The 60,229-nt window shown below is 40.4% G+C and overlaps 2 protein-coding genes across 7 annotated transcripts; both read left to right on the top strand.

Annotated features, from left to right (window-relative positions):
- Positions 1-1,106: 1,106 nt before the first annotated feature.
- Positions 1,107-47,329, top strand: LOC146497302 (supervillin-like). 5 transcript variants are annotated; one of them, XM_085140253.1, is made up of 42 exons: positions 1,107-2,927; positions 5,193-5,256; positions 6,266-6,357; positions 6,467-6,524; positions 6,617-6,765; positions 9,145-9,976; positions 10,972-11,055; positions 13,314-14,609; positions 15,030-15,200; positions 15,385-15,422; positions 15,539-15,600; positions 15,747-15,883; positions 16,103-16,198; positions 17,743-18,034; positions 18,975-19,040; positions 20,492-21,203; positions 23,815-24,331; positions 26,040-26,172; positions 27,478-27,531; positions 30,434-30,511; positions 30,990-31,137; positions 31,429-31,524; positions 32,209-32,289; positions 32,454-32,631; positions 32,720-32,895; positions 33,201-33,356; positions 34,438-34,574; positions 35,560-35,707; positions 35,801-35,946; positions 37,573-37,748; positions 37,919-38,066; positions 38,377-38,656; positions 38,876-39,027; positions 39,301-39,406; positions 39,848-40,055; positions 40,139-40,272; positions 40,448-40,603; positions 41,982-42,125; positions 42,262-42,383; positions 42,761-42,916; positions 43,983-44,004; positions 46,517-47,329. In XM_085140253.1, the coding sequence occupies exons 1-41, from the start codon at positions 2,867-2,869 to the stop codon at positions 43,992-43,994; spliced, it is 8,052 nt and encodes a 2,683-aa protein (XP_084996379.1). In that variant the 5' UTR covers positions 1,107-2,866; the 3' UTR covers positions 43,995-44,004; positions 46,517-47,329. The 5 variants fall into 5 exon arrangements, with proteins under 5 accessions (XP_084996379.1, XP_084996376.1, XP_084996375.1 ...); XM_085140250.1 differs by lacking the exon at positions 43,983-44,004 and having other exon boundaries at positions 1,108-2,927; positions 30,993-31,137; XM_085140249.1 differs by lacking the exon at positions 43,983-44,004 and having other exon boundaries at positions 1,108-2,927.
- Positions 47,330-48,211: 882 nt separating this feature from the next.
- On the top strand, positions 48,212-54,024 carry LOC146497301 (acyl-coenzyme A thioesterase 1-like). Of its 2 annotated transcripts, none has more exons than XM_085140257.1 (4): positions 48,212-48,483; positions 50,769-51,245; positions 52,057-52,241; positions 52,608-54,024. In XM_085140257.1, exons 2-4 carry the CDS (start codon positions 50,789-50,791, stop codon positions 53,214-53,216), a joined length of 1,251 nt encoding a protein of 416 aa, XP_084996383.1. In that variant the 5' UTR covers positions 48,212-48,483; positions 50,769-50,788; the 3' UTR covers positions 53,217-54,024. The 2 variants fall into 2 exon arrangements, with proteins under 2 accessions (XP_084996383.1, XP_084996382.1); XM_085140256.1 differs by having other exon boundaries at positions 48,217-48,483; positions 50,784-51,245.
- The last annotated feature ends 6,205 nt before the right edge of the window (positions 54,025-60,229 follow it).

Genomic DNA, 60,229 nt, shown 5'->3' with positions numbered 1-60,229 from the left:
TTAAATGATATCCCGATATAAAATTAAGGAGACACTTCTTTATTGGGTTACTGTAAATTTTGAATGATAGAAGAGGATTGCAAATCAGATCTTAAACCTGTGCGCTGGTCGTGATGTCTGACACGAGTTCCCATCTTGTCATTAGCTCATCCACCCGTAGTCCATCTTTATTACTTGGAAAGCTTGAAGTATTACATCCCCTGCCAGTGTGGTTTACTTCTAAGAAAAGTCTTATGAATGACGCCTGGCAGATTTTGAAATGATAAATTTGTATGCAACCAGTGAGTGAGTGAAAGAGGATGTCTTGTGTTTGTTGCTACTGGAAGTGGTGGAGAAATCGATAAGACAAAGTGAAATAAAATGAATGCAATAAAGAGTAGAAGAGAGAGAAAGACATGAAGAATGAGAAGAAGTTGTTGGGAATTAGTGGGAGAAACAAGAGGAGCATGTGAGGCAGATGCACGGATGGCAAATCTGGGGAAGGAAAAGAAGGAATGGCAAGGAAAACAAGACAGAGCAGCGGGGAGAAAGACGGTCCCTTGATAAACACAGGCAGGCTGCCTGAGGGGGTGACCTCTCTCCGAGGCAGCCACTCACAACACATGTTGCCTTATTAGGGGCGTCTACAGGGTGCAGAGGCAGACTGGAGGAGGTGGGGGTAGTTTGTGTGTGAAAGGGTGAGAAAACGCATCACGCAGAGAAGACGAGTGAGTAAGCAAGTGATTCCAAAACTGTGTAACAAGATTTTGTTTTTAAATCAGGTCACCGATCGTTAAAAACAACTTCATCCTCTGTCATCTACAGGAAACACTACAGGCTGCATATATCCTTGCTCCAGGTGCTCTACACATTGTGTTTTTAGGGCTTTTTATGCCTCGTACATTGCATCACATATAAGCATTTATTGTTACAAATAGCAGAGAATGATTGAAACTGTGGCTCACAAACAGCTAAGAAATCTCACATGACTAATTCTGAATTTTGAGGTGTTTTTATTTACCTTGTACTTTTAATGTACTTTGAACTATAAATAGTTTTTTAATTACCATATATAATTTTAGCAGCAAGCTATGCTACCTAACATATACAAGGGCAAAAACAAGAGTGGGAGAAAATGGATGGTTGGATATTTCAGAGTTTAAGTTCTTAAAAACACAGAGCTTTTCATACATTCTCCCAATATATATTTCCATGTGTTATATCGCTAAAGGTGGCCAGCTGTTGCACTGCTGGAGGAGATTATGCCACGACTCTCTGAACTCTCACTGTGACCTCCAGGGTGCTGCGTCGTCCTCACTCGTCTCAGTGATGTAATGACTGACAGGAGTGGTTTCTGCCATTTCTTCAATAAAACTGCCTCTGCACCAGCACTATGTGATTCTCACCACATTTCAGGCCTGTTGGCCTCGTTGGCATATTTTTAGCAGCAAACAATGAACATGAAGCAGGTGCTGAAGCAAAAAGCAATGATCTTACAGCACAGTTTTGATGGAGAATGAAGAGAAGGAAACCAAATTTAAGGCCCTTTCTTATCAGCCACATCCCTGTATTTGAAAGCTTTACTGACTTCAGGGTGAAACTGATAGCCTTGTAACTAGAGTGAATCATTGCTTTGGGAATACACTGAATTTTATTTTCTTGTAAACTGTAATACTATTTAAAAAATGACTAAAAGTTTCACAGCCACACTGCAGGCGATCTGGGTCACTTTCGTATGTGGTACTGAATCCGATACATGTTTTAGAAAGCGACTGCTGTTTGAATGGTCATGTCGCTTTAAATCTGTCTTTTACATCACTGACACAAGACAGACACCAATTATCAGCGCCGGAGAAGCTTCCTGGCCATCCCGTGTAGATGTTAGTGAAACTGTTGGGAAGACAAAGTTGGAGAAACGTGAACATTTTATTTGTACTGTATAATCTGCAGATTTTGACAGACATTTCCAACTATCCTTTGAAGCACCGCTCCTCTCTAAAACAGCAATAAGGATCATTATTATGTAAATAACAAAATAACTTTATAACTTAAAGCAAAATTGGAAAATGTAAAGTCCGAAACAAGTCTTTATATTAAGGCCATCAGTCAAACAATACTGTTTGGTCTGGGTCTAAACAGAGCGCGTTGTGTGTGACATCTTCTTTTGCGCATGCGGGCCGCTTTGAGGGTTCACACAAGAGCGCGTTTGCTGTTGCATTTTATTTGTAGTGTGAACAAGCAGACAAAAAATCGGATTTGATCAAAAAATCATAATTGAGCATTAAGACCTGCAGTTTGAACGTAGCCTAAGAGCCTAATCATAATATTAATGCAGTGTTTGGCTTCAGTTTATAGAAGTTTGATGGCACTTGGCAATGTTGGCTGAAGCATGCCCTTACTATGCCAGTGTTAAGCTACCATCTGACTTCCAGTAGTCCTGGGGCCCACACCACCACCTGCAGTCCTCCTGGCATCCTCCTCCAATCCTGTTCCAGAGTTTTCATCATCAAGGCTAATTTCTGCCTGTAATCTGATTAGGGTTCTGAGCTGCTTTAGCACCCTGCTGTGCTGTCTCTCTCTCTTTCTCTCGGCTCGCTTGCGTGCACGAACACACACCGACATACACACCAGCATTGCACGACTGCCAGTCTGTGTAGGCTGTAGTTTGCTTTCTGGCCTGTCACTCTGCTCTAACTGTGTGCGTGTCCGTGTGTGTATATATGTGTGTGCGTGCGAGGTCGTGTCACCACCTCCATCCCTCCTTTTCGGCTTGCTGGTAGCAACCTTCATCTTCACTGCTGCCACTCCTGCTGTCCACCACCATTACCACCACTGTGACCAGAGGGGAGTATAGGCGTAGGCTATCCTTCTGTTCTTCTCCCTAAACATGTTTCGAAACCCATGGATCTCTAGTTACCATGTGAACCATGTGCAGCCCTCTGGCACAGGTAAGGCCTGCTGAAGAGGAAGAGGCTTTAGGAAGACTTTCTTAACCCACTTGAATACCTTTAACTGTCTAGATTAGCTTGGAAGATCCATGCAATTTAGCTCTTAGCTAAGAAAAGTGACAGAAATTGATAGATGAGGTGATTCACCTTGAGACTTCTTATTGGTTGGATCAAACAGTTGTGATATGAGATTTAAACTATGCAATTCTTTTAAAATTAAGATTATGATACTAAAAAGTGTGGTTTAGCTATTCTCATTTAGCACTTTATATTTCAACAGGTAGATGCTCCTGTGGATGCCTTATCTTGTAAATGCACTCTTCATGAAACGCTTTGTAAAAACATCACAAGGTGTATGATGGGAAGAGACTGTGTGGAAAGCAAAGCCCTAGTTCACTCAGGGAGTCTATTTTGCACCTCTGAATATTTATAGAAAATCCCTCTCCTCTCCACGCTCACTTTAGGACCGTCAGCAGCCTAAGCCGCTCTCTGGCAGTGCCAGCTTTGATGCTTGTGCTGCTTGTTTTGTTGACAACCTGCAGGCGTTTCCAAGGAAAGACAAGCTGACATCTGTACAAGGGGCTTTCCACCAGAGGAAGTATGTTAGTGAAATCACAGACTGACAGATACATGCAGCTCTACGAATTCCCACAGGCTGTGAAAACGCTGAATGTTTGTGGATTTGAGAACAGATAATGCCAAAGGTTATGGCGTTTATTGATCGCACATGTGAAAATACAGAAGTACAGAAGTTGTCATGGACAGCTTTTCAGCAATCTGTGTTTTGTAAACAGAGAAGAGCATAAATTATAAGATGAAGGAGTCTAACAGGGTTCTGTTTTTTCTGATTTCTCTGAAGTCACCTACATGTTACCGAGAAACCCTTAAACTTGATACTTGTCAGGATTTTGCCTTCTCCAGAACCACATCTTTACACATCCACGCTTCCTTCCTACCCTGCAAAACAAAAGTTGCACAGCATTGCCACACAGTCACTCGGGGGCCAAAATAAGATGTTATGGAGGCGTCTGGAGCAGTAATGTGATCGGTCCCCTATACTGGGATACAACTTTACAACAGACTGCTGTTGCTGTGACATGTGAGCGAGAAGGTCAGATATCAGTTGGGAACTGGATGTGAACTCGGAGTTTTCTTTTTTTGAAGTGAGCTCATTGTGGGGTTGGAAATTTCCTGTGAGAAATAAACCAAGTGTTTAGTTTGAGAAGAGCACAGCAGCAACTCTTGGTTAATCGCTCTATACTATCAACCTATTTTATATCGGTCTTGTGTTTTCCCATCAAAATAATCCTGTGAATTATTTCAAAATGTCTCTGTCTGTTTCCAGCTTGGTAGGTGTTTTGTCCAAAGCTGGACATGGTTTCATTTAATATTGATTAAGTTATTTATTGATGGATTTTTGTTTCCTGCATTAAATTTCATTGTTTACTTTAACTTAAATTCTTGTGACCATGTAAAGAGAGTTTCTAATGTTGGTAAAAGGTTGATGTTTCCTCATAAAAAAAATTAGATTGTGAATGGGTTGAAGTTTTGATTTGCCTCATCTTTAAATGTCAAAAGAAAAATAATATAAGGCTATATGTCTTGTACTGATTGTTGGATTGGTAGGTGTTATAGTACACTATTAAAAAAAAAACTCCACGGAGCAACACTGGTGGATATGCATGTTGTTTGAAGTACTTTTGAAATCAAATATGGATAAGGACCGAGCAATTCAGTCATGGATTTATACAAGTTTCAAACACAAAAACACATATTTAATGTGCAGCTAGACAGGATTTAACACCTCTGGAAAGTGATCGAAGCAACAAGGCTTTTCCATTCTTTCTTGATTGTCTCTAAGCAGTACAATTATAGCATAGTTATACCATGTATGCTACAACCATGCTACCAGAATTGTATGCTTGTAAATACAATAGAGCAAAGATTGTGCCACTTTTTTGTTTTATTGTAAAGTTGTAGTTGTTTTTTTACATTTAGATGTAATTTTAAAGTTCAAAATAGCTCTATCAGCTGTTCAGAAGGTTTTAAAAAACTTTCTTTATGATGCATATTGAGCTGTTTCTTGTTCCTTTTCTTAAATTTTGTTTCAGGTTTTGTCTTTGATTAATGGATAAAGAACTCTGCAATACATTATAGTGAAACATACAGTTTATTTTGATACAGATGCTTTGGTACTTGCAATGCCAACATATATATGTATATATTTATTATTCAAGTTTAACTGTGTCTTGTTTCTCTTCTCAGGATTTGGATCTAAAGCATCTACCAAACTTTGTACCTCCACGTCGCTGCCAACAGACACCTTAAGGTCAGTAAAGAATAAACTCTCTTTATGTGAAATCATGATGGGATACCAATATTAAAACAATTTAAAAATGGGTTTATAGCAGGTGGATTTATTTATATAGCTACCTACAATGTAGCTACTTAGTAAATGATATGCAGCATTTACTGTCATTTTATGTTTTGTTATCTAGGCACGCATTGAACCGATCTATATGATTTACTTACTCGAGTGCTTTAGCTTATCATGCTTAGTAACCATTAAAAGCTGAGATGCCTGGACCAGCTTATGCTAAGAAACCTTTTAGTTCACATGGAATTAGAGCTATAATACCTCCTTCAGGACCACTGTGCACCAAGCTCCGTTTTGCATTAGTTTACAGGACAGCATTAGTGCTCTGGGGCTACAAGCTAAATAGCTTCACTTCTATATAAATTATAAGACAAAATTAAAGGTATCTGGTCCTAAAAATGAAGAGTAGCACCCTAAAATCTTATTTAAAAGATGACAAGAGCAGCTCAATGAGATTTAATTCTGCTTATGTAAACATGAACAATGTAGTTCAGTTTTAGCTTTATGTTTACTCTTACATCACGTTAGCGCAGCATCACTTCCAGAACTTTAACGCACACAACTGATTTTAAGATTTATGTTTAAGTGATGAATAAAATAGTTGGAGAAGCTACTGGAAACAAAAGAAGGGTGAGATTAATTATCCTGGCTTGTGTGATCTGTTCATGCTGCCAAATAAAATCATTAAGAGAAGACCTTAATTGGGGGTTTCTAATTAAGGAATTGATGACCTCTTTCTTAAGTTGGATCTTAATAGAAGCTATTCCAGCTGAGCTTCAGCGTTACCTGCTTTTACCTCTTTAGGACAGGTCAGCTGAGGAAGAGTTGTTGTGAAGGCTAAAGAGGTTTAGAGCATCATTAGTTTTCTTTGGGTTGACTTTAGACTTCCTGATTAAAAGAATAGAGGTTTATTGCGTCATAAGTTTCATATTGGTTTGTGTCTTCTTCTCTTCTTTTTCAGTTTTCAGAGTGACTTCTCCTTGAATGACAAGACCTCTTTGGTCAAGAGTGTTTCAGATACAGATGCCAAACTTCTGGTTGTCCTCCCCAAAGGTGGGCTTCACTTCTAAACACTTACAAAAAATAACACAGAATAAATTAATGTTTAGTTAGCATGACTAACAACCATTTCTTTGACTCAAATTTCTGGTCCTACTTTTAGTTTCAGAGTTGAAGAAATATTTTGAGGGAGCAGTCACAAAGGATTTGGGAATGAACAGGTATTTTCAAGAATGACAACATATTTTGATGTAAACATGTCAAAGACTTCCTTCACTTCTAACCTTCACCTGCTGTATGTTGTCTCCAACAGGAAGGAGAGGATAGCCCGGCGCCTGGAGGGCATTGAAAGTGATGCACCACCTGCACTGGTGCCTGGTGGATTGGTCGCCAACAGGATGCTTGAGGAGGATCCCCCACGATACACCCGCGCCTCAGACCCCTGTGAGCCTTGCGTGATGGGTAAGCATGGGATGATGCATTGCTGAACTGTGCTGCTTGGACTACTTTTGGACTACTGAAATATGTCTCAATAATTGAAGAGGACCTCATTTCTAACTCTATATATGCTTTAATAGACTCTATTAGAGTAGGTTGCCATAGTTGGGTTTTGTGCAGACCCACAGCTCATTGTCTGTAACCTCCCTCTTTAAGACATCATATCCTCAGAATAACAGAATTTTTTATGCAAGGTGCATCAGCATGCACAGATCAGATGGAAAGTACAGGAAGTCAGCCTCAGGAACAACATAGGGAATCCTGTCAGCTTTTAAAATACAAAAACTCAACATGACACTTCTGAAACAATTTGGAGCTCTTGAAATAATGGAATGAAACCACATTGGGGATGCAATGTCAGTCCGTGTATTCCCAGAATTGGTGTTATCTCAACATACCTTTGAGCAATCAAGCACCCCTGAAACTGCTTGTAATTGCATGTTGCCACAGTTTGCAAGATGGAAAGTAAAAAAGTGATACGAATGTCTGAGAATGTTCTGTTTCGCCACATCAGAAAAATGTCACACTTGTGTAAACTGCATCTGTGTTTTTAAAAAAATTTATTTTGTACAATCATGTGAAAAGGAACGTTTTCTCAGGACTACACAATCACTCTATGATTCAGCAGTAGTAGTTTTCTGTATGACTTTATCAGTCTCTCACATAACTGTGGAGGAGTTTTGGCCAACTGCTCTTTACAGCATTGATTCAGCTCATTGAGGTATGTGGGCATCTGTTTATGGACCGCTCTCTTGAGGTCCCACCAAAGCATTTCAATCAGGTTGAGGTCTGGACTTTGACTGGGTCGCCGTAACACCTTGACCATTTTTGTTTTCAGCTACTCTAAGCTGTTGTAGATTTACTTCTGTGCTTGGGATCATTGTCCTGTTCCATGACACAATTTTGGCCAAGCTTTAGCTGTCAGACTAATGGGCTCTTTGACGCTACAATACATTGGTAAACAACCATCGTGTTTGACAGTTGGTCTGAAGTGTTTATTTTGTTATACGTCTCTTGTTTTTCTTCAAACATGGTGCTGCACGTTCTGGCCAAACTTCGCTTTGGTCTTGTCCATCCAAAGAGCATTGTTCCAGACGTCTTGTGGTTTGTTCAGATGCAGCATAACAAACCTATGCCATGCTCATGTTCTTCTTAGAGAAATTGGGCTTTCTCCTGGCAGTGCTTCCAAATAAGCCATACCATGCTAACTGTGGCCTGTAGACTTTAAGATGAAAGCTGGAAAGAAAGCTGGAAAACCTGTCAAAATACAGGTAAAAGTCCAAAATTTATGCCATCCTTCCCAAAAAGTTGAATCTGTTTATCTGGAGGTCGCCTTTTCAGTGGGAGAAACGTTTCATCACTCATCCAAGTGACTTCTTCAGTCTCAGCTGCCTGCTAGTTTCCCCAACCTTATAAAGCACAATTGCACAATGACTGGAAGTAGCCCACTGAATGAACAATGGTCTGTGAGGTCAGTTCCTTGATCATTAATATGCAAATTCTCATGACCATTGATCAACAACCACTGATCAAAGCCCACGGATCAATGGCCATGAGTACCATTCACAGAGAGTTGGGGAATGGCGGCAATCACAGCATTGTAAGATGGTGACAGATGTACCCTTAGGCCCCCTCCTCGATTTGGCGATGGTCCTTCCATTTTTACATAATTGGCCTCCTTGACTCCCTGCTCAAACCTGTAGGTGTAAGTAGACTGCGGAGTCCTGACCTGAGGAGTTAGCTCTTCTGTGTTGTACCAGACCAATTTTTGGCGCCGCGTGTTTTAGGGTTTAAAAGCCACGGAGATGTGGTGGTGGAGGTGTTTACAAAAAATGCGTCTCAACTGTTCCAATACTCCTGAGACATATGGGATCACTAAGGGTTTTCGCTTATCGTTCACATTTTCCAAAGCCATTCAGCAGACTGGATTGGGATCTTTGCCGGGATGATTCTGGCCTGGGATTATGTCATTGTGTTATCACACACCTGAATGCTCCAGACCAGCAACCTGCCAAAATATTGGCTGTTATAGTCCTGCTCACACTCGCTGGTGGTCAGTTAATAAAATGCATTTGATTAGCAGCACCTGGCATCTACTTATCCCCTTAATTCTTAAAGAAGTGTTGGGGATACACTAGTTTTTCACAGGCCTGCATTGAGTTCTGTGAAGAACGTTCTTTTTCACATGAATATATACTTGATCTCTTGAGCATTGTTCTGGTGTAAGTGTGACTCAACTTCAGCATTTACAGTTTACATCCGTGTGACATGATTCTGGTATCATTTTTAGTTCTTCAGGGTTATTGCTGATAATTAATGAAGTATTTTTACTATTTACCACAGTGAAACGCTACAGCCGAGAGGAGACGGTGGCTCCACAGAAGCAGGTGTCATCTCCTGACAGGTCACCTCAGGTCAAAGGTGGTGCTGGCAGGAGCCGCCCAGAGCCAGTGTTGGTTTATGTTGACCCAGTAACACTATCCACCTCTTCTACACCCACATCTGGCCCCACAGAATCCACCAACCTCAGTTCTAAGGCTGAGCGCATCGCCCGCTACAAAGCTGAGCGCCGTCGCCAGCTCTCAGAGCGTTATGGCATCCTCCTGGATCAGGAAGCGGACAGCGATTATATACCACGCTACCGTTCCAGGCGCGATCCAGACTCTGCTGACAGACAACCTACTGCCAGGCGAGACAGAGACAGACCAGAAGTAGAGACAGAAGGACGCGACCCTAGGGTGCCGTACCGCTCTGGAGTGGGCAGGGTTTCCATGAGGACTCACCCAGGTCCTGCGCCTGTTAGCACATCGAGCTCCTCCGAGTCAAACCAAGCCCCTCCCCCCTCTCAAGAAAGACCAAGCCAATTTTCAGAACGGGAAAGAGTGATGAATATGGAGAACTATCGGCGTGGAGGAGCTCAGGAGCGCTCAGTCTCTTCTAGAACAAGGACTCAGGAACAGCATCCAGCCCATCCCCAACAACAACAGCAACCCCACCAGCAAGATGCTGCCCAGCAGGAGCCAAGTCCAGCCACCACCCGGGACTACAGCATTGCAGCAGTGCCCAGCTCCCCTCGCACTGCCCGCCGGGCATCCCTGCCCTCCACTCGCTACGGCATCTCACCTGGGGATTTATTCATTGAGCAGCAGGCCCAGAGCATCCTAAACAGGCAGGGGTAAGATGACAAAATAAAACAAAATGCATGCAGTCAGGTTAAACTTTGTTATCTTTTACACTAATACCAAAATACAGCACAAGTATATGTCAATATAACTCCAAAAAATTAGATTAGAATAATGAAATACTAACACCCAACATAAATTATTGTTAGCTAAACTTCTGTTATTGTATTCCTACTTTACCATAACACTACTGATTCTCCTATTTTGACTGGTTTTACTCCATGCACCTGCAAATACTTTAAGATTTTACTGCTGTCGGTAGTTCATCAGGTGATCATACCATAACATTTCTGATGCTTCTCTTTCAGTTAATATTTCTTAATAATCATTTTCATATGCTGCTTTTTAATTACTTTTTTAGCATTACAAATTCAAATTATTATAAAATATTTATTTTCAATCTTGTTAGAATTTGGTGTTTGTAAAAAAAAAAAAGCTTGAAAGAAGTATTTTATCTTTTCAAAATCTATAATCTGTGGAGTTTGTGGCCCCCATTATCTGCTGAGCTTCTTAGCTTGTGGCTTTTACCACTGTGTCAGTGCTAGGATCTTTCTGGACTGTGGGCCCAGCTCAGTCACACTTGGCCTGCTCCAGTTTCACATATAAAGAGGCTCTGGGGAGCTCATCAAGGAAAGGTTGTACGTGAGAGGGATGATTACACGGCTGGATTTTGCTTGCCTTTAGAGGCGAACCTCACTTAACAGCAGCCTGGTTCATTAAGCTAAAAGTTTGTCAGTTTCTATTATAAACCTGAAGACGCCACCACAAAAAGAACGAGACGCTTAATGGATGTGAACGAATTCAGGGTGATGACACTGTGGCAAATCTTATATGAAGCCTATAAATGATGTTCTTACTTATTAAACTTGACTCTTGTTGTAGTTGTAGTTGTCGCACAGCCCAGCTGCTTAGTGCACATTTGGTCTCTAAGAACTTGAGCAGAAGTTTCTCTCAGGGTTTGATACTGATGCATGAAATCATCCTGTAGCCTGGCCGCCCTGTCAAAGAGCGACTGGTCTCTCAACACAGACTCAGAGAGTGATGCTCAGACAGACTTCACCTGGCCCTCAAGGTACAGTCCACTTGGGATGCCATTAGCGTGAAACCCCACCAATTGCCCACTGTCCACTGGGTACATATGGTTTTATAACACAGCACTGAGGCACTAAATAAAGTCCAGGTTATGATTGCTCATGTGATATTTTCAGGTAAAAACCAGGCTGTGCTTTTCTTTTAATGCACTCCTTTTCTGGGAATAATGGTGTGCAGAAGGAGTTTGAAATGTCTTAAGTGCAATTTTCCTAAAAGCCTTGAATAAAGCCTTGAACAATTTTGAAACCTGCTTACTTTATATAATATAATACTCCTGACAATACTGTGACAAGTAAATGTAATAACATGATAAACTTGAAAGAAAAATGTTTCCAGTGGACAATCAGCTAAATCTTTTCCATACATCAAAAGCATAACTATTCAAAATTATTTTTAATTCATTAATAATTCCCACTATAATTGACATCATAGTCTCTCATTTAACAGTTGTTTGGTGTTCTGAGGGTTTTTCCTTTTTCAACTGACAAACTTTAATTTCTAACATTTTTTAATTCAATAATTCAAAGATTTACCTAAAACCGCATCTCACACGATCAGTTTGAAATTTTCAGTTTGAAATAGTCACTAGAATTTGGCGAGCAGTTGATAAGTGTTAGTGAAACGGAGTTGATGGGGTGACAACATTTGAAAGCTCCAGACCCTGACCTGAGTCGGCCGCAGACCTACTGACTTGGCACTTGTCAGCAAGGCTGTACTCACATGCCCCCTCCTCAGGTTCTGGCCTGTTAGCATCTATGAAACTATATCTCAGTCTTACACTAAATCACTTACTTATAATGTTGTGGAATAAGGAGCTTACATTAATGGTTTTAAAATGTTCTAAAATGGTTTTGTGAGGTAAACTGGTAGAAAACTGAAGTTTTATCTGAGTTTTGCTGTTAAAAAAAGTGTGAAGACTTTGGCTATATGTGGATTTCTGGAGAGGACAGTGGCATAAATAAGAAATACAGCCAGTTTGCAAATAGATGGTGAAATGATGAACACTAAAATTCTCAAATGAACACTCGAATGAATAAGTGAAATTAACAAGGTGTGATATGACTTAGTCAGACCTTTCATTAGACTATTATGCATCACAGCACATCACAGCAACATCAAAAATAATGGTGCTTATTTGTAAAGTTTATTGGTTCTTCTAGGGCGGTTATTTTAATCACTTTTTCTTGAATGCACCCAAATGACTGTTACTTCTGTTTGTCCTTGTCAGCTGCTTATTCTAGCTGGTATTAGAGTACAAGAAGGACTCTTTTAGGTCTTTCATGTCATGTCAGATAAAGCAGAGGCACATCAATTATGTGTGGCTTAGTGGTGTACAATGAGATTAGTGCAACCTTTAGCTACCAAGGGTTATAAAGTTGTAGATAAAAATAGTTTGACTGACTTTTTTGGCATCGGAAAGAGAGAGGGACACTTGGATTCAAATTTAAACCTAGGACATGCTATACCTGAGAGCTGGAATTGGTCTTGTGATAGCCTCATGTTTGTGTTCTTTATGTCTGACATTGTCTAGTTGGAATTAATGGAATTGAAATTAGGTTTTGATGGGGTTTTTTCTTCAGACAATACAACTGTTGTCAGTTTATGTAATTGTTTACCAAACTTTGTGTAAGGCAGCTATACTGGATGTGATTAAATAGTGCCGAATTTGGCGAGTATCCCCTTTGCACCTTTATATTGCACTGTTTCTGATTCAGATTTGTAATTTCACCATATATTACAAACTTACACAGAAAGAATTTTCTGTCAGTCTGACACAACCTTTTTGATGTTAGATGTCCAGCTATGACCTTAAGGCCAAAGTGTATCAAGCCGGCCGCATGACCAGGAACAAGTTAATTTTATTGTTGACACTTTTGCATTCCTTGGGTCAGACTGTCAACACAAAGTGCCATCGTGTGGCAGATTTGGAAACATGCAGCTTCCCAAAAATTTAAATAAAGTTGAAGAGTTACCAATTTTGATGGTGAAAGTGAAGGTGATCATCGCAAACTGTTAATGTGCATATGGAAGAGGGCCGGTCAGATAGAGACAAACTTCAGAGTAAATTGGGTAAGGGCTTTAATTTCTATTTCTATTTATTTATTATTTGTTTTTTAGTGGAACTCTGGATTACAACTTATATCCCCTTGTGTTTGAGTTGAGTTTTGGGCTTAGAGGAAATAGTAGTTTCTAATTGAACTGGAAGCTCAGTTTCCCTTGTGCATTCCTTTTTCCAAGAATCCGAGTAAGGGAACGATTTTCCAGGGATGAAACGGTCAAGAGGCCTCCTGACTGCAGTCCTGATAGGCACCAGGATAACAGACACCGTATTCAAGGGAGCACAGCTCAATATACGCGACAGCATTCAGAACCCACCCAGCAAAGGACAGTTCCCCAGCCTCAGCACAGCCCAGGCCACCATCCGATCCATGGGCAAACACCCTACCCTACTTCGAACTCCGACTACCAACACTCTGGTCCTGCTATGGACTCTCAGCCCTATTTGGCCATGATTCCATTAGAACCAAGTGCCAAACCTTCTGAACCCCCTGAAGTACAACCACGAAGAAGAGTTAGTTCTGACCAAATCTATGCTGCCCATAGGGAGGCACGATTGGAAGCGAGGCAAGCCCTAAAGGAAGAAGCCCAAACAGAGGGCCTGTTAAAGAGCAGGAAAGCTGTGTTGCCCTCAGAGATACGGCGAAGGGAAAGGAGTGTGGATGACACACATAGGGGACGACATGAAGATGCAGACTGGCAGAACAAAAGTCCAGAACGAAGTAGGGCAAGTCGAGGTGAGGAAGACTGGGATTGGGAGAGACCAAGGGAGAGGGGGAGGGAGAGAAATGTTGAAAGGATCAGAGAATGGAGGAGAGAGCTTGGCCATGACAGCCTAGAGGAAAGAGCATTTAGATCATCGCAGCCCAGACAGCATCAATCCTCTGACCCTATATGCTATCAAGAGCCCCAAATTCAGCAAGCAGGGCCTCTAATGCATCAGCACCACAACAGACAGCATGCTGCACAACTTCAACAACAAGACCCGCAAATGCAACATAAGTATGACCATGTGAGACAGCAAGTGGATAGTCAAAGACAACAACAGGCTCAAAGACAACAGGAGTTGGAGCTACAAAGACATAAGACTGTACGTCAACAGCAAGACTCCCAGAAGAAACAATATCCCCAAATACACCAAGAGTCTGAGCATCACAGGCAGCAGCAGCAGGCTGCATCTGAGCACCAGAGGCTTAACTCAGCCTACCTCCAGAAGGGCTCCTCTTTGCCTCAGGCCAGACACAGAAGCACGGAGATGGGTGGAGGGTCCAAACTCAAGATACGAACGCGCTCCATGTCAGATATAGGTATAAGCCAGCATGCTGTCCTGTATGGTATGGACATCAGCAGAGAGGCATCCAGGACCGGCCCTGCACCAGGAATGGCTAACGGGGAGACGGGCACCCTGGACACAAGGGTGTCAGTGGCACAGCTGCGACACTCTTATCTGGAAAATGCAAACCGGAAACCAGAATTGTAGGTCCACTGAGCATGGGCTCTGTGTTGCATCGCTAAATAACTGTCTAACATTAATAAGCTGGTGCAAATAAATAATACAGTGTCAATCTGAGAAAATAACGGTGATGCATTTTATGTGGCATGGAAGGTGTGAAATACTGTTGTGTCTCATTACATTTCTGCAAACTAGCATTAGTTACTGTTTTGACAGTTGGGTCACAGCTGCATGTTACCATCAAGTAACTGACCTTTATATCTGTGTTGCAGTTAGGCTGTGTTAAGTGTCTGCTTTTATTTTATTTTTTTAACCCAAGTGCGTCTGAAGGTAATATGTTAAATTAAAAAAACAAGACCAACCATCTTTATTATTGGTTTAAATGTACTTTTCCTTTTTGTTGTCTTCGTCACACTTTCCAAATTCATCCATTCCTCCAAAAGTGAGACTACTAAAGTAGATCTCTCAGCTGTGGAAGTAGATCCGTCTAGCAGCAGTGATCGGGACAGGGGTGTTCGCAGACCTCGGCGCTACATCACTCCAGGAGACAGTCGAATGTCGGAGAGGTTTAGGACCCAGCCCATCACATCTGCAGAGCGTTTGGAGTCTGATAGGTACAAGAGGAGGTTTCTGTACTAGGAACTCCTTATAACAAGGCCATTGACAAAGGAAAAAACACAGAATGGCATGAAAGAGCATGACTCTACACCGGCCATAAGGTTATGGTCCCGTGGTCAAAAGATTAAATGAAATATGGTATAAATTCAGAGGAATGATGTATTTTTATGTCTTCTACAGGTCTCGTCTGAGCCCTTCACAACTACAGGATGCTGAAGGCGAGTATAGTCTATCAGAGAAAATGTGTTTAGTTTAAAAACTGTTTAAGGAAATTTTCATAACTTTTGCAATATATAATTATACATATAACATAATTCTTTCTTTTTAAAAGCAGATGAAGAAAAACTGGATGAGAGAGCCAAGATGAGTGTGGCTGCAAAGAGGTCTCTCTTCAGGGTAAATCATTCATAACACACGATTAATGCTGTTAAACCGTTTTAAAATCATAGTTTCAAAAGCTGAAATTTGGCTTAGATCACCTTTGGTGAGTTATCTGAGTATACACGGAGGTTGAAACAGGTATACGTTTTGTTTTGATACAGGAACTTGAAAAAACATCGGACGGTGGTGTTCCCAAACCACGCTCACGAAATGCCGCTGTAGAAAGACGTCTGAGAAGAGTTCAGGACCGCTCACACACACAGCCTGTCACCAACAAGGAGGTGGTCAATGCTTCAAGGTAGATGGGCATTTTGAAGCTTTTCTTTTCCTTTACTCCTTCCCTTCATTTTTAAAAGTCATTTCTCTGCTCTTATCTGTAATTTTCTGTGCCTGTCTTGTCTTTTTCTTCCTTTCTCTTTGACACATCTCGAGACACTTCTATTTCTGCCTTCCATCACCTTAATTTCACTGTTTTTTCTTTATATATATATATATGTGTCCTTTTCTCCACTTTAAGCGATCCTGCCACATCTTCACAACCTCCGGTTTTCCACAGTAATCTAGATAATGTGTCCGGATCCAGAGTAGACAGCACCAGTGTGACTAGCATCAGGTGGGCTCGGATGTTTTTCTGAGTGTACGTGTGATATTAATGTACTTAGTCAAACAACTCTGCTCAAACAAGTATATAAAGACTGGTGATGTGTAAAATATCTCCCTGGACCCAAAAGGGTGGATGCTGGGGTGGTGGATGGGTTGAAACAGAAGATGGTAATGCAGGGCAGCAGCATTGACATAAGGGAGAAATGGGATGTTTTCCAGCATAAAACTAAATTTATGAATTTTATAGAGAAGAGGGTGCGTTACAATGTATTGTAAAAAATTATATTTAGTACTGAAGGCATCTAGCCAGTATGCTTGATTAAAAATAATTTAAAAAATACTCTTTAATAATGCACTTAGAGAATTGGGATAATTTATAAACTGGAATAATTTATGTTATCCAAGAATTTACTGATATGTTGGGAGTTCTTTTGGGTGAGTTCGTTCATAAAACAGTCCAAAAGCAGGAAAAGCCAGATGCAGGTAGTAAAATACAAATTGTCTTTAATAAGACATTAAGAGAAAAATGGCAATAAAACGTGCTATTGAGCTTTTCTGGATAAGTCCCAAATTAGGTTAGGAGGAGAAGGTCAACTGAAGGTCCAAGAAGTAAACAAGAATAAAGAACAAAAGATAGCCTGAAAAGCTGCACATGAACAACCCTTACATTTGCTTCAAGCAAATCCCTCCATTGAATGACATCCACACATATGAATTGGAGAGATCTGCATGATGTTTGCGCTCTAAATAAAGCTAAAACCCACAACCACACCTAGTTTCTAACTACCCTTTCCTATTTAATTTGCCATATTGTTTGCGGTTAATAAATCTCCGTCTCCCTCTCCTGGTTGCAGTGCTGATGTGCTCATCCAGCTCACCTTACCTTGTTATTTCTGCCCTCCTCATGCCCTACTTCTTTGCTGTGTGCACCTTATAGGAGATAGAAGACACTGCTTACACAATAACTCATTCAGAACTTTAAACGTTCAGTTTCCAATCATCACTGCTTCTTGCAGTGATTTTCACATGCAGGTCACAAACCTTGGTGAAGGAAAAGGTTGCATATCATCAGAAAGGTTAAAGCTCACGTGTCTTGCAGTTTGTTTACCAGGCCAGGTTTAACTCAGCACACTACTGCAAACATTCAGCTGTATTATATGATTATCAGTCATCTGTGGGCTGATCTGCTTATGCCTCTGTTGCTGTGACTGTAATCTGACACAGCCATTTACTCATCAGGTAAACTTAATAAAGTATATAAAAAGCAGACTTTAAGGATGCTGCTCTGCAGGTGGTTAAAGTATCAAAAAGACAAATTTAAAACTCTGTATAATGTTTTTTGAGTAATTTTAGTAATTATTACTCTATGAACTCAAAAAAATCTTTTTTTGTGCTTTCAGTGGCCCAATTTGCCATTTAATTCCACTGTATTCAAGTCGAAGGCAGATATCACTGTAGTATAAAAATGTCCCAGCTTAAAGTAAACCTTTATTTATTTTTAAAATCAACGACACCGGTTGCTCGGTCACTGACATCCCTTTGTCTCTACCCCAGCATTCAGGGTTCCTCTCAGCCAGGCTCAACAGTCCAGGAGCAGGACAAGGAAAGCCAGGAGCACCAGAAACCAGCTCAGGCTTCCACTGCAGGGGTGGAGGTAAATGGCCAGGAAGGTGTCCCAGAGGAGCCAGACCTTTCCACGCTCAGTTTGTCTGAGAAAATGGCCCTGTTCAACCGCCTCGCCCATTCTACAGGCAAGACTGGTGAGGGGACTCGAGGGGACACCCGCCAGCGCAGAGCTAATGCTCGTTTTCAGACTCAACCTATCACCCAGGGAGAGGTGAAGAAGGTACAATAATTTCACCTTTTACAATGTCAATATACAAAGACCCCTAACGACCACTACTAGTTCTTCTACTTTTCTTCTAACATATATGAGCAAAGCGCTGTGCAATATATATGTTATAATTAGATTTGTTTTATTCAAAACTGATGTGGGATTAGACATAAAATAAGGCACAAAAATTGGTAGAAGTATATAGAAAAGACACTGAAAGAAATAACATGAAAGACTGCAATGCTCAACAAAAAGTGCAAAGAAAGCAGAGAAAATTGGCTGAAAACAAACAAAGGGAACAATTACAACTAACAACAATGAAATTGTGTAAGTAATGATAAAATGAAATGAATGATATTCTTGTTTATCACAAAAGCTCTAGAGTAAAAGCAAATTTCTGCAGGAGGTTAACAATTTTCTGGCAGGACTGATGTGCAGACAAAAGTGTAATTTAATTAGAATGAACAATAGATCATCTAGAGTTTCTTTGCTGTAAGATTTGCGAAAAACCTGCAAACAGTTTACTTTCAGGTTACTTCCATTGACTGCAGTGAGCACCACGAACAGTTTGCCTCAGTGCTTTAGCGACAGCTGACGCGGTTCTATGTGCAGAGGGATGACTTTTACATAGCACAAAAAAGGTCACAGAGTTTATTTTGCACTTGTGTTTTTTAAAACTTTACTAGCCTCCATATGTCACAAATGACAAGAAGTTCACAAATGGGAGGCCTGACACAATTTTCGTTTATCACATTAATGTTGTTGTTTCCAGAGCTACCCTGAATTTTATAATACTGTATATATTAGTAAGGGTGAAAAATGAAAACGTTCCTCCCCGGCATCTTCTGACGAAGATAACCTGACATCACGCTGAGATATTTTATAAAAGGTCAACTTTATCTCCACCATGTTCTCAGCAGTGAGTCATAGTCAATACCTGGTTTCCACACAGGAAGATGAGCTGGCAGTAACCTCTGCGGTGTGCAATGGTGACTTAGAGACCAGTCAGGAGGAACATGTAAGACCCCTGCTGCATTTGTGGAGCTTATGATTGGTTGCATTGAAAAATCCCGCCAGGACTGATCTGATCAGGTCCTGCTAGAAGCCAGTGTTTGTGTCTAGTGGCTTTTGGTGTCGGTTAAAAATTAATTTTATTTTGCCTCAGTGTTAGATGTGTGTACTCTTTGCAAAACAGCATGTAATTTAAAGTTCCGGTTGAGTTTTTTTGTTATCTGTGGCTATTTTTTTAATGGTTGCTGCTTCTGGGACATGCTTGTTCCCTGCATAACAAGCATGGGATATTCAAATGCAAGCAAATACAGCTCTTTAGTTTGTTTAGTCCTGAAGTAACTTCTGTTGCAAAAGAAATGCTTACCTGTGGATTTAGTATGTGGATAGATGTGATACTGAACGTGTGCAAAATTTGGTGAGACCTTGAATTGCAAACAAAATCAGTGTGTGGTAGTGGTGTGGAGCTTTAGCATGTTATTGATGACTGGTTATTTCCGTAAATGTATAAGCCACCTGTGCTGGAGCACCTTGAGGAAGAGACATAAACTACACAATGTAGGAGATAACATCAATACAGCTTTGATGCACATTTCTGGCTTTTAAAGTTTAATTCCTAACCACAGATGACATATAAAAGAGAAACTGCATAGTGTAGTGCTTTACACTTTGGCCTAACAAGCGAAACAGCCTCAGGTTGTTCCCAGCAGGAGACAAAAACTCTTGGCTGTTGTGTCAGGAAGTCATCGGGAAAGTGTGTACTTGGGGTTGGCTGTCTTTTATATACAGTGTGTGTTTCTAACTAATCCTTTGACTGACTCTTGTTTGAAGGGTTCAAATCAAGTGTCAAATTTTAAATCCAGCTTTATTTTTTAGCTCATCATGCTCCTGTAGTTCAAAGTATTAGGGTGTCTGTATTCATTAACTTCTTGTTGCTCAAGAATTTCAGATGCATTTTAATTCAATTCAATTTTATTTATACAACTCCAAATCACAACAATGGTTGAGGTGCTTTAAATTGTGAGGTAAAGACCCTACACTGCACTGATAACTCCATGATGCCACACTGGTTAACAAAAATGGAAGTATGAACCTAATTAAAAGGAAATGACTGAGCCGTGTTTAAGTATGACGACGTGGCTAAGATGTATATTATCAGGTAATTGTGTGAATGACAGGTACTGCTGTGGCTTCAGTTGTGCTGTGATTGCTGCTTTCCTTCCTCTAAACAGTCCACATGTTTCTTCCCTACCTTTTGGCCTCTTTGCCATACCGTCGTCTGTCTGTTCACCATCACATCCACATAGGCCTACGTTCTGCAACCTATCCCTCCATTGAGTTCTAATTTGTCTGCTTTAATTGTATTCACGTCCTCCGTCCTTCATATCGATCCCTTCGCCTCTTCTGTTGTTCTGTCTTTTGTGTCCCGACTTTCTCACACGACTCCTGCTGTTCTTGCAGCTGAAAAATAGCGGCGAGATCAAACTGGAGCCCCTGTCAGCCTCCCTGGTTCGATCGGTGGCAGCTGTCACCTCCCAGGCCTCCATCGCCATGGTAACCAAGGCATCAGGCAGCAGTGCCGGTGATGATGATGGTCTTCATTTAGAGAAGTCCACTGCCGTCACCTACATCCCTGCCCAACAACAGGCTTCCAGTAGCACCAGCATTCACCAGGAGAGGGCGCCGAAGTACTTCTCCATGACCCAGAGTGGGGACCCAGGCCACCCAGAGTCTGAGCTCAACTCCTCCCCTCATCCCTTCCCTGAGAGCCAGGAGAAATTTGGGGCCCCTCCTGCTCCCACCTCCTCAACTGATCACAGGCAGGAGGAGGAGAGCCGGAGAGCACCGAAAGAGGAGGAGGTGAGGCAAAGACAGCAGGGAGGAGCCAGAGAAGCCGGCCAAGGCAGCAGCATTAAGGGTAAGCGGCACTCCCCCGACAGGGACAGAGACGACAGGCAGCAGCATCCCCGGCTTCAGCACTTTGCCGAGCCCTCTTTGTGGGGGGGCGAGTCAGAGTCTCTGCCCAGCTGGAGAGCCGCAGACGGAGACTCCCACGAGAACAGAGACAGAGCAGAGGGAGGAGGACGAGGAAAAGGAGGCTACCTGAGGGAGGCTGCAGCAGCGCACAGTTCCTCCACACATAAGCAGGAGAGAGGCAGTGGCCCAGTCTCAGGTAGGAAGCTTCTGATGGGTGGGTGGGTGGGTGGGGGGGGGGGGATTGAGAGAAGGATGGACAAAGAAATAAAAAAAGAAGGGGCAAAAAGAAAAGACAGAACGGAAGTGACAAAAAGACAGAAGGAGAAATGTCTGGGGAAGGGGCTGCTCTCATTATCCTCATTGTCTCATGCAGCATGCTCCCACGCATGATTGGTTTTTGCCGGCTGCACACACACTTGTCCCAGCTGGGTGTGTTTGATTTGGCTGATACAGAAAGAGAGAGAGAGAGGCGTCTGAGACTGCATCTAATTAGCATATTTTTCCATGAATTTACCTCGTGGCTTCTTTGTCTGGAAAGAGGAAGCCCTTTCCTAACATGCTGTTGATCAGCTAAGATTTTTATATAGAACTGTCTCTCCTCACTGCTGTGGCTTCTACAGGGGCTGTCATCCCTTTTGCACCACATTACGCCTGTGGCTTAGCTGTGCACATGCTACAGTAAAATAGGCCTGACCTGTTTTTATGTACTAATGCACAGAGTGTCCAGGGGTGGTCCTTTCCCATGCATGCACACAAATAGTACATGCAGAGATGAAAGCACTCATTGAGAGAGTGCAGAGCAATTGTTGGGCACTTAAATAAAGCAGGTAGAGGACAAGAGGGACACAATGGAAGGCTTGTCTGCAGGCTATAGCCTTATTTACTTCTGCATGAGTAAATCTTCACTATAGTAAGATCCTTTATATGAGCTTATCATGATTCACTGGAGAAATACCACAACATGCCTAAAAGCCTTAATAAGACACATGTTAAGCCTACTGTGTAGTTGTCCTTCTGACTGTGGCTAGAGTTTTTCACCATACTGTGAGGTATCGCCACAGTATATTTAATGCACATTAAGTGGGGATATTCTGGGATTCCTCCCTGCAGGAAATCCTGATCATCTCACACTTTACTTTCTATGCAGCATTTTCATTTTCTGTATCAGTATAGTGGACATTTTTTAAAAGAAATGGAAAACTGCACTGTAATGCAGCGAGGCTCTCTGGTATTCTGTACTGCTTTCAAAAATATTTCCAGTGTAATATTATTCCTGCTATCCCTGCTGAGTCAACATACATATAGATTTACTTTGCTGCCCTCTTAACTTTGCCTCATTCCAGAGAGAGTGTAATGAACTAACAGTCTCATATCAGGCTTTTCTGTTTTTGTTTGCCCAAAGGGCCATTTGTCACCTGCTCACATTAATAATTAAGCTTCTTTTAATAGCTCAGATACCCATGTTCAAAACTTTGTGCACACTTTAAAGTATGTCAAGTATATCTGTGCTTTTAGGTGATTCAGAGGATATTCGTGTGCATCTCAGATATGTTTCTGAGGGTGAAAACACAGGCAGGCAGAAAGATAAGATAGCACACTAGCAACAAAACATATTCAAAAAGTTGCTCAAAGCTTCATCTTCTTACATATAACTTGCAGAGTAACAAGTTAACAAAAGCATTTTTCACTGGTGGGAAAAATGCTTTTGCTCAAAATATTGAGGTGTCTTCTAACGTCTGCAACTATGTGGCTCGAACTTAAATCCGACAAAATCGTTTCCCTGTGTGCATACATGCATTTCATGTTGCTGCACAAATAGATATATGGTAACCTCATCTTTGTGTTTAGTAACACGTGAATCCATTTCCAGATAATTATTGGAGTATTTACACCGTGATTGTTTGCAAAAAAAGGGTTCTTTCAAAAAATGCTTCAGGAACGTTTTGATATATTCAAATTTATAAGAGACAAACAAAATTATAATCAGTTCAGTGAAAAGAACAATGTGGTCATTTCCAATAAACCCAGCGCTAAAATATCAGATGGAGCTTCCCTAAATTCATCAGCCAACAAAGTTGACTTTGACTTTTCTGTTAGTTTAATTTAGTTTTACCTTTTAGGGCTTACAAATGATCCTGCATCCATGCTAATATGTTTTTATTTCAAAACACTGCTAACATCTACACTGTTTCATCGCATTAACACCAATAAAGGTGGGTCTATTGAAAATACTGCTGAACCAGATGTAGTTTGAAAAGTCTTAGTTCAAGATATAGACTGTATATAAAAGTTGAACATAGAAATGCTTTGATTCTTTCCTTTGGTTGGAAAAAGAAATCTGAGAACGTAGAAGTCTGAAAAGATGAAAGGTGTAATGTTGTATTTCAGGCTGTTGAAAAGATTTGAATTTAACCCAATTCCCAAACAGATTCATGTTTACTCCCACTCAGCAACTTTCTGTTGAAAAGAGTTCCAAAAAACGTCTAAATGGTAACCACTGTATATATAAAGTATAAAAAAAAATTGTATGCCATTTATTGTAAAACCAAAAATTGTTTGCATGCACAGGGATGAAATGGTAAACAGTGTCATCTCACAGCAAGCTCATCTGAGGAATTTCCAGAGGTATCATAAAGGATTTCAAACAAGTGTAATCACAGTGGGACATATTTTCACATATGGAAAAGTTATCTTTTTAATATTTTTCAACAGGTTTTGATGGAAGGCCTGTGGCACATAATCTTTTATGTAAATATCTGTAATTTTGATCACTTAATATACACTATTGCATTCTATTTTTCTCCCAGATGTGCCGGATCACCACACGCCATTGAGGCCGCTGATAGCTAAAGTGTCATCCAGGACTGTGTCGCACGTTTCAAGCAGCCAGCAGCAGCAGAAGACCGTCATTCAGCCTCCCCAGACCCTCCCTAAACCTTTCACACAGCAGCCTCCTCCAAACCAACCCAAACCTCCGTCATACATCGAGCCCCAGCCATACTCCCAGGCCCCACCAACATATCCCAAGCCTTTCAATCACTCGCCACAAACCCAGCCCAAACCTCAGGGATTCGTCCAACTTCTCCCTAAGCCTTACCAGCAGACAGCACCGCAGCCTCAGCTCAAACCCCAGGTGCCTCCGCAGACCCCCCCCAAACCTCAGTCCTTGCCCCAGGCGCTCGTCAAGTCCCAGTCCCTGCCCCTGGAACACATCGAGGACTTGGGCAGACACAGTGATCATTCTGGGGACCTGCTGTCCCCCACAGAGTCCGGAGACCAGCTGTCTGACGGCATGTCCAGCAAACAAATGTCCATAAAGGAGAGGTGAGTGACAGCTGAAGGTTTCATCTAATGCAAATTTACTTATAGATTTATTTATTTGTTGTAGATGTAAAAGCAGAGGGGGAAAAAAAGATGTAGAGGATACGATTAAAATGTCCATTCACTACATCGTTACGAAATTAAAGAGTTGATATGTCTGCCACCACACAGCTGAAACTGTTGCGAAGTCTATTGCTGCCGTCTTTGTTGTTATGCCTCATTATGTCTTTGTCTGTTCATGAAGAAAAATTAAATTACAGCTAATAATGTTCAGCTCAAAAAAGGCCTGACCTCTGAAAAGGTCCTTAGAACATGGTGCCAAACAAATGTGACTTTTACTTAATTCACAAAATTGGATCACGTCCATTTATAAGGTAAGAACTGCAAAAGCTCTCACGGTGACATTAATCAGAACACAGACTCAACTTTACTTCAGCATTACAGAAATCAGTCGGAGGTGGGCAGTGCACAGCCTCGCATTAGGCGTGGGTTTAGTGAAATTGGTTCAGTAACCATACAAAAACATTTTTTCACATAAATGAAATAAGTGCAGTGTAACCAAAAGACCTGACACTTCTTTTTTTTTCTGAATATAAATACCTTCAAAGGCTTTGCTGCCAAACATGGAATACAAACAATGGCACGCATGACCGTGACTGGGATCCTTTAGGTGAATGAAAATTCACAAAGAAAATAATTCTTTAAAGCTTGTAGCCTAGCAACACTGGCTAGGCTACAAAGTGGATTCACAAGTTCTGGATCCAATCAGAGTTCGGCTCTTTACAAGGTGTAAAATGAAATGCCAGCAAAGATCAGATTTTGATTATTTTCTGCTGGCTGAGTCAAAAAAGACAAAGCTTGCTAACATTGTAGTGTTGCACCTGATAAGACTGTGTGTCCTTCACTGCCGTATATAGGTTTATTTAACTCTTTCACATCTATGGAGGTGGGAGAGATTCATTATTAGCATCACTGTGTTTCACAGCTGGCAGAGAGCTGAGTGGACTGCTAGAGTCCCCTGAGAGTTTGCACATTCCTCCTAATGCCCTCGTTTCTGCCCTGTCCAGACAAGGAGAGGAGATGATGACATACTTTCCTTTACCCCTCGGCCATTCGTTATCAGGGCTCCTCATGCAGTCTTTGGAGGCCTTTGTTACAGTTTTTCTCGATTGCTTAAACACATTTCTTGAAACTATGCCTCGTATTTTCAAAACAGTAAACACAAATCCATAACTTCTCACCCAATTTCCCAAACATCGTATTGTCAGGTCAAAATGAAGCTCTACACTCAAAACCATTTGCTCTTGCTGAAAAACCAAACTTTGACTACAGACATCACACACACGGCCTCAAAAACACATGCACAACAACATAGTCGTACACATTGGTGCAATAAATGTAAAACAGTATTCCCAAAACTGGCAAGTTATGTTGCTTGTGGTTCTTCTCCTCAAAAACCTTTTCACATGATGAACACAAAAGACACAACCAATGTACATACAGTGGGACATTTTTATTCATGTACCATACAGTACAATAGACACCAAAAACATTATTCCACCATTGGCTTCTGGACTTTGGCCCTAAGAATTTTACAAGGCACTGTCCAATGACAGAACACAGATTTTTTTTTTTTTTTTAAATAAGTATAGGATATTAATTAAAAGCCTAATTTTTGCCTGTTAAAAGATTATCTCTTGTCTTATGTCAGAGTGGCACTGCTGAAGAAGAGTGGCGAGGAGGACTGGAGGAACAGGATCAATAAGAAACAGGAAGTGGTTAAAGTGGCATCCACCGAGCAACCAGCTCAGCCATGGGAAACAGATCAGACCAGCCAGAAGAAGGTTAGTCTTTACTGTGTATACAGTATAACAACTGCGAAGCCTCACTGTGGTCACATTTAGAGTGAGTCATGTTTGATTTGGCAAATTTAAACCTAAGCTAAAGAAGAAAGTACCAAAAAAATGTAGCTTTTAAAAAATGTTTTTATAGTGATATCTTTTAGCATGAAAATTAAATCTCTCTTTCCAGTATCCAGCATTAAAATAAATTATAATTTATGCAGTTGACACTTTTGTGATTATATTTATTAATTTATTTGATTAAGTCAGACCCATTAACTAACTGTGCGGCTGACTTGCAGTTTTGTCGTGCTTCCCAGATACACTGGGCTGGTTCTTGCGCACTGTATGTAGATAAACTGCACTAAAACCTGTCTCCTCGCATAAATGTTTGTGGTTTCTCCATCACTGTGAATAAAACTGTGTGTGCTCAAATATGACTGGCAGGTCATTCTCCACGGATTACATTTCCTGGAGATTTAAGTAAAGTGGGCACAGGTTGTGGTTGTAAAACAACATTTGTCTTAAATGTTTGCAGAAAATGTCATGACATGACCAATATAAATGAAATCAAATTAATAGGAATAAATTTAATCCACTGTTTCAGAAAAGTGTTATATCCGCTTTCCATTTAGCTCCAGGTATATTTTTACAGAGCCTTTGCTCTAACAGTTTTGGTTAAACATAGTAAACACCAGTGCCTCATTTCCCTCCCCATCCTTCATCGTTACCATGCCAGCTTCTGCCCCCCCTCTCTTTCAGTTAAGTGCTCCTTTTCATTTCATTCCCTTTAGCCCATCTGTTGTTTGAGCGCAGTGGTGTCCGACCAGCGTGGCATCCAGCCCTCAGACAGCAAACACTAAATCATCCGCCTCGTTCTGCTTGTAGAATTAGCAGTCTGGGCTATTACAAATGAATTTTAACACAATCGGGGAAGCTTCAGGCTAAGTTTGACTTAAACCTCGAGAGGTAATACTTGAAAGCTTATCTGACAGAAAGAGTTATTTTGGAAATCTCTTATAAGTATTTATGCATCTCTGTTGGCTTAAACAGCATCTAGAAAGACATTTATAAGCTCAAAGAAGTTCTAATTTTGGGATTTGGGACTAGGGCACTTTAAAGGACTCCTTTCCTGCAGCTCGTACACTCAAAATTAGTATTCTGTGAGTTGAAACCGCCTGCTTAAACGCTGGATGCTAATCCTTAAGGCGATCTCGCCCCTAAAACCCATTAGTAACAATAGCAGTAGCCCCCCCCCCCCCCCCCCCCTCACTCTGACGTGTACTTCCCCTGTGTTTAACCCCTCAGGAGGAAGTGGTGGTTGTTCAGGACTCCTCTCTGTCTGTGTCTGAACAGCTGTGGGTAAGACCTGTTGGTTATTAGCTTGGCGTGGGATCTCTGTTTTCCTGTCACAGTTTTGTTTGGATGTTGTGCGAGGCTGCTTTTTGCTTTTCCTGAATCTGCTGGTCTGTCGATGCTCTAACACCATCTAATATTTAACATTTAACACATGGTCTTAATACTAGATCATATAAACTCATTAGGGTTTAAATATTTTAATTAAGCACTTCTTAAGTAATGTGCTCATGCTCAGAAATACTGTAGCATTTGATGAGCAATCACGAGTTCACTTTGCAAAAGTCACATCTCCACAGGTTGGCTAAGAAACTGCTTTAAATGCCAATATATTATATTTAACCAACCCTGGTATGAAGATATGTGGCTTATTATATTTTTTGAGTCTGAAATAAAATACGCTGTTAATGTCTTTTATAGTTTTGTATTTTGTTGTAAAATTTAAAAATAATACCCGCAATTCGTAGTCACCATTGTTGTTAAGATTGTAGTGTTTGGTTGCAGTTTTTGTTTCCTTCTATGATATGGACATGTTTGATATTCAACCTTTTTTTTACAACCTTTTTTATTTAAACCTGAAAATAGTTTAACAAGGAAAGCAAAGAAGAAAACATAATGGGTGTTAGTCAAACTGTATATCACAATGATGATGTTCACAGAGGCGATACGAAGAGAATACGGAAATATCTGTTTGTGCAGCATAGCTCCTCTTTGCTGATCTAGAAGACGGCAGTTTTATATATTCTGATTTTCTCGATCGATTCCATTAGCAATAATTTGTATTTAATGTTTGTTGCCCTTTTGGAAATTCTATTTGTGTCTTGTGGCCAGGGATGGGTATCGAAAACCGTTTCTTGTTGAGAACCGGTTCCCAGTGTTTCAATTCCTTGGAATTGTTTGCCATTTTTGCAAACGATTCCCTTATCGATTCCAGTCGCCCCGAATGACGTCACCACGTTGCGGAGCGTCATTTACCTGGCAGGAAACACGGCGCCTAAGCGGCTCAAACGCTCAAAAGTTTGGTTTTGCTTTACGAGAATGGATGACAACAGGGCAACTTGCAATACTTGCAAAGTAGATATTTCATTTAAGGGAGGAAACACTACAAATATACAAAAGCATTTGCTCACAAAACACACGATGACCTTAAATGAATGTCGTGTTTTTAATTCCGCTCCGGACTCGTGAATCTCAACCCAGCAGCAGCGGTAACGTTTGCACGTCCTCTCCCGTTAATGCGGCAGGTAAATAATCAACTAACAGTGCATATTATGTTAGCGCGATCTGCCTTATTACAAAATTCAATTCAATTCAATTCAATTTTATTTATATAGCGCCAAATCACAACAAATGTCGCCTCAAGGCGCTTCATAGATACCAAAACCTGCCATTACTGTGCATTTAGATGACCATGATGAGAGAGACAGACAGAGTCTGGCTCAGATGCTGGCAGTTCTCACTGCAGTCTACCGTTAGCGTCTCCTTTCAGGCCAGGATAGACGAATGTCACCGAGCAGTGACTAAGTTTGTGGTCAAAGGCTTGCACCCATTTGCCACAGCAGATGATTTTCGGTAAGTGAATGTGTTTAATTGTAGGCAGGGACATTACTGGATATTCTTGTGTAATTGCTACAGAATAATTGATGTTATACTTTGTTATTGCTACAGAAGAATATTTATTTTATTATTTTACATTTACAATTTTTTTTTCCTGGGGACCCTGTGACACCCCATTGAAGAGCCGTAGGCTGTGGATCTCTTAAGATCTCACTGTTGGGTTTGTAAGGCCATGTTACTCCTAAATTTCTATCTTGTTCAAAGAGAAGATATAAAACAAAGTTCTAAGCTATTAGACCTTAGTGTTCTCCTTTTTTAAAAAGAATCGATAAGAGAATCGATAAAGAATCGAATCGTTAAACAGAATCGAAAATGGAATCGGAATCGTGAAAATCTTATCAATACCCATCCCTACTTGTGGCAACTGTCAAACAAGTATAACAACATTTAGCAATAAAGAAACCACTGTTACGCACATTAAAAACCTTAGAAAAACAAAAGCAAGTGCTGCAGTACAAATCCAGCAGCAGCAAGACAGCATCTATTTTTGGTCGTTATCTGAGGCCAGTTAGACTCCTTGTGCGTGAAAAATGTAGACACAGTGTTTGGTTTTATGATCAGCAGATTGTTCAGTTGACTAAATGCATCAAATGCTTTGTCTTTGTGCACAAGCACTTTCCTCCCTCTTTCTCCTCTTCCTAGCAACAGGAAGGCTTTGAAAACTAATTCTACGTGTTTCCTTTTTACTGGAAATTGCAACCAAAAGCAGCACTTTAACATTTTATGATGCTTCTAATATGGAGTACAACCAGTTTACATCGCAGATCAAAATATGTGTTAAATATTTTCAACTTTTAACCAGTAAAAATATACCGCACATGTTTGACAGTGTGAACAGGCAACATGTTAAGACCCACGAGATTGAAAGAGACGGGGTTCCTTTAAGCTTTACGTTTTCATTGCACAGGTAATGTAATTTTCTCCTGGGCGAAGTGGCTTTTGCAATTTGCTACCTTGTTACTAACAGTAAACATAAATGTATTCAGCAACCTTTAACAAAAGTAAGTGCATTCTTTATTTTGGAGTGTTTTATTTAGAGACAGTAAAACTTCCTTCTTTTGAAAAGCTTTTGTCATTTCTTAAATGAATAATGAATATTTAAAACCGGCATGTTTTTAAAGGTAAAATTAAATTAGCGTCATGTTTACTGTTTAATAGTCAAACTGCAGTCCCAATTTCTGGCTTTGGTCTTCTTTCCTTTGCATCCATCGTTTGTCATCCTCTGTGTTCATTGTTTTTCCCTCGTTTCCTTTCATGTCTTTCAATTTTCCACCCACTACTACATCCTCAGGAGCCTGTCTTCTCCTCTACCTTTTCTCCTCCTATCTCCCTTGGCCAAAAGTGTCAGTATATTGACCATCATAGTCAGGTAAGGTCATGCGCCTAGCATGCTCAAACAGGCAGCATGTACTGGAGTCTTATCGTTCTTGCTTGGTCTGCAGCTACTCATGTGTTGAGCACTTTCTCCGTTATTGAAATTGATTTGGTTACGCCAACACGAGTGTACAGCCATCACTTCCACTGAGGAATACAGTGGACTATATATAGCAATGCACCCAGCATGCTCGAATGCATCCAATCTTTTTATAACTGCTTGGTTTGATACTGTTACTACATGAATAATTGCGCCTTTGAGAACAAAGCAGTGAATTGGAGGCGATGCAGTTCTTCCATGTATTTGTTTTATGTTTTAATCTTATTAAAAACAAGTCCTACATGGCTGGAAATACATTGAATTAAAGACTAACAGTTAGCTTCATTGTGTAGAGATGATTGCTTTTCATGCAGGGCTTGACACTTTAACCTAATAATCATTCATAATCTGATAATTTGACATGTCTGTGCAGAAGACGGGGGAGGAAATTGAAGCCCAGATGACCATTGAGGAGAGGAAGCAGATGATTTCAACTCGTGAGGATGCTTGGAAGGCAAAGGGCAAAGGAGCAGCTAATGACTCCACCCAGTACACAGTGGCTGCACGTATGGTCAAGAAAGGTGGGTGTCTTGGGTGGTGTTTAAAAATGCTATAGAAAAAGACTTTGAAGCAACAGTATACACCCCAAAAAATGGATTTATTTGGACTCTAGTGCTATTTACAAATCTGCATTGACTTAGTTGGTGACACCGGCTGTCGAAATGTAGAGATGCACTTGGCTTCTGGTGCCAAAAATGCCAAATGCAGTCTTTTTTTCATAGGCATTAAAGAAAAATCCAAAGACCTTATTGTGAGCAGGTTCATCTAGTAGTTATGTCGCTTGCTCTAAATTTGTGTCTATGTGTCTGCAGGCCTGGCAGCCTCCTCCTCCGTTATCAGCCCAATACTGTCGCCTGTCTCCACCAAGCTGAAGAGCAGCACGCCAGCTGTCAACAAGCCACAAGAGGGTGAGATAGATTTGCAAGTCATCACTGTCACCCCAGAGAAATCGCTGTCAGAGCTTTTAAAAAACTAGTTTGCAGTTTACCGAAGCTGATGGATTTAAAAATAATTCATAAAGTTCATAAAAAAATATCAGCTAATAACTTAAAAACAGTAATAACGGCACAAAACACAAAAAAGCTGGATGAACTTGTGTGTTTAACTTAATTACTTTAAGAAAATTTTAAGGGGTCCTGATATGTTTTTCTTTATTTTCTGTCAACTATAACTTTAAAATAACTTGGTGGATCCTCATATTGAATATGGCCAAAGTTTCAAATAAGTAGGCCAGTTTATGTACAAGTATGAGACAGAAGCTTTAGACTATTCTAGGTCTGCTATTTGTCCAGAATATCAGTGAGAGCAGGTAATCCTGGGAACACAACAGCCTCACCTACCTACTGTTCACAATTTTTGTATGCAAATAGCAGAAGAGCGTTGGCTTAAAGGGAGAGACACTAAAACAGCTTGTAAACAGAGGAAGAACTAAGAGACTATGCCAAGGCCCAGTGCATGATAAATAAAGATCATTTTGAACTGTAAATAATGTAAAAGCAGTCCAGAAAAATACAGGGATAGAAACGAACGTAATGAGAGCACCTCAATCTTAATCACAGCTGTTGTTTTAAAACTTGAATTATGTCTTCCAGAAATTGAGGCGAGGCCGGACATGGAGTCAGATAAGAAGCTTGACAAGTTGGAGAGCTTCTTGGGGCGCTTGAATAGCAAAGGTAAGCACATCCGCAGTGACTTTGACCTCAGCTTAGGAATATATTTCATTTTAAAAGCATTTTTAGTGCCAGTCCCCCAAAAATATCAACACCTTACTCTGCAGTGTTACCTTCAAAGAATCTGTATAGATTGCATCCTTATTATTTTAAACTTTTTTTTTCAGTGGCAGGTTTGCAGGAAACCACTATAACAGTGACTGAGAAGGCCGTGAAGGAAGTGATGAAGCTGGATGATGAGATCTTCTCCAAGTTTTACAGGCGTGTCGCTGAATTTCCACGCATGCCCACCAGGATTGACATCAGCGAGGATTTTGACAGCATATTTGGCTCCCAGGCTCCCAAGTAAGAAAAAAAGCTTCTAATAATACATCATCGGCCTCTTGGTAATTATTTTCCATTGTACTCATACTCATTTTTTCTTCCTGACTAGGCTGACTTCAGCCATGGTGCAGCACAAGCGCTCAGTTCGTCCTTCTAGAAACGTTCAGTCATCTAAAAACCCTCTGAAGATGCTGGCAGCTCGAGAGGACATCCGACATGAGTACACAGAGCAGAGACTTAACGTGGCACAGTTGGAAAGCAAGAGAATGAAATCCGAGAAGACGAGTAAGAACATTACTCTGTGTTTAGGAGTTTGTAGAACAGAAGACTTAATAGAGCCTCTCTGTTATTGTTTGTAATAAAAAAAAAAGCAACAACAGCAAAAATGGAAACGTTATTGCTGTTTGGAGTCAACAAAACTACATCCATTTTTAACCTCTGCAAATTAGCGTGACCCACTTATACAGACGTTTTTTCTGCATGGATTTTGTTACTTTAGTGTTTAATGAAGCAGTTATGTTATTTATTTATTAATTTTTATCCCAGTAGGCCTGTATTGTTTTTATAAAGTGTGTATTTTCTCATTTCAGTGAATAAAACCTCAGAATACTCCGAGGCTGCTCTGGCAGGTCTGGCCAGTAAAGAAAACTTCAGCAATGTAAGTCTGCGCAGTGTCAACGTCTCAGAGCAGATGTCTAACAACAGCGCTGTGCCGTACAAGAACATCATGCTGATGCAGATCAAAGGTGAAAACTCGCTTATATTGTGTGTTTGTCTTAACCTGTCTACCATTGTTTAATGCTGTGTCATTTCCAGCTCCCAGACATGGAATAAACATAATCTTGGACTAGAACCTTTTAAATGAGAGCTTCATTCATTCTTCCTTTAGTCTAAAACTAGGTCTAGCGGCACCGTGGGGTGGTGGTTAACACATTTGCTTTACCTAGTTTAAGATCAGGAGGAGACACAAACCCAGCCTTGTGCTGATCCCAAATCTGAATAAATGGGAGAGACGAATCTGGTGTAACAGCTGTGTCATATCAAATATGGGAAGCCCTCTCCTTGGGGAAAAAATGAGCAGCCAAAACTACCTTTAGTTTTCAGAGACTGGCTGTTAATGTTTAGGTTCATACTGCAGTTAGTGTTCTATATGAAAGTCATATTGTTGCATCATAAACTGCATCCATAAACTGTGTAACTGCGTGTCACAAACATGGAATCTGCTAATAAATCCTAGACTTTCCTTGAAAACTCTGCAATTTCAGCAATTGAATGTAATTGTATTAATAAGGCTTCAAAAGGCACTGAGAGGGTTAAATTAGCAGATAGCTGTCAGCTGTGTCACCACCACCACCTGCTGTGGCAACCACACCCCTAATTTTAATGTTTCACAGTATTCAGTTCAGTGATTTAAACATGAAGTGATTGAGGTGAAGCAGACATCTTGCTGTAGGCTCCTAGGTTGGTAGCCTCAAGAAAGTCAAAAGTGGTCATGCCCCGAATAATAAATAAATAATACAATTATAATAAAATATTGAGTTCTGTATGTACAGCAACAAACAAAAGGGGGAATTGCTGTATAAAAAACAGAATCTTTTTTTAAAGGCTATCTATGAATAATAAGTCTGTTTTTCATATGTTGATTTGGTCATCTCATCGTGTAGTCAGGCTTTTGTTCCTGTGATAATCCACCAATAAGAAAACAAGGGTCACACAAATTGTCGTTTCCATCTGTCCTTGTAAAATACTCAAAGTTTTGCCTCAAGCAGAACATCTATGATAAATCTACGGAAAAAATGAATTAAAGTGGCTTCCTATTTCTCGCAGGTCGTCGTCATGTTCAGACCAGACTAGTGGAGCCCAGAGCGTCGTCTCTGAACAGCGGGGATTGTTTCCTGTTGGTCACTCCAGAGCACTGCTTTGTTTGGATGGGAGAGTTCTCAAACGTTATTGAGAAGGCGAAGGTGAGTGTTGCCACTCTGTCTGGTGTGGTCAGAGCTACAGTAGCCATACTGGTGTTTGGAAAAAAAAAAGATTCATTGATTATTTAACTTTCATTCTCTGCGCACACACCCACTGGCACATATGTCCATCTGTGCTCCTCGTCAAACACGTTTTCAGCCTCTCCATTTTCCCAAAGGACGTCTGTCTAGACAGTTTTTAATAAACATTTGTTTTCCTTCTCTGTGATCTTTACACACTTTATTGTGATTTTATGCATGAAGAGCCAAGAAACAGTCGACCAAATCTCTTTTTTTTTTGTTGTTGACTTTAATATTTGACATTCTTATGAAGTTTCACCTCTTACTTCTAAGGGGTATTAATGGATTAATTAAGAAGCTAAATTTATTTGTTGTCTACATTAACATCATGGTGAGGATATGGCTACATTTACTCTTTATTTTTCTTTATATGCGACTCAGATCTACTTTATTATTGTCAGTTTAAACAGCAAATCACATGTCTAGTCTTTTTTTTTATCATCATTGACACAGCTTCTGTATGTGTTACTAAATTAGATACAGGTCTGATTTTTTTCACTTAATTTGACCTTAGTTTGAACAGTAACCCAAAATTTACACCACTCCAGTCGTCACCAAGATAACTCAACTCTGTCTCGGGGAGATGAGCAAGCTGAACTTTGTGTCTCTCTACTAGAGCCTTGTTAAGTTAAGAGATGCTGACAGTAGTGGTTAAATGAGTCTCCACATCCTAAAAGTTTGGAAAACTCTTTCAGGGAAACCATTCATGTAACATCCACACTGCTCCAGGCTCAGATTCCACATCGACACACAGAATTAAAAAGTTTCCTCTTTGTCATCTGCTTACACTTCATTGGCCTCCATGTTTACTTCAATGCATGCAGATTCAACAGAATCTAGCCCATGAAACTGAAATCTATCATATTTAATAGCTGATAAGATGATTATTTTTCTTTCGTGAATGCAGGCAAATGATTTGGCCACGTTCATCCAGACAAATAAGGACATGGGCTGCAGGGGGAACCAGGTGCAGGCCATCGAAGAAGGGGTGAACCCACAAAGTCCAGATACTCAGGAGTTCTGGTCAGTCCTCGGTGGACAGATGGCATATCAGTGTAAGACATAAGCTTTTGTCTGTGCGTTTGTACCACTGAACACACTTGTGTTGATAATATCTTAACATTTTCGGTTACTATGTTTAATTGTAGCGGCGGGTCCACCAGAGGAGGACGAGCAGTTTGAGAATGCCATCGTGGAAACCAACTGTATTTTCAGACTGCAGGATGATAAGCTGGTTCCTGATGATGATGAGTGGGGGAAGGTCCCACGCAGCTCCCTCCTGACATCCAAGGAGGTGATCTATAAAAGCCTCATTATAATTTTGATAGCTGCTTTTCATTTTTCAGCAGAATTTCCGCTTTCTGAACTTGGAAACATTTCATGAACGGAGAGGAAATAGGATTTCATCACTGGTGCAGTTTAGCTTTATTTTTGGTTTGCATTTGAATGGGAAACTTTTCAGCATTTCTGTCACATGTGCCACACGTGAATGCAAACCACTGAATTTCAGAAGAGAAATATTACATGGAAGAAATATAAGTTTCTTCTAAAAAAATGAGAAGCAGACCTATAGACGAAGGTCAAAGATAATGAATGGACTCTCTGGAGTCTAGATGGTGGTGGTGGATCAGAGTAAGAATTTCTGATGCAAACTTTATATGAGATGCAAAATAAAAAGAAGCTGGAGATTCACTGTCCTGAATTTAAAGAACAAGAACTGAACCTATGCTAACTTTCTGGAGCTAGAAAGGACTATTTTTGGAGACCGTCAAGCTATCAGCTTACACTTAGTTGGCAAGCTGTATGCATCGACTGTATATTGCACAGACACCTGCAAATTTGCACTAAGTAACATACAAAGGGGCTAGAGTTTCAGTCACTAAAGTGATGCACACACTTCTTGGATTGTCTCTTGCAAGAGTGTCAAACATAATGTCAAAGACTCTAATCCAGCTCACTGGGCAGCTTTGGGAAATGTGAAGGAGACCATCATTTTTTTTTTAGACTTTTAATTGTATTTTCAGCACAGTCAACATATTATTCTACTGATAAATACCTCCACCACATCTATTCATACTGCGCCAAAGTAATTATGTAAAAAAATAAACCATTAAATTGCAGAAAAGGGTTTTTTATACTAGAAAAATTTCTTCTTCTTTTTATTTTTTGTTTTTTTAGACTAGGTCCACAGTTAAACAAACAAATCATTCTATGAATTTACAAATCTTTCTGCATTATAATTACAGGATAATCTGGTCAATAAGCTACCAGAACTTTTCCCATAATTTTACATATTAATTTATTTATTTTGTTGACAGACATTTAATACGACAGCATTTCTTTATCACATAGAACAATTGAGTAATACTGTTGAAATTGCACTTCTCATATTAACAGATCTCAGGGATTAAATGTGTAGTTAAACATCTTTACATTGACAGAAAGAAGAGTTTCACTGATCTGGTTAAGTTCAAAGTGGGCTGTATAGGGCCCTCGATATAAAATAAGTTTGATGTTCTTGGTCTATAGCAAACAGCAGACCATATAATCTGCTAGATTTTTCCATTAAAATGCTTAAAAAAGGGAATAAAGCTGCAAATTCATATGAGAAATCCAGTTCAGTGACTGTCAGTCAAAGCAGTCGTGCTCCTCAAAATGCAAACTTTAAGCTTTAGTAAAATTTACTGTGGTGAGTTATATATAGCTCACCACAGTACACAGAGGTTAAAACATGTTTGCAGTGATTGTTTTTTGAGTTTTTTGTATTTTACTTCTTATTTCTGGGATTTATATAACAACACTACATGTCTTATTGCGTATAATATAGATGATTTTCTCCATATGTAACCTAAAAGGGGTTTATTAAGTTTGAAGCAGTGCTAACTGGGTGTCTGTGGTTGTTGTGCTTTCTGTGCTGCAGGTTTTGGTGTTTGATTTTGGCAGTGAGGTGTATGTGTGGCACGGTAAAGAGGTGACTCTGGCCCAAAGGAAGGTGGCCTTCCAGCTGGCTAAACACCTGTGGAACGGGACGTTTGACTACACGTGCTGTGACGTGAACCCTCTGGACCCCGGAGGCTGCAACAAACTCATACCCAGGTGAGAATACACATGCCTGCTTCACATTTTTATTTCTGGCCTCAATCGAACAACAAAACAGCTTAGTGTTTCAAAATGATCAACTTTATTTCTTAGTTTTTAAAAGGCTTTTGATTTCATGAAGTTTAACGTCCTTTTACTCTTTTTTTTAACCGTGCTCTTCTCCACAGGAAGGGCCAGGGACGTCCTGACTGGGCAATATTCGGCAGGCTGACAGAGCACAATGAGACAATCTTATTCAAGGAGAAGTTCGTGGATTGGACTGAAGTAAAGTCCCCAACGCCAAAGGAAGTCTGCGAGCTTGTACCTGAGCAGAAGGTGCAAATCAGGCTCTTGTTGTATGAGGATAAATAGCTTTATTCCACAGATTATCCACATCAGAGAAGCCTCATATATCGACTTTATCTCACCATCTGTTTATTTGTTGCGCTGCCTCAGGCTCAGTTCATTTTGTCAGGAACAGTATATTATACACTGGGACCAGGAATTAGAGCGGATATGCCTTTGGTTAGATGCTGTATGAAGCATTAGTGTGTCAAAGTGCCTTATTTTGCCTGTTGGCTCAGTTTTCACTATCACATCTTAACATTTCATTTGATTCTAATCCTGTCTGCAATCTTTCTCCCAGGAGGCTCCAAGGCGAGAGTGCCGGCCTTACGATGCCGCCCTAATGCTGCCTGTCCTGCAGTCATCAGTTTCCATGATTTTGGATGGGGTGAATGTCGGGCGTGGCCACGGTCGAGTGGAATCAGAGGACTCCATGAGGACTCAGGAGATCGTCACAGTTTCTGTGGACGTTTGGCACATCCTGGAGTTTGATTACAGCCGTCTGCCACGCCAGAGCATAGGCCAGTTCCACGAGGGGGACGCATATGTGGTCAAGTGGAAGTACATGGTCAGCACCTCAGGTTGGTCTCTAGTCATATTCTGACATGGTAAAAATGATCTACTTGACATTTTGCATTTGTGTGCTTTATGGCACACAAACAGGTAGGTGAGCTCTGATAATTCATTACAACGCCACGTCACTCAAAAAGACGTAAACGTTTTTTGTTGTGTACTGAAAAGAGTAGTTTTAGAGTGGTTTATTGATCCTTTTGTTGTCTGTTTCTGTATTTTGGCCCTAGTTGGTCGCAGGCAGAACCCAGAGGCAAGGAGCAGTGGGCCCGGGAAGGAGAAATGCTGCTACTTCTTCTGGCAGGGGCGACACTCCACTGTCAGTGAGAAGGGGACGTCAGCACTGATGACGGTGGAGCTGGATGAGGAGAGAGGGGCACAGGTACAAGAGACAAGGCAGTCAGTGTTTAAAAACATATTATCAGCTCTGCAGTGAAGGCTGATGTTATGAAATGCTACTGAAGTAACACACTAGCCCACTTCCATTGAATCGTTCATCACGGGAGATTACGACGGCATTAAGATGGCTAAGAATGAAAGTTTTGCACAATGTTCTCTTTATGACGTGCACATGTTCACGTGTACAGAAAGAGGGATAGTGCATACATTTGTAATCTTGACTTTAACAGAGTAATTTGACCACTGTGTGTTACAGATGCAGGTGCAGCAAGGAAAGGAGCCGGCATGTTTCCTGCAGTGCTTCAATGGAGGAATGATCGTCCATGCTGGCAAAAGGGAGGAGGAGGAGGAGAACACCCAGAGTAAATATTTGGACTTTTCCGTTTTTTAGTCTATTTACCTTTATATATCACAGTTGCAGATTTCCAGTGAAGGGCCCTGACACTTTTCTGAACCAGACACAGTGATTCCTCAAAGCCTTAATGATGAAGACGTATTTGAAGTATCTGATTTGTCCTGGATATTTTTTTTAGTTTCTGGCTCGATTTAGAAAGAAAGAGTAGAAGAATACTGCTGGATCTTTCCATGTCTTTTCCAGCCATTTAACATCATTATTATAGTTTTATCTGAAAAGGTTTCTGTTTAAATCATCAATTAATTTGAATTTTGTGTTTAAAAACCCCCCAACTGGTATTAAATAAAGAAAATAAATTGTTGTTGTTATAATATGATTTATGTTGGATTGCTTATTAAGGATTAAGGATAAAAACTTCCTGTCACTCACACTTACCTGCTCTAATCAGGTGAGTGGCGTCTTTACTGTGTGCGTGGTGAAGTGCCGGTGGAGGGCCACCTGCTGGAGGTGGCTTGTCACTGCAGCAGCCTTCGCTCTAGAGCCTCCATGATCCTGCTCAACATCAACAAGGCCATCATCTACCTGTGGCACGGCTGCAAAACGCAGCTGCATACCCGCAGTGTTGGAAACACGGCCGCTCTTAAGATAAAGGAGCAGTGAGTGTTTATAAAGACAGTGTTTCCTCATTTTACACTCTCATCTGAGAATTGAATATCATTTCTCTCTTTGCTGCTTTCAGATGTCCTCTGGAAGCAGGTCTCCACAGCAGCAGCAAAGTGACCATCCATGAGTGTGATGAGGGGGTGGAGCCTCCAGGCTTCTGGGAGGCTCTGGGGAGAAAAGACAGGAAAGCCTATGACTGCATGCTTCAAGGTATTTTCACAAACTGCAGTGTTTTTGGGTTTTTTTTAGGAATTAACAATAACAACAATTGTTTATCAAAAATATATGAATGAAATCAGAAATAACAGGTTTGATTTTTTGTTTCAAAAAAACACCTACACTGGTCATCATCTGAGGAAGGATGATGTATCTTGTTGTTTGTCAGATCCAGGAAAATTCAATTTCACCCCACGGCTCTTCCAGCTGAGCAGCACATCTGGAGATTTTGTAGCAAATGAGTTTTTCCACCAGTCCAGAGCTCCAGACCTGGTCAGCTCGCTGCCCTTCCTGCAGGAAGATCTGTACAATGCACCTCAACCTGGTGAGACTGAAACACAAACATTTGGTGGGTGGGGATTTATATTCTTCTAATTAAGGCTTCCATCCATCCTTGCTCCATAAGCTTCGAGTGAGGAAATAGGAGTGTTTTAGAGAGACATGCCATCCACCTCATTTAAAATCTATAGCAACTGTCTGATGCTGTCATTATCAATATGGACCAAAATCTCTGAATGTTTTCAGCGTCTTGTTTAACCCACTACTAGCTGAGTATACCTAATAAAGTATCCACTGATTGGATATAGGGAACCTTCCTAGAGGTAGAAAAAGTGGTGAAGCATATCTGTCTGATGTATGTGCATTTATGTTTTGTAAAACACCCATGCTTTAATTCTTTATTCATTTCCACAATTCATTACTGTTCATTTTTTGGACGATTCAGGGTTTGTGTGTCATTCGTTCATCTGCACAGTTAAGAACAGATTTGTGAGAACACACTGTTTGTGAATGAAAACTATTGTTTATATTGACTGCTGGGGAATAAAATGAGCAGCTGAGCTGTTATGAAAACAGTTTTATTTTAATTATGTTGAATTATTTGTGGACAAAATACATGCATAAACTGTACTGTGGGAGCTCTAATGTGCAAGAGTATTCATATTCATCATCTCAGCTCAAAGGTTGTTTTTCTTTTCATTTAGTTTAATCTTGTGTCATTTGAGTAAAATATACACCTATGTACATTTCTACAACCTGAACCTTTAGAACAGCGGTCCCCAACCTTTTTTGCGCCATGGACCGGTTTATGCCCGACAATATTTTCAAAGACCGGCCTTTAAGGTGTCGCGGATAAATACAACAAAATAAAACTAGTACCGGTACCAAAAAAAAGAAAATTCATTCATAACACACGTGAAAAAACCGAGTAAACGATAAAAACGATAACAAAATAACGCTGAAAACTGATAAATACCCTGAAAACTATACATTTCACACCTGAGCCTCAACTCTCGCGGCCCGGTACCAAACGACTCATGGACCCGTACCGGTCCGAGGCCCGGGGGTTGGGGACCGTTGCTTTAGAACACGTCAGTGTTTTAGAATGAGATCAGTTGTATCTGTCCAAGATTGTGCCAGAGAGAGTGAGGATATAAAAATAGCTTCATCCCATCATCTCTTTCTCACATCCTTGCAAAAACAAGATGAAGAGATGTTATTTAGGAACTGATTTTTTGCAAAATGAAAGACACACTTTCAAATCTCATTGTCTTTTTTATCCTCACACTGATGCTTGCACAGACTTAAAGGATCATTTGGGGGGGAAAAAAGCCCCACTTTAAAATGTAAATGCGTAACTACAGAACATACAGTATGCAGATTACACCGCATATTTCTTACTGTATCTTATGTCTCTGGCACAGCTTTGTTCCTGGTGGATAACTTCCATGAGGTTTACCTGTGGCAGGGCTGGTGGCCTCAGGACAGCGAGAGGACTGGCTCTGCTCATATCCGCTGGGATGCAGACAGGAAGTGCGCGATGGAGACTGTGCTGCAGTACTGCAAACGTGAGGCAAACATCCAACTATTTATAATAGTTCTGAGGATTGTTTTTCCAGAAACTTTAAAAGCAGAAAAGGAAAAACATTAGGAAAAGGTTAGTGTGTGATTTAATGAGAACCTTGTCCTGATTTTCTCCTGCAGAGAGGAATGAGAAGAAGCCTCAGAAGTCATACCTGATCCACGCCGGCCTGGAGCCGCTCACCTTCACCAACATGTTTCCCAGCTGGGAGCACAGAGAGGATGTGGCTGAGATTACAGAGAAAGTGAGCAAGACATATTGTTATCCTATACTTTTTCTCTTGGACTTCACTGCAATAGCTTTCCATATTCATGTTCAAAGTAATTCATATTTAGTTTATACTCAGCCTTGCACCCCCTCAGGTCAGTTTCATGTCCGAAACAAGCTATTCTGACTCCCTTCATCCTCCTTTTAAAACATCTTTTTCCATCCCAAATAAAAAATAAAAAAAAATTAATAAAACTTCCTTTCTTCCTGCACCTCCTTTTTTATATGCCCTCATCCAAAGTGGAAAATGTGATTAACATTTAGATTATGCTATATTTTTCCTTCCTCACTGATACAAAGCGGTTTCTCACAATTACTACAAAGGAGTCTGTGCATGCTCTGTTGTGGCTGCAGGAGGCGGAGGTGTGTAACCAGATCATCCTGGTGGAGGACGTGTTGGCCCGGCTCTGTCAGAACACCTTCCCTCTGGCTCAGCTGCAGGCCCGGCCGCTGCCAGAGGGAGTTGACCCACTCTGCCTGGAGCTCTACCTGTCTGACCAGGACTTTGAGGTCAGTAAAGTGAAGAAAAACTATTTTACTTTTGCTTTGAAGTTTTTGTTGACAGCACTTTAGTCAAAAAAAAAAAAAAAATCAGCATGTTTCTTTCCTTTTACCAGAGTTTTTTATAACTTTTAAATCTGATTGCAACAGCTCAGTTGAAATCAAATTAGTCACATGACTTACCTGTGACCTAATTAAAGTAGAAGTGTAATATCTATAGTAGCAGCTTTTTGACATAGTGAGGCATTTTTTTTGAAGTGAAATTTTCACTTGGTTATCTTTTATTGATGAGAAGAAAAATGTAGCTGATGACATTTTAACACTGTGGCAAACATAGGAAAATATTGCCTGACTGTACCTATAAAAAGCAAAAACTGTATCTGTTTGGTTTGTTCCCTGGAAGTTCCCTCTCCGTTTACAAGTGTGCATTTGCAATTTCACCATCAGCCTCAGACTTGCATAGACAGCAGACAACTTCTTTGTCAATCTGTCCTATCTTACAAGTTTTGAGTTTCGGTCTGTAACCTGGAGGCTAAACAGGAGGATCGTCCCCAGGATGAGAGTGGCAGTGCACAGTTCAGGTATAAAGTCCTGAGGCCTCTGAGAGAGGACTTTCAGTGCAAAAAGCCTGAATGTGAGGCCACAGACAGACAATTGAAAGGAGCCACACCAGCAAAATCACCTGCTAATCTCTCCAGTTTTGCCTCTTTGTGTCTTTGTCCTCTTCCATCATTTTGAGAAGCATACATGCAGATATACTTACAGAATGAAGCTTCCAGCAAGCAAAGAGAAAACAGCAGCAACACTGGAAGTGCTGCAAAGATGCACAAACAGACAATTCTGAAATAGATCTCAGCCAATTTTATCTGGTGCATTTTTTCTCTTTCTGTTTTTTTTATTGGCACAATCAGATCAAGGTGAAGCAAAAATAACCTCAGTGATTCACATCAGTGATTTGAGCAGTTATGTAGCAGGCACAACAACAAGTATAAATGGTGGAAAACCAGAACTGTACACAGTAACTAACCCTCAGTCATTAAAATCCATCTAACACCATCTAATTCTCACTCTACAGACCAGTTTGTAGGTGGATTCAGGTAAGAAGAGATGCTCGTGTGACTCATCCGCACTGACGACCCGTCCTTCTCTCGAGCACGTCAGCGCTGTGTTTAAAAAAAAATCACTCCTGTCTCTTGAGTGTGGTGCTGGTCGAGGAGGAAAGGGTGTGCTTGGCTGCACAATTATGTCTGAAAAGATCATCCAGAAACACCATTACGCTGTTAGACAGTACTTTACAAAAGCTGCAATCACAAAGGACTCGGCACTTCAACTCCTTCACACAGGAGACAACAAATACAAAATGACACACGATCCAAAATTAGCTTCCATCTCTGCTGGGAGAAAAGATGAAAAGTTACAACTGACCACTTGAATCAGTCAGAGAATTCAGGATTTGATTGGTATATGCTGTAAGTGTGTACTTTTATACACTTCAGTTAATACCTCAGAGTTGAAGTTATAACTCTAATGTCTTTCTTATTATAAATGACATAAAACATTTATGGTTTACAACTCCTTAAATATCCTACATACAGGACTTAAAAATTATTACATTATTTTCTTTTTCCTAAATGATCTTATGTAGGACGTGTTTTATAGATAGGCTAAACTTTTCATGTTCATTCAGGGTGTGCCCATAATGGTAAATCCAAACTGTAGGCTACCTTTAACTCATACCTGCACATCTTAAAAATACAAAATTCTTAGACCAAGTGAGGTGCCGTTTTTACAGCAGTGAAAACCCTAAAGATGATGATGACGATGACCTGTCAATAGCTTGACAAGGATGGTTACTCATCGATGTTGAAGCTAGTGGCTGGAAAGAAATCTAAACTCTGCATTTAGTTTGCTTCAGACAGAGGAGAATGGGAATTCATTTTAGGAAAAACGTGAGATTTTCATGTTATTTTAATACTAATAAACACATCTAGCTAGCGTTCTTAAACTCAGCCTGGATAAACATATATTTTCATTGTATGTTTGGTCTCAAATTGTATATAAAGTAGTAAAAAGTATTAAAAGCCTTAAATATATATTCTCTGTACCTGTAAACACCCAGCATTGCTCAGAATCGCATCAGGCTTATTTGTCACTATTTACTAATATTGTATAGAAAAAAGCCATCAGGAAATTATGGATTTTATGTAATGTTATAATTAATAATAATTAGTTACATCCTAGTGGGTTAAGAGGTCGCTTATCTCATGTTTTCTTCCTTGGTGGGAACGGGTTTAGACTTGGAAATGATGTGTTTATGCTCTTGTGATAATTGACAGGTTTTATCTGCGCAGCTGCAGCTTATCTCTCCAACCACGCCGCACTCCTTCCACACTTCTCTGCTCCTGCAGCTTTTCTCTTTGCACGCACGCACACAACTTCTACCTTTCCTCTCAGTGCAAATAAATGCTCTTTAGTGATTCACTGTTAGCTGCACTGCAGTCTGACTCACTATCTGTCTGTGGAGCACAACATGGAGGCATGAAAAAACACCAACACTGGATGGAGTTGATTTGTTTCTCCACAGGGCACAAGATATCACGTCATGTTAGAGAATCAGTGAATTAGCAGATGTGATTGTACAAGAAAATATTTGAAAATATTGTTTTCCTATTTATATTAAACTGAACTTTTCTGAAAATTGTGCGCTCTGAAACATCTCACTGTGAAAGTACCAAAAAATGTATAATCACTAAGAACCTACTCATCTGTTTATCCGTGAAATGATCCAGTGCAAAGTGCAAAGGACAACATCCTGCAGATATGGCGCTGGAGCTTCACTCAATCAAACATGATTGATCAGGTGATTTGAGCACTTCTAAAGACGCTGATCTCCTGAATTTTCATTGCAAAGGTGAAGATAGATAGATAGCCAGCCAAAAAGGTGTTTGGTCTATCATCTGGACACAGGAAAGAGAACAAGGATACAGGAAACAGAGAAGAGTATTCCAAGGAAGAGGTTTGCAAAGAGGAAGTGGGATGTAAGGCTGAATAACAAGGAAGGATTTGCATCCACAGAGACCATCGTAGGGCACATCGGACATCTGAAGAAGCTTTTATGCAAACATGAAGCTGTGGATGCTTAAAACAGCTTGATCTAATTAGGGTTGGGCAGGTAGGCACAAAGGATATCAGGGCACAAGAATTAGGAAGCAAAATCAGTACAAGCCATGTGAATAAACTAACCTTCAGAGTAAAACAGGAAGTAGGAAAAAGGCATACCTACGCAAGAAGACTGAAACTAAACATGATAAGAGAGACATTTAAATGTTTCCTGTCTTAGACTTTTATCAAATTATATTTTTTGGTGCTTTGACAGTCAGTGTTTCATCAAATGCACCTGCTAATAAAACTTAACACATTCCGAGTGTGTTAGTATAAAACAAAGGCTGAATTTTGTCACCGAACAACAATATTGATCACGTTGAACCATTATTAGTTAGAGTTCAAATGCCATCTCTCCTCTCTGAGGCTGTGCTTGGCATTCAGTGATGATCCTATCACACTGCCTGTGTTCTCTTCTGAAACGTTTGTCTCTTTTTCTGACCCCAGAAAGCTTTGGAGGTGAAGAGAGAGGAATATGAACGTCTGCCAGGGTGGAAGCAAGTGAACTTAAAGAAGGCCAAAGGACTGTTTTAATCGTGTTTTTAATAGGAGTTGGTACGTGAAGAGGTACAAGAGAGGACAGTCGAGAGGGAGATGTGAGAAGAAGCCGCAGAGAGATGAACCTGCTTTTGATCTGATACGAGGAGAATGAGACTGGAGATGCACTCGCCTCGCTTATAGTGATGTTTTACTTCTCAACTTTGTCGTTACTTAACAAAATGAAATTCAAGCGGTATAACAAGCAGGTTAAAAAAAAGACACCTGGCTTTGTTGCATACATGGCTTTTATGTGTGTCATAGCACTAAAATCACCGCTTATGGACTCGTCAAAGAAAAAGACTTGGACGCTTGTTGTCAGAGTGCCATGCTGTGGTTGTGTATGTGTGCGACTGTATATAATGTTTGTGTGCAACGTTAATTTGTGTAAAACTGTGTGTAGGTGCGCCTGTGACTTTGTATCTATGTAAAAACGAGTCCTGTCGTGTCAGATGTTGTAAGGAAAGTCGTCACTTCTTCTGTCCACACTGTCTGGATGCTGCCAGGCCTCATAGGTAACTCATATTGCTCAAAACTGCTAAAGTGACCCTGGTTTATTGGGCACCTGAGGGTTTAATTAGGAGAGAAACAGCAGCTTGAAGAATCTGATTGTATAGTGCCTTGCTTTTTGTGTACAGTTTATATACAGAAATTCTAGTCTGCATTTTTAAAGACTTTCTTTGTGATATAAGACATAGTGAATTAAATCACAATAATGCTCAACTCAGAAGTGGAGTCATTTGTGTCCTTGCTGCATACACTTTCATTTCACTGCATCATATCTCCAAAATACAGATTCTATCATGCTATCAGGAAAGAGTGAAGGGGGAAATTATAGCAACTGTTCCAAGCATTTTTACATAACTCAGTTTTTCCTTTTTCACTTTTTTTCACATTTTTTTTTCTGGTGGTTGTAATAAACTACTGGACTCTGCCCTCTGCTTTTGATCTAACTTGAAGATTAAAATAAAAAAAAATATCATAAAATGTTGTCCCAATTCCAAAGACGCTGTGATGCAGAATAGAATATAAATAGGAACTAAATGCAATGATTCTATATATTTTTCACAGCACAGCACAAAAAACATCAAATGTTTGAACTTTGAGGGGGAAAAATGTCAGTTTAAATTTCCTGGCAGCAACATGTCTCAGAACACTTGGGCCAGTGTAGCATCCCCACTTCTTTTGGAAACTACTGTTAAATGTTTGGTAACAGCCCCGTTGCTGTGCTTCTGGGAGAGGAATATTGTTGGGACTGTGTAGTTTTTGTGTATTTTTTGTTTGATGGTGCAATAAGTCTTTTCAACCTGAAAGGTCTGCAAGTGCTCCTGAGCACATGCAGTGATTTTCATGACAGAATCAATCATGGAAATCACTGCATGTGCTGCTTGAGGCAGCCTCTCTAAATCTTTTGATGATATTAAACACTGCAAATAATAAGATAAGCATAGAAAGGCCTTTTTTCAGAAACTGTAAGTTTATGAAAAATCTAACTGATCCTACCAGGACAGCTGAAAAATCTTCTGCTGATAAAAGAAAACGAAAAAAATGTTTTAGTTGCCCAATGTCCGAAGTCTCTGTGGATTAACTATCATTTCAAAATTCTTTTTCTGAGTATTAACTTTTAATTGCAGTGGGGATGATGTTGTTTCTAAGATTACATTAGCTGGATTCAACAGTTTTATTACTCAGTCACTCGGTAACATTGGTGCTTATTTACCAAAATATATTCCAGCAGAGAGCTGAACAGAACAGAGTCTGCGCAGACTTCGTCATGACGCGCATTGATCGGGAAGGGGTCCGAAGTCTGTGAGAGCGAACAACTTGCTTAAGATTAACCGGATTTAGTAAAACAGTAACTGAATCCATCCGACTCGGTAAGTTTTGTTTTTAAGACAGAGAAGAAAATCTGAAGACATGCAGGCCACTCCCAGCTATGCGTCTGTGCTCAGATGTTTTGAAAGTGTTTACAAAATACGCTTCTTCTTTTGCACAGCGAATACCTTCGTCAGAGCTGACGTGGAGATCTCTGCAGAAGTTTAGCACTATTTAAAGTATAGTTTATTTTCTGGTAGATTTACCCAGATTCTGCAGTATAGTTTCAGACTTAAACTAATTAAAAGTGCGATTTTTTTTAAAGGGAGCAAGCTTCGACTTTACTGTTTTCCTGCAGATGTTTGTTTTAGCTTTACTGCGTTTGCGTTACACCGCGCTTAAATTTTGTTGCGCTTCTACCCTAAATTTTTTTGGTAGTCTTTCTCCTTTGGTGAATTTTGACCTTTACTACAAGCATAATTTCACTAGACTGTAAATTTACTTTGACTATCATCTTGCTGAAGAAAGTCGACTATGATGGCGTTATATGGGAAATTGCGCTTCCCTCTGTTTGTTTCTTGTTTGTTTCAGTATTAAAATGCACGATACAATCTAATAGTGATAGATAATAGTGTTTTAAAAAATATCAAAAATACATTTATGGAAGGTTGTTTCTTTTCTGTTTAACAATAATCACCAACGAAGAAGACGCACTACCACAAAACCTAGGGTAGAAGCGCAAAAATATTTAAACGACCTTTAGCCTAAAAAAACCTGATCTGTCCGCCTGTGTGATTTATTTGAGAGGAGATTGGCTGTTGCATGGACATGATCCAAGGGCATGTCGGAGCACTGGGCGTAGGTTCAACACTGAAAGATCTGCGTCGCCTGACACTTTATTAGGTACACCTGTTTAACTGATTGTTAATACAAACATCTATTTAGCCATCCAGTGGCCTGCTGAGTTTAAATTGAGCATCAGAATGTAGAAGAGATTTTAATTTGCATTTGCAAAGAGGTCAAAGAACAATGCAGAGCGCAACAACTGTCTGCATGGCTTTTAACATTAAATAATAATAGCAAACACAGAATCATTTATAGAAACAAGGTATATACCCGCCGTGATTACAGAATACAATCAGACAAAACAATCTGTACAGTCGAGTATATCTTGTAAAGACATAATGCTATGAAGCCTTCCATTCAGCCATATCAAATTAAAACAGACAGAATCTTCCACCACAACATATTAAGGACATCCGCACTCTTTCACATCATCAGGATCCAAGAACAAACTGCCATCAGTGAGAAAACGATGCTTTAGAACAGCCACTCCCAAAGTCGAGAGTGCTGCAGCCCATTTAAAAAACAGAAAACCTAACGGGGCCCACCCAATCTGTCTCTAATTAAAATACAAAAGAAATTTATATGTTTCCTTGAAAACAAAACAAAACAAACAAACACAAACAACTCAGGCTGTTGGCTATAATTTGCTAATGTTACCCAATCATATGCATAATGTTAAGGCCAGTGTGACTCCGCCTGCCACAGGGATACAAATTTAAATACATGAATGAAATACAAAATTAAGGTCAGAGTAATGAATAATATCACAAACTAACCACCTCGTACTACCAGTTCGAATTCACTTTTTATATAAGTAAATTAACTTGTATGAACATGTAACTTCACATACTTCTGAGTAATTCCAAACCGAATTTCTGTTAATACTGTGGTCCACCCGCAGTACCTTTACAGCCCACCAGAGGGCCCCAGCCCACACTTTGGGAATCCCTGCTTTAGAAAATTACTTTGGACGCTAGAATGTAGGGAAAAAAAAAGACCTTTCACATCCTGCAACTATGTGAAAGGTCATCAAAATGCACCTGTGAGAGTTTTCTCCAGTGACTGACCAGAGCAGGAAAAATACCCAGTGTAATGCTTGTTTCTTTTTCTCTGCTTCATTGGCATGAAATTTATGAAGTTTTACTACTGAAAATTTTGATATATCCCAGTAGACAGCTGAAGTAAAATTAATTAGGTTGCTGTTTGTAACAAAGCTGAAATGTAATTTTCAGCCTTTAAAATTTCATGTGGTTAAAAAGTTGTGAGGTTTAAAAAAATGCTGGGACATTTAAAAAGTGCCACATTTTGACCTAACACTGTATTCTGGTCTGTAACTCCAGTAATCTACATAGTATGTAGCATTGCGTCCTCAAATATACTGAAGTTAAAAAAAAAGATCTGATTCTAATGGTGTCGAGTGGGAAGCATTCCAAGAATGTTTCTTTTTTATTTTCCTTGCAATGACCCATTTGTCCAAATATTGAACATTCATGGAGTTCAGTCTTTGATCTTTCAGCAAAGATGTCCAACCAAATCAGGCTGAGGCTGCTGCCGAGCACCAGGTGTCTGTTTGATGAGCCCGTTCAGCTGAAAGTGGCCGGGCTGCGGTCAAGGCAGGTGGTCACAATCAAAGCCACATCGACCGACGAGAGAGAAGTGGTGTTCGGCTCTTCAGCCACTTACAGGGCAGATGATGGCGGAGAGGTCGACCTGAACCGAGACCCCTCACTCAACGGGAGCTACGTTGGAGTGCAGCCCATGGGTCTGCTGCAGTCACTGAAGGCAGACACTTTGCACAAGTACTTCTTCAAGAACAAAGCTCTGAAACCTCACGTGGTGAAGTTTTCTGTGCATGAGCAGGAGGCGGATGGCAGGATACTGGCAGAAGAGACAAACAAGAGGTTTTTGATGGGAGACGGGGTCAGTCGGGACCCAATCAAAGAGGGGAACATACGAGGAGTCTTGTTTACACCCCCGGGTACTGTATGTGGTTTTCCACTTAGAAGTATTCACTATCATTACAGTGGGCCCCCCCTTTTTTTTAACAGGTGGCGAAGGTATATTTTCTGCAAAGGGTACATCACTTTTCTTGATTCAATTTCAATTCAATTTTATTTATATAGCGCCAAATCACAACAACAGTCGCCTCAAAGTATTTATATTGTAAGGCAGACCCTACAATAATGCATACAGAGAAAAACCCAACAATCAAATGACCCCCTATGTGCAAGAACTTTGGCGACAGTGGGAAGGAAAAACTGCCTTTTAACAGGAAGAAACCTCCGGCAGAACCAGGTTCAGGGAGGGGCGGGGCCATCTAGGGTGAGAGAAGGAAGACAAGATAGAAGACATGTTGTGGAAGAGAGACAGAGATTAATAACAGATGTCTTGAAAGATGTCTCAGTTCCTAAAATGCATCTGGAGGACAGAGGAGGGGGTGGCTTGTCATATTAGCTGTAATCATATTTGCACAGCTGTGTGCTTTGTAGAAGTACTTATTGTACTACTTTGTGAAGTTATTTAAAAGTATCCTTAAATATAAAAAAAAATGTCTTGAACACCTCTGAGATCATAAAATACAGCACTAATTGGGCTGTAATGAAACTATATGATGAAACTTACACCAAAATCATGATACATGAGTGAAAAACATTTTAATTCATATTTAAACTGGAAAACATTGATGAAGTGTTGAATATGGATCTTTTATTGTAGGGCTTTAGGTTAAAGTTGCACATTATGCATGATTATAACCTACTTACATGAAACTTTTGTTGTCTGTGTTCTAGGAGAAGGTCCGTTCCCTGCTGTGCTGGATCTGGGCACCTTCATGTCTGAGAAAAGAGCCTGTTTGCTGGCCAACAAAGGGTTTCTGGTCCTCACGATAGCTGTGTTCAGTGACAGACAAAATATGAAAGAGATACATCTGGACCCCTTTAAAGAAGCCGTGGATTTCTTACGCCACCACCCCAAGGTGGGTCCAGTGGGTGACATTTAAGCCAGCAGCGTAACATTACAAGAACCCATGTAACTGTGTGTTCAGACCGAATGTGAAGCAAATTTTTTTGGGGGGGGGAATGATTGCATGCATAGCTTGTGAAATGCAGTGAACTGGTTAAAAATCAGTCAGGTTTGAAGAATTGCTTGGCAAAAAGTGAGATACTGCTTTAGGGAGTCCTAGTTATGTGTAGTTACGAGTTATGTGGCAGAACACCCTTTTTTTTTCTTTAAACTGTTCCAGTTTAAATGCCCAGCAGGTCACAACTTTTAATACTTTGGAATTGCCAGTTTCTGAGCTCTGTGTGTGTTTATCACCTTTAATCTGTGTGTTATTTCACAGGCGGGCAGTAAAGGAGTCGGCATAATATCAAGATCAAAGGGAACGGATATTGCGCTCTCTCTTGCTGCATTTGTGCCTGGTGTGGAGGCCTTAGTTTGGATCAATGGCACTAGTGCCAGTGTGGGCACTCCCCTCTACTACAAGAAACAGCAGATCCTCTCACCCTTAATGTTTGACTTCAGCAAGGTGATTACCACCAAGTCTGGAGCAAACCTTATCAAGTATGCTACTGATGATCCCCTGGAAGAGAAGAACAAAGGAAGCCTCGTCCCCATTGAACGAGCCAAGAGCCAGTTCCTCTTTGTGGCTGCAGAGGATGACCTCAACTGGGACAGCAAGGCCTACATGGACGAGATGGTGGAGAGACTGAAGCGTTGTGGGAAGGAGAACTTTGAGACTGTTTTTTATCCTGGAGCTGGACATTTGCTGGAGCCACCCTATGGACCCTTCTGTTCCTCTGCTTTACATGGGATGCTTAGCTTCTCAGTGGTGTGGGGAGGGGAGCCCAGGGCCCACGCAGCAGCAGAGATCCACCTGTGGAAGAAGATCCAGGAGTTCTTTAGAACTCACCTGAGTTGTGATGCTGCACAGACTAAAGCCAATTTATAAAAGAAAAAAATAATTATAAAAACTGAGTAACAGAAAAATAAATAACATCAAATTAATTTACGACAACTTGTTAAAAATGTGTGATTCGTAGAAGAGCCATGATTTGTTAGGGTTGATTTGATCAGGATTTGAAAGATAAAACAAAAAAACAACAACTATTGAATATATTATTTTATTTGCTTGTGAATATTTTCCGTTCTGTCTTTGAATGCATTTAATGTTTGATTTTACTATCAGAATACTTTAATAATTCCTCAAGAAATTATGTGGGTTACAGTTACTCCAGGACAACAGTAACTTCTTCCTCACCTCATCAAGCTCTTCTGACTGCTGCTGAGCTCCAAAGCTTTTTACCTGCTTGGAATTTGTGTTGACTGAATACATAAATCAAGTTTAATACAACGGCATCTATCTTTAAAAGAAAGATTTGTGTTCAGCCTGTGAGTGACCATCCTACAGCTATCTGGGTGAGGTCACTACCAGAAAACAGCAAGGAAGCAGACCAAAGATGCCACCTGGGAGATATCGCTACAGAATACATGTTACAATACAAATGCGAACACACACACACACACACAGGAACAAAAGGTTAAACCATACAAGACCAACTCCAAGTTAAAGAACTGCATTATTATAGCACATTTCTAAAATATATTTCACTACCACAGTAGTACAAGGATGAAAATGGCAGCACAGAAAACTAGCACATTACTCATCAACGCTGCTCTTTTTTATGATAAATAACAATGTATTTTAAAATAACAATGTATTGAAAAACAAGACAAATTAAGTGTAAAAACCTTTTACTTGTAGTTGTGAAAGTATTTGCACCGCTATCAACTACAGCAGACTCCAAATGCGATTTTTGTCATCCTTTAATAGGTAGAAAATGGAGAAATTAAAGTAGAAATGACTAAGTCCTACATTTGTGAGTGTTAAACAAATGTATTCCTGCTTCAGCATGTAACTGTAATGACAGATTAACTGCTAACAGACATTATCTGTTTATTAAACTCAAGAATTAAACGTAATTGAATTTATGACTGTTTTATAGGTTCACCTAATTTGTTTACCAATCTAATGTCAGTCATCTCAACTCTGTATTGTCTTTGGTTGCTGACCAACAAGCCAATCCAAATCACTCTTTTCTGCTTTGGGGTGGGACGAGTGGTAAAGGTTCAGGTGAACCCGTGGGACCTGACACAGGTTGTATCCCAATTCAGGGTCTGCAGCCTTAAAGGCCGCATTTTAAGGCCGATTACGTCACCGCGACGCGACGAAGGCTGTCCCAATTCGAAGGCTGCTCAAAATGCGGACCTCAAATGCGTCCTTCATTTCCCTGAATTTTAAGGACGTGGCGGTGTAGACTTCGTGGCCCACCATATCCCAGAATGCATAGCGCAGCGGTGGGTGTGGATAATTTTGCTGAAAAAAAAACGGCGGATGAGGGGCGCCCGAAGAGTAAACTTTAAGTAAGTACTGAATATTATGTCACTTATTTATGTGCAAATGCAGGGCCGTGCAGAGAGATTTAAAGGGGCGGGTGCTCAAAGTTAAAAAGGGGCACATTGAACCAGGCTGAATAACAACAACACACATTCATCAAGAATCTAATATGGGCAACAAGGCAAAGCAAACATAGCCGATGTTTTACCTGATGGGTACAACGTTGCTGTTGAGGGGTTGCTGCTGATAGTGCTGGAGGGCAGGGCAATGCTGATCTGAGACTGTAGACATTAAAAAGTCCATAGGAGAGATGGTAGCTGATTAAACAAGTGTCATGAGATAATAACAAAATGTAAAGATTGGTGACAGCGCTTGGAACCATAAGGCAACAAAAAACTGTGAGAAATAAACTCGGCTCTGCCTGTGAATCACTCTTTGCTTCTCTTCTTCCTTCCATCCCATCATTTCATACATATCTCTCCACTTGCTGTCTATCTGAGAACAAGGCACAACTTGCTATTGCAATAAACTATAATCTAATTATCCACACCTAACAACTCCAGCACTTAATCTATAATAAAATGAGGACAGAAAAATGTTATAGCCCTGCGGCAGGGCTATAACATTTTTTCCTGCATTTTTCCGTGCAGAGAGGTTTAAAGGGGCGGGTGCTCAAAGTTAAAAAGGGGCACATTGAACCAGGCTGAATAACAACAACACACATTCATCAAGAATCTAATATGGGCAACAAGGCAAAGCAAACATAGCCGATGTTTTACCTGATGGGTACAACGTTGCTGTTGAGGGGTTGCTGCTGATAGTGCTGGAGGCCTCCACAAACAAAAGATCACTTTTTTGTTGAACACCAATAACGTCCGTCATATGTTCTACAATGCAGATTATTTTCTCTCTGTCTAGTGCCGGCAGGAGCCTTGTGAGTACCTCTTCAATTTCCATCCCTGAAAAAGAATTAAGAGGAAACTGAATGGTGTAGGGAGACAACAAAAAGGCCTGCCATGTTATAAAGTGGTAGTGGGTAATAATCTATGAGACTGTCAGCATTTACACACACACTTCAGCAGTGAAGGCCAAGGTCAATGAGAAGTACTGAGTGATGCAACTCGAGCACAAAGTACGATCCAGAATCGTTAACAAGTATAACAGCTATCTTCCCAAAAACCAAGCCATCATCAGTGTCATCTACAATGGAAACATAGCCTTTCATATACTTGGTACCTTTGTAGACAACTGCTGACACATCCAAAGTGGTCTGATTAGTGCAGCCGGCTTTTGCCACAGCTTCTTGAATGACAGCGTTGTAAAGATGATGATTGTAATCACTTGCATCTCCAATGATTTGAACTGTAGGTGGAAACAATTGGCCCACTGAGAGGTAGGACTGCAGTAACTGATGCCGTTCTGTCAGAGTCTTGCATAAGTTGACGAAGTTGTGCACTGTTCTTGTACATGCTTTGAAATACGAGTGCTTGCTCTCAAACCTAAGGGTCCACAAACGAATGAGTGGTCCAAAGTGAAGGATAAGCTCTGCATAATGTAACAAATAGTGATGTTTAGCTTTTAAAACTTTGTCAGGAAACCTACAGTGTCTCAGATGTATATACTCCTCTATCAGTATCTTTAGGTAGGCAATGTCATTGTGACTTATTTTGGGGGCACATACAAGATCAACAATGTCTCTAAGTTTAAGGCATAACTGCCAAACCTCACTATCCACAGGATGTTTTATCTTTTCACCAATGTACAGAGGCAGAAGTCGTAGAAGACACCAGTGCTGCTGAACCCCCCAGCCTCTGCCCTGTTTTCACCTCACATGGCTTACTTAAAGCATCACTTCCTACGTGTTTGAACTGTACAATTGCTCTGTTTAACTGGTTGTATGTGAAATGCCCTTCCACTTGCACAAGGGTATCAATATATAGCGACAAGTCACTGGAAACCACTCCTTCAAATAAATCATGGCCCAAACATGGAGGTAACCCAGAGCACACATGGAAATACTTCAGTGAATTAAACACAGAGTCAAATTTAATGCCATTCACAACCGAGTGGTCACTTGTAGAGAGGACCTCAACACTGTCTTTATGGTTATCAGCTGTTCTTTTTTGTCCAAGTGATCATTGATAAAGCTTTCCCTGTCAATTAAGCAGTATCTGCAAAAATGTTTGCTGCAGCTGAAATTCTCAGTGAAACCACCTATGCAGTGGGAGCCCAGATTGTCTCCTAAGATGGCTATCAAAGCTGCCTTCATTATGGTTCCATCCTCTACCAGAACACCTGTCTCTTCCATATCTTTAAGGTCTGCAATAAGACTGGAAAAAACTTTGTTATGGCCAAAAGTTTTGAAGTCAGTGTTCCTGCAAAGCAGAACAAGTTGCATTGCATCAACAGAGGACCGGTTGTGTGGCAAGATCTCACCTAGAGTCATGTACACTGCCAGGATTTTATGTTTCTTTTTGCCAGACCCTAATGGATTAACCACTTCAAATGCATCTTGGTAGAGAATGACTGAAAGAGATGATGGATAGTGCTGTAAAAGTGCATTATCCTTGACATTTTGACCATCTGAGACATCCTCTAAAACCATGTCTGGTGATCGGCGTAGTTTTGACTGTTTGTACTGTTCCCGTATTGTGTGTTGTCTCAAGAGAGACTTCAGTGTTTCTTTAATTGGCACATACTGAAAATAACGCTGTTTGCCTGTACTGTCAGATCCTAAAAAAATTTGAGTGGGTTCCACATAACTGAAATTTTCTTTGAAAAATGTCTTCCTTGTTTTGTCAGATCTCAACACACCTTTATTGTACAGTGTTAAGAGATCATTCTGTGAAAGTTCTTGAATGATGTTATCCACTTCAGCCTGTGGAATATTAAATGCAGACAGTTTGTCAGACAGTTTTGCCACAACATCGTGCATTGCACAGCTGTGAAGATCCTGAAATTCCTCTATGATGCACTGTATAGTGCTGGTTGGCAAGAGCATTTTAGCCTGCATTTTTAAATAAAATAAAGCCAATCGATCTAGAAATAAATCTTCATCAGTAGTATTGTGTTGTGAATCCCTGTCTTCTAATAGATTAACTGTGTCCTGTCCTTGTATTATGGCAATTTCACCAATTTCTTGTTGCCTTGACTGCTGAACTGTCTGCTTATGCTTTGGAGAAATATGGCTGGAAAATGATGTTCGGACACTGAAGTATTTAGAGCAACCTTCAAATGGACATAATACTTTTTTCCCATCTTTGATGTGAAATCTGAGATGGGCACAAAGAGTTGTGAAGTTTTGTGCAGCATACCCACATCCAGGAACTTGACAGCTGAGGTCACCAGTGAACTTACAGGACTCCTCCTCAGTGGTCTCCCTTCTGGTTCTGTGATTCCTATGCATATGTGAACGAAAGGCAGAAAATGTTCTGAACGTGGCGGGACAGTTCTCAGTTCCACAGGAAAACCTATAGTTAGCTACATGTTTGTGGCTTTTAACATGCAAACTGAACAATATAAATTTCCGTGCACAGAAGCCACAAAATTTACAAATAAACATAGTTGCAAAAACTTCAATGACAAATTACCTATCCAAAAGACATATGCAATGCAAAAAAAACCCCAAAACAAAATAAGAGTATTGTCAATAGGGACCAATTCCCAGTTTTGACATGATCAAAATGATTCACAAAAGGCTTCAATGAACACAAAATGTGTGCCGACAAAAAGCACAGTAAAGACAAGTGAGCAGTGCACAAAAATGAAAAAATATTTGAGCTCGACGCTTGAATGAGTTTAGCCTGACTTAGTCAGCACCCCGCACTGTACAGGTAGTACAAGCACACCTGAAAACACCGACCATTAACAGCTTTAAGCATGGTAAATGGGCGTAACCTCGTTAGTTCGCCGATTCATCTGTTGCAAGCATCCATGTTTCTATTATCCATTGACATTTTGTCTTAGCATTTGATTGGAAAATAACCTGGCACGGTAGCTGAAAAATCAAACCAAACAGTAATGAGAACACATTTCTGACTTCTCTCGAATAAGTGAAAAACACTTACCTTCAGACTGATTAGCTGATTCCAATTCAACTTCAGTGTTTCCCATGTCAGTCAGTCTTAGGGGAAAAGTGTTAAATTTGGATGTTTCATTTACTTTGAGATACTCCCGCATTAATTGGATGAGAAATTTGGAGTCTAGCAGAGTTAGCACGAATAGCATACGATCTTCAGATATAATCCAACCAACTGTGCATTTGACCTGATTGAACTCCATCCAGTTACCTCTGACTGCTTCTAAGTTGCACATCTTAACGGTCTGTAAATTGTCTCTGTTGTTCTTCCACCATCTCATCATCTCTATGTGCTGCAGCAAACTGGGACTGTGGCACAGAATAGTTGATGGTCATGTTGTTCTCCTGCTTTGCAGCTTTGTTTGAGTCTAAATTGCGTCTTAAACACGCACAACTAAGAAAAGCAGATCAATATTTTCTTCTTGTTGTTATTTAATGGTGGTTGGCAACCAGCGAAAGGAGCATTAACCGCCTCGATCAATATCTTCTATCCGCCATTGTTGTTTTGAAAGTGTGCGCCATACGTCACATTGTACGTCAGGTAAAGGTGTGGTGTCGACTATGGCTCTCCCATTGAGATGTGTAACAAGTGCTACACACACCTGTCGCATAAAACGCTTTAAAAACGTAACATTCGCTTTAAAAACACAACCCAACGCGCTAAACATGAACAAACAAAAACACCCGTGTTATATTATCATGTATATCCAGGACATCTCTTCTGAACCGAGACGAAGTGGTGCTACAAGGGAATTATTTCTATAGGAGAGTGCATTTAATAGCAGTCTGGCCTGCCACAAAATGCACCGCTAAATATACAGTTTCTGCTTGTCCCAGAATTTATTAAATTTGAGAGTGAAGTTGTAGGACTGATGCTGGTTAGTGGTGTAGGTTTCATGGATGTGACACCTGAACTTGTGTAAAATGACCACCAGAGCATATTCCGGGACTTCTGGTTAGTTCACTGGAGTTAGGCAGAGGTGTCTTAAAAGTACCACCTTATAAAAAATAAAATGAAGTTCCAGTATAAAAAAGAATAAGAAGAGAAAAAGCTACACCCTGCTAAATGCAGTAACTTTTAAACATTACTCTAAATGTAACATATAGAAAGGAAATCAGTCTAAGTATACGTTACCTAGTGTTAGGATGCCTGGGTCGTTGACCCAGGGTTTTTGAGTTTATTATATTATTTATAATTTCTAGTCTTTGGGTTTTCGTTAGAGTCATGTCTTATGGTTTGTCTCTGTGTAATCCTTAGTTGCTGTCTCCCCTGTCTGCTATATCCCCGTGTCCAGTCAGTGTCTGTGTCTGCCCTGGTCCCACATCTCTGTTCCCTCTGTTGTAGTGCCTACATGTGAGTCTGTGTCTTTTGTTCAGTCTGTGTTATGTGTTTCCTGTTTTACTTTGAAGGTCTCTGTCTTATCTCAGTGTGTTCAGTTTACGCTTCCTTGTCTCGTCAGTTCTGATTTGCCCCAGCTGTGTTTCCCTC

This window comes from Neolamprologus multifasciatus, chromosome 18, assembly GCF_963576455.1.
Source record: "Neolamprologus multifasciatus chromosome 18, fNeoMul1.2, whole genome shotgun sequence".
In the NCBI taxonomy this organism is placed as follows: domain Eukaryota; kingdom Metazoa; phylum Chordata; class Actinopteri; order Cichliformes; family Cichlidae; genus Neolamprologus; species Neolamprologus multifasciatus.
The sequence above is the reverse complement of the archived record's forward strand: the minus strand, read 5'-3'. Positions and strand labels throughout refer to the sequence as shown.

What these genes read in the sequence shown, in the direction of transcription:
- LOC146497302 (XM_085140249.1), top strand. Translation starts at nt 2,867, where the DNA reads ATGTTTCGAAACCCATGGATCTCTAGTTACCATGTGAACCATGTGCAG. An exon ending in AGCATCCTAAACAGGCAGGG is followed by an intron (nt 9,977 to 10,971) that starts GTAAGATGACAA and finishes ATCATCCTGTAG; the next exon opens with CCTGGCCGCCCTGTCAAAGA. An exon ending in TGCAACAAACTCATACCCAG is followed by an intron (nt 37,749 to 37,918) that starts GTGAGAATACAC and finishes TCTTCTCCACAG; the next exon opens with GAAGGGCCAGGGACGTCCTG.
- LOC146497301 (XM_085140257.1), top strand. Translation starts at nt 50,789, where the DNA reads ATGTCCAACCAAATCAGGCTGAGGCTGCTGCCGAGCACCAGGTGTCTG. An exon ending in AGTCTTGTTTACACCCCCGG is followed by an intron (nt 51,246 to 52,056) that starts GTACTGTATGTG and finishes TCTGTGTTCTAG; the next exon opens with GAGAAGGTCCGTTCCCTGCT. An exon ending in TCTTACGCCACCACCCCAAG is followed by an intron (nt 52,242 to 52,607) that starts GTGGGTCCAGTG and finishes GTTATTTCACAG; the next exon opens with GCGGGCAGTAAAGGAGTCGG.